The 72,089-nt window shown below is 43.2% G+C and overlaps 1 long non-coding RNA gene across 1 annotated transcript; it reads left to right on the plus strand.

Annotated features, from left to right (window-relative positions):
* Window positions 1-5,822: 5,822 nt before the first annotated feature.
* On the plus strand, window positions 5,823-41,149 carry LOC122451802. Its single transcript, XR_006272511.1, has 3 exons — window positions 5,823-5,945; window positions 6,382-6,427; window positions 41,043-41,149. It is a non-coding gene; the product is annotated as an uncharacterized LOC122451802 (long non-coding RNA).
* Window positions 41,150-72,089: the final 30,940 nt, after the last annotated feature.

Raw genomic sequence — 72,089 nt, forward strand, 5'->3', positions numbered from 1 at the left:
TCTCCCACATTGCAGGCAGATTCTTTACCATCTAAGCCTCAAGGGAAGCGTTTTTTTAAAAAGACTTTTTTTCTTTTCTGACTTCTCTTGTTTTTACTTAGTATTTTCTATGATTCCATTTTATCTCCTTATACAATATCAATTACACTTCTTTTAAAATTATTTAGGGGTTGTCCAAAAGTTTACAGTATTCTTAAGTATTCTAAGTCCACCTTCAAACAGCACCCTATCACTTCATATATAGTTCAGCTAACAAAATATTCCCAATTTCTCCTTTTATTTCTTGTGCTATTGCTCTTTTATTTCATTACCTAATACTATTATGACCCATTATAGTATTATTTTATTATCACTATTAGTTTAAACAAATATCTATCAGATCAATCTAGAATAGAAATTTATTAGAATCAATTTTATCTTTATTTATTCCTCCTCAGAAGCTCTTCCTTTCTTTATGTATACGAAAGTTTCTAACCTATATTATTCTTCGACCTAATGAGCTTCTTGTAATATTTCTTGAAGGGAATATCTGATGGCGGTGAATTCACCTAGTTTTTGTTTGAGAAAGTCTCTATTTCTCCTCATACTTGAAGAGAGTTTATAGGTTGAGGAAATCTAGAAGTAATTTCTAGATATAGAATTCTAGACTTAATGTTTGTTCTCTTTCAACTTTTAAAAATTTATTTTGCTTTATTCTTGCTTGAGTGGTTCTGGCAAGAAATCTGCTGTGATTCTTATCTGTTTTCTACTATAGATTAAATGTCTTTTTTCTCTCCTTTGTTTTCTTTAGAACATTTTTTTTTTTTTTTTTACTTTCTGAACATTTAATCTGATATATCTAGGTGTAACGATTTGGTATTTATCCTGCTCATTGTTCTCTAAGCTTCTTAGATCTGTGGTTTTTGTATCTATTATTAATTTTAGAAAGTTATTGATCACTATTATGTCAAGTATTTCTTCTACCCCTTTCTCTCGTCTTCTTCCATTTTCTTTATTTTCAATTTGTTGTTGTTCAGTTGCTAAGTCATGTCCAACTCTTTGTGACCCCATGGACTGCAGCATGCCAGGCTCCTCTGTCCTCTACTATCTCCCAGAATTTGCTCAAATTCATGTCTGTTGAGTCGGTGATGCCATCCAACCATCTCATTCTCTGCCACCCCCTTCTCCTTTTGGCTTCAATCTTTCCAAGCATCAGGATCTTTTCCAATGAGTGGGCTCTTCGCATCAGGTGGCCAAAGTATTGGAGTTTCAGTATCAGTCCTTCCATTGAATATTTAGGGTTAATTTTCTTTAGGATTGACTGGTTGGATCTCCTTGCTGTCCAAGTGACTCTCAAGAGTCTTCTCCAGCACCACAGTTCAAAAGCATCAAGCCTTCAGCACTTAGCTTTCTGTATGTTCCAACTCTCATTCATGCATGACTACTGGAAAAACCATAGCTTTCAATTACATGCACATGGTAACTTGATATTATTTCACATTAATACATTAAAAAAAAATCCCTTCTTTATATTAGTTTGGGATTTTCTTTCTCTCTCTCTCTTTTTTTTTTTTTGATAGTTGCATCAGCTAGCTTTTACTGCATAACAAACTATCCTAAATCTTAGTGAATTAAAACAACACAAATTTATTGTTTTTCATGATTCTACAAGTCAGCTGAGTAGTTTTTGCTCAGCTGATTTCAGCTGGTCTCAACTTAGCCAGGCTTGCTCACACTGCTACAGCCAGCTGGTAAGTTGCTTGGATGGGAGGAGAGAGGCTGGCTGGTCTGGGATAGTTGTATCTGGGATGAATTGATGTTTTCCCTGGAAGTTCTTACTTCTCTCCAGTGGGCTAGTGTGAGTGTGTATTTTCATGTTAGTTCATGCATGTACTTATGGCAACTACAGAGGAGTTGGAGAGGGAGAGGGAGGGAAAAACCGGGAAGTAAGGAGGAGGAGCAGGAAGAGAAGGGAAACAAGAGGAAGAAGAAGAAACACCTACGTCCTCTTAAAGGCTGTGCTTTTGTGAAATTTATTATTGTCTCATGACCTAAAAAAGTTATATGGCAAATCCAGAATAAGTGTGGGAGGGCACTGCTAAACTATGGATTTAGGGAGGTGTGAAAAATTAGAGGCCATCAGTCAATCTACCATGCAATCAATCTACCAAAGTACTTATCCTTCAATTTTATTACTTGTGACATATGTATGTATATGTTGACAGTTAAGCTAGTCATTTTTCCTGCTATCCTAATGAGCAATGTTAATATTTTTAAACTTTTCCCATTTCTTGTGTGTATTTTTGTTTTTCGTTTTAATATCTTTATTTAGGTCCCATTTTAGTTGTTATTTTATATAGTCAACATTTTCTTCATCTTAGCCACTTTTATTTGTTCATTTGTTCCATTCCTTCTTGTTTCTTATTTATTTTTTCTTGAATAATTTTCAGTTTTCTGAAGTACTTCTTTACAACTTATTGTAGGGGAGCTCTGTTGGAGGTGGATCTTCAGAAATGTTAGTTGAATAAATGGTGTTTATTTTGTTTGTTCCTGAAGATGTTTCGCTGGTCCTCTGGATTATATTTTATTTTTAAAAATTGGCAATGGCACCCCACTCCAGTACTTTTGCCTGGAAAATCCCATGGACAGAGGAGCCTGGTAGGCTGCAGTCCATGGGGTCGCTAAGGGTTGGACACAACTGAACGACTTCACTTTCACTTTTCACTTTCATGCATTAGAGAAGGAAATGGCAACCCACTCCAGTGTTCTTGCCTGGAGAATCCCAGGGACGGGGGAGCCTGGTGGGCTGCCGTCTACAGGGTCGCACAGGGTTGCAGTGACTTAGCAGCAGCTGTTGATTGAATTATCATCTTTCTAGTAATATGTCTTTTCTTTCTGACTGCTTTAAAAATCTTTTTTTGTTGTTTTTTTTGGAATTCTGCAGTATCCAGTATCACTCTGATTGTTTTGGGGTGGATTTTTTATTTTTCCTGCTTGTGTTTTATAGCAATTTCTTGAATCTGACTTCTCAGCTGTATGCTTTTTTAATATAGCCTGTCTCCCAGTTTATTCTATTCTATACCTCTGTTATTGCAGTTAGACATAACATTTTTTTTCTCTTATGTTTTTTAGCTTCTTATTTATATTTTACACATTTTTGTCTCTGCAGTTTCTGGGTTAGATTGACTGGCATTCATTACTTCTCAGCTGTAATGCAATCTACTGTGTAATCTCCCACTCAATTTTTAATTTCAGTGATTATATATTTTTTTCCTTTAGGGTTTTCCCCCCCTGAACCTGGATGGGGTTCTAAATAATAACTTAAGGCTTTTGTGTTTTTGAATTGATCTTTGTTTAAAGAAAATGCTTAAAATATATCTATTTTATTTTTTGCAGCTGATTATCCATGATCTAAAATCATTGGAAGTAAAAATCTGTTGTTTTCTTCTTATGTTGATTTAAGGTTTTATTCTTCATAAGACATAGATTTATTGCTTTTGCAATTTTATAAACATTAAATATAATTTTGTACAATATTTCAAGTTATCTTAATTATGTTTTCCCTTAAATATATCTTTTTGTTAACAGATAATTTCATCAACCTTGTTTTGCAGATATTTGAGCCAGACATGTGAACTTTGGCTTTTTCTAGTTAGAAAAATTTCTCTTTCAAATCCAGTTCAGTATTTTTTGGTCTTCTCACCATTTTGTGGCAAACAGTGTTGAAAGATAAATAATCCTTTGGGCCAGACATCATGTGGTTGGGAAGTTCTGTCTGGTGTAGATATCATTTAAATCACACCCTGCTCAGTTTGATGATACTGATTGTATTTTGAGTTTTAATCATTAGAGGCAGAAAAACAGCAACAGAGCACCAAAATGAATTAATTGTAATGCAAATGAATCTATTTATAGAGCACATATCCATAAACACAAATACAAGCATTTATAACCTGATACATACACATCATGTGTGTGTCGACATACCTACATAGATGTATTGTTTAACCAAGTACAGGAAAGTCATGTAATTTTAATTTTTAAAAGTTATAGGTTAAAATGCCAGGAAGTAATCTTTATCTCTCCACTTGTACACCAAACCCACTTCTTCATATTTCCAAAACAAAATACATTACCTGTGGACTTTTCATTCAGTTTTAGTTGCTATACAATATTCAAGATTCCATAGTACTTCATTACTGGTAAGCTCTGTGTATGTAAAATATCTCATACGCTGAATTGCTAACAGAGTATAGAATAAACTCTGTTGGGTAGTTTCAACTAGGGAGAACATGGAATAAATTTTGAGGTAAGTGTTGGGTTGGCCAGAAATTTTGTTTTTTTTCCTGAAACCCTAATGAACTTTTTGGCCAATGCAATATAACGCGAGACAGGCTCTGAAATTAAGGAATGAGATATACTTTTAAAAATTGCTCCAAGGAAATGATAGTAAGGAAGATAAGGAATATAACAAATTCCTGAGCTTTTCATGAGGACCAGTATTTTCAGTATGTGATAAACATTCGTTACAGTTTTCTTTGGGCTATTGCTTAGGCTATATTCTATTTAGATCATTTGTCTAGAGTAAGTTTTCAGGAAATTTGATGTTGATTACTGGTTTTCTTTTTCTTTGCTGCACAAACAATAATAAATCAGGGATAACAGAAATCTAAAAATAAAAAGGTAAACACAGTTTTTCTTCTCTTGTTCATATGCATGTACAATTTTGCATAATTACAGTACTTTCTGATTTTTCCTTTTGAATTTCTGTGTCTCTGCATTTCTCTTATTGTTCATTGATGTCCTCATTTTTAGTGGCTTCATCACATTTTACCTTTGTGATGTAGACTTGTTTACTTAACTCTGTCAGTGGTGAACATTTACATTGCTAGGCTTCATTTGTAAGAAGCACTTCTGTTTGTCCACAGGGCATCCATTCCCCTCTTTTTCCTTTCTAACAGGACTCAGTTTTGTAACGATTCTCACACATCTCCTGTGGGGCTCACAGAGGACGTGTCCATCCCTAACCTCAGGGTGAGACAGATTTAATGAAGCTAGTTGGCACCTGGCATTCCTTTGGTGAATGCTAAGGGAGACCAGATGTCACTGGTCTTGGTTGGCTTAGGGCGATGCCACCAGACAGAGGGACTTGCATCCCCTGTGTCTCTTATGGATTGTGTGATGTGAGGAATGATATTTAATCACTCTTGAGTCTCATTTCCTTCATCTGTAAGTTAATAATTCTAATAGCACCGGCAACCACGGTTATTTGAAGAATAAATAGGTGAGTATGCCTTAAGTTCTAAACTTATTTGTAAATGCTTAGCATAGCATGGGCACATGGCAAGTATTCTGTGTCACTTATATTTTTCAGAGTTCTATCACTTGTAAAGTCTCACGTTTTCAGAAAATGGCTCAAGATAGGATTCCTTCTATACTGAGCACACGTTGCGTTTGTGTGTATGTTTAGGTGCAGAAATTGGAGACCTTCATCTGTTACAGTTTTATAACTAGGGCCCTTATTTAATCCATATGACAAATAAGATCCAAAGAAGTAAAGAAAATGTACTCAAGTCTAACTTTTAATGACTGCTTTTCGTGTGTTCCCCCAGTCAAATGCTTTTAACATTTGCACAGATAACACCATGGCACTTTCTTGTTTGTCTGTCCATCTAATCATCAAAATCTCATTTTAAAAACTCCTACTCTGGGCCAGGAATAGTTCTAGCTTCTGGGGAATTCAGGGAAAAAAAAACAGACTGAAGTTTGCTCTAAATATGGTGAGAAGCCATCGGCTGGCTTTGTTTGGGGGAAGGCAGGATGTAAGTCGTATTTAAGAAGGATCATTACTCTGTGAGCCTGGACTCACAGAGCGAGTGGAGGAAGACGGCGCTCCCAGGGAGGGCAGGTAGGAGATCTGATGAGCGCTGACGGTGGCCTGGCGCAGAACGGTGGTTGCAGAGGAGGTGAGAAGGACAGGGGTCCAGGGTGTAGTCTCTGTTAACATTCTAAACAGCATTTCTAGGAAGGAAGGAGTGAAAATACCCCCACCACATGCTTGTCTCCTGTCTTGTCAGAGACAATCGCTGTCACCAGTTTAGTATGTATGTATCCCCAAACCGTTTTCTACAAATAATCTACACATTTTTACATTTAAAATTTGTCATTGACAAATAATTATTTGTCATTGACAAAGTAATTTACACATTATTGTCTTTTACTAAAAGCTTGTCGTTTATAAATAATTATTTGTCCTTTACAAATAATTTATGTACACATAAAATAAATGTTTTTTTGGAATTTCCAATTTTTTTCTTATTTTATGCTGACTTCTTTCCTGGAACTGAATTATGAATTAATAATGATTTGAAACTCCTCGGAAACAACCTCCCCGGTAATCAGTCTGTGATTAAGACAACAAGCCAGTAAGCCGATGACATTGGCGTAGGTAAGTCTTTTTTTTTTCTCCCCTTTGTGTTAGGAGAGTGCAGTTTCCCAGGGTTTGAATGCCTATTCGACTCTTCATTTCATTCCCTTTCCTTCTTTTTCTCAGTTTTAAACTTCAGGCTGGAAACCAGTAGAGGGCAGTGATAACCCTGTAGATGCAAGAAGTCTCATGGAAAGATACAAACAAAAAGTGGAATAGGGTTTTAAGACAGTGCAGCTACAGAAATGCAGTTTGGGGTTTTGTTTTTGAAAGTCAGAACTATTTATACTACTGGTGGGAGGGACCCTGGGACCCTTCTTGCCTCACTTTTGAGTGTGGGCTTCTAAAAAAGTATTCTAATATACACAACAAGTGATCTTATTAGAGTGAAATGTTTAGCATTTTCTCATATAACTATAAATCATTTTATTTAGTAAAAAATGTTCCCAGACTGAAATCTTTTGAGCTGTATAAGTTGGTTAGAAAATTGAAGTAGGCTTGGTTGAGAGTAATTATATTTTTACTTGGTTTATTCTTTAAGATTGTGTGTATATGTGTATCCAGTGTTTTAAAAAGTATTCATAAGGTTATATCTATACCTGTCATGGGTGTGTAAAATGTCTGTGAATAGCAAGTATAATTTGAAGTCATTATTTGTTCCTGTTGTGAAAAACCCAAACTGATGCAAGTTTTGAATTTGGGTTTGTAACAACATGTAAACAAGCAGAAATATTCTAGAATTAGTGCATACATTTATTCATTTATTGACAGAGGGAATTCAGCCTATCGAATGACTACAGAAACCAACCCTTAAGTAGTCAAACAGGAATGTCAAATGATCAAGTCCTGGAAGAAGAACACATGGTTTTCTCTAAGTCAGAGCCTGTGTATAAGGAGCTCTCAGTGTTATCTCAGCGCTTCTCAGCTATGCAAAGTCTTTCAGGATTTTACTCCTTTACTGCACTAAAATTATTTACCGTCTACATGGCAAATATTTTTGGAAGTTCATATTCAGAGGCTGAGCAGCAGTCTATGTGATGGATATCCCCGTGTGCTGATAGATGTTTCATGGCCAGGAAACAGTCTATATTCTACCCCCGAAGGATGAGGGCTGCCTTCAGAAGCATCCATCTCAGTGTCTCCACTGAAGTATCCTGTGGCTTCAAAACAAGAAAAGTAGAGGTTTTCTAAGAAATGTAAGAGAGTTCATTTTCAGGATAGTTTATGCTTTTGTGCATCGAGGAGTCTGCGGAGATGGCTGGCCTTATGTCACAGGGAGCTGTGTCCCCTTTCCCCATGAGTAGCTTTGAGGACTCCAGGCTACATTTTCCGATTCACGATGACAGTGGGACCTCAGGTCCCGTGACGCCTGATTCTGGGTCTTAGTTTCCCATTCTCTGATGATTTAATGAGCCAGACTGCAACAATGCACTGGTTTTTCTTGGCTTACTTCCTTTATAGTAAAACTGGAATAGGATATGGCAGCTCGTGGCTTCCAGCCTCTTGATGGCAGTAACTCCTGCCTGAATGTTTGCAACCTTTAACTGCAATATCCCGAAGTCAGGATTTCCCGTCCTTTGTCGGTTTTCCATCCAAAGAAAACACTCATTTTACTTAGTCCGAAATTATATATGTACATGCATGCGTATATATCTTTTAAATTTATATATATTTGGAAACGAAGTATAAACTAGAATCTGTTAATAGTTGATAGCATAAATCCCAGGTTAAAAGGAAAATGAGGACACAACGAGCCAACCCAAAAAAAAAATTGGCGTTTGGACCTTTCCATATGTTTCTATGTGATTCATTTTCCTTCTTACATAAATTAACAAATGCTGCTGAGCCAACCGTATTTCTTACCTCGCGACCACAGGACACGGCTAAGGCTCTCGGAATGCATCCAGGCCCTGGGAGTGGGCACGTCTACCACTAAAATGATGTTCTCTGATTAATGTTGTCCATCTGGATTTTCTGTGACTTTTCATAGACACAAAGAATTAGAGAGCTTAAACATGAAACGCAATGAAACGCACACGTTAAGTTTAGGTCCCCTGGCCTCTGCACGCAGCAGCTGCCGCAGGGCCGGGCACTGACATCCGGCGGGGCTGTGGGCTCCTCTTCCGCCGGCGTTAGTCTCCTGGCCCTCCCCTCGTTCTCCTGGGCGCACTGCTCCTTTCCTTTGAGCCCCTGGTTCTCCTCCGCAGCCCCAGACGCGCTGGCAGGATCGCCCTCTGGGATCTCTGTGCTCGATCGAAGGCCCGCGCAGGCCCCGTGAGGTGCCGCCCTCGGTTGAGGAGCCACGGCTGGGCTTGAGGGGAGCGGCTGCTGTCCGCTCCGCTCTGCCAGTTCTGCGGCCGCCTGCCGCACCTACACGGGAGGGTCTCCGTGCTGGGAGAGGAGGCTGCAGCAGGAAGATGATGCCGTTAGGAAACTTTCCACGTCAGGCTTGCCTCTTCTTCTTCTTCTTCTTTAAACACATATTCCTCCGAGAATTTAAGGTGTTTTGAAAGGGATTCATTAAGACCAAAATTTACTGCATCGCTCTTGGATCTGTCACCTTTTGACATCTAACTGAAGTGATTGCAACTGCTGAGGACTTCACGTAACTGCCTTCAAATTGTTGATTTAGTCGACTTTCCTGTATACCCATACACGTAACTCTTTTTAACTCAGAAAAATGAATGTAATTTTTATGGCTTCTAGATGATAAAATTTTCAAGTAAATATTATTACTATGATAATTTTCTTTGCCTCAAATGAAATAGTCTATTTATGAGGACAAGGGCAGGGTTTCCTTTGGGAAAGAATGGAGAATCTTCTCGCGGAAATAGCTAGAACAGAAAAAGCCCCACACCAAGGAGAGCATGAACCTTGGTAGAAAAGTCAATTTTCAAAGGAAAGAATTCAGACTCATGAAATCCAATAGTGTTGGAAGCAGGTGTGGAATCTGGGATCAAGTTAACAGGAATAGGAACAGGAGTCCAGCAAATTGGAAGGTGAAACGAGAGGAAGTCCTGAGGCTCAGCTTCTGGGGTGCTTCCTTCTTTTCCTTTCCGAAGTTTCAGGTGTAAATCCGTGCTGTCGACTTGGTGCCATCACCTGCTTATACACAGAGTGACTCATGCTGGTCAAATAGAGCAGTGACCCTGGGCAGTTCTTGTACACGGTCATCATCTGGCTGGGGCTATTTCCAGCGTGTAAAGACAGCACCAGAGCCCAGCTCAGTAAGAACTGACCACATTGCCACGTTGTCATGACGGAACCCGACATTCTGAAGAGTTGTGTTGAGCTAGGTCAGGGCCCTTCGTAGTTTCCACTCTGCCCACTTCTGAAATTACAGGATACCTTTCTTTTCTCTTGTTCCGTTTTATTGAGATATAATTGTTGTACAGCACTTTCAAAGGTATATAGCATAATGACGACTTACGTACATCATGAAGTGATTATCACAATAAGTTTAGTGAACATCCATCTCACAGAGATATAAAATGAAAAAAAAACTTTTCTTATGATGAGGAACCTTAGATTTACTCTTAATAACTTTCATATATAACATACAGCAGTGTTAACTGTATTTGTCATATTGTATATTATATCCCCTGGAGGAGGAAATGGCAACCCACTCAGGTGTTCTTGCCTGGAAAATTCCGTGGACAGAGGAGCCTGGCAGGCTACAGTCCATGGGGTCACAAAGAGTTGGACATGACTGAGTGAGTGAGTGCACACACGCATTTATTTATCTTTTAACTGGAGTTTTGTAGCTTTTGGTTGTCTTTATCCAGTCCCCCCCCCCCCCATTATGATCTCTTTTTCTGTGAATTTGTTTTTGAAGTATAATTGACCTATAGCACTAGGTTAGTTCCTGGTACATGACAGTGATTTGATATTTCTGAACGTTATAGAATGATCACTATGGTAAGTGCAGTTACCTTACATCACGATACAAAGATCTTACATTATTATTGACTGTATTCCCCACACTGTACATTTCTTACCTATGACTTTCATTTTGTAACTGGAAGTTTATACCTCTTAATATCCCTCATCTGTTTTTTTCCTTTCCACTCCCCCCTGACAACCACCTATTTGCTCTTGGTATCTATGAGTCTCTTTCAACTTTGTTCATTCATTTGTTTTGTCTTTTAGTTTTCACATAAAAGTGACCTTATACAGTACTTGTTTCTCTGACTTATTCCACTTGGCACAATACCCTCTAGGTCCATCCGTCTTGTCACATTTGGCAAGAGTTCTTTCTGTTTTATGGCTGAGTAACGTTTCATCGGGTATATGTACCACGTCTTCTTTATCCGTCTGCTCATGGACACTTAGGTTGCTTCCGTATCTTGGCTATGCTGCGGTGAACATAGGGGTGCATGTGTCTTTTTGAATTAGTGTTTTTCTTTTCATCTAATGTATCCACCAGCAGTGGAATTGCTGGCTCGTATGGTAGTTCTGGTCTTTATCTTTTGAGGAACCTCTGCTGTTTCCATAGCAACTGTGCCAGTGTACAGTCCCACCCACAGTGCAGTTTTAATCTGTGTGTGTCTTTAGCTCTGGACTGAGTATAGGCAGCAAATATATGGGTCTTGTTTTTGTATCCATTCAGCCATTCTGTGTCTTTTGATTGGAGCATTTAGTCCATTTACATTTAATGTAGTTAATAATAGGAATGTACTTATTGCCACTTTGTAAGATGTTTTCAGTTTGGTTTTGTAATTCTTTGTTCCTTTTTCTTTTTTTCTCTTCCCTTGTGATTTGGTGCCTATCTTTAGTGTTATGTTTGAATTTCTTTCTCGTGTGTATGTGTGTGTGTATCTATTATATATTTTTGGCTTGTAGTTACCATGAGGTTTACATATAGCAATGTGTGTGTGTATGTATTTTTTACTCTCCTCACATTTAATGTTTTGCCACCATATTTTACATATTTTTTTGGTTTTGTATAACCCTTAGCTGATTATTGTGGATATGGATGATTTTACTGCTTTTGTTATCTGACCTTCCTATGAGCTTTGTAGGTGGTTGATCTATCACTTTTGTTGCCTTTACTAAAGAGATTTTTCTTTTGTAATTTTTATATTTCTAGTTGTGTTTTTTTCTTTTCCACTTAAAGAAGTTTCTTTAACGTTTCTTGTAGATTTTGTTTAGTAGTGATGAACTCCTTTGCTTGTCTGTAAAAGTCTTTCTCTCTCCATCAAGTCTAAACAATAGGTTTACCAGGTGGAATAGGTTTTTCTCTTTCAGCACTTTAAATTTATCATGCCACTTCCTTTGCTGTAGAGTTTCCACTCAGTTTACAGTCTCATGGGAGTTCGTTTGTACATAACTGATAGTTTTCCCCTTGCTGCTTTTAATATTCTCTGTTCTCTATTCTCCCCCCCCACCACCCCAGTTTGCTGAGCATCTTTGTGATCATTACCTTGAACTCTTTATCAGGTGAATCGATTATCTCCACTTCACTTAGCTCTTCTTCTGGGGTTTTATCTTGTTCCTTCATTTCAAAAATACCACTCTGTTGTCTCATTTTGCCTGTTTTCTCTGTTTTTGTGTCTGTGTATTAGGTAGGTCAGTTACATTTCTTGATTTTGGAGGAGTGACCTTATAGAAGATGTTTTATAGTGTTCAGTAGCACTCTCCCCTCTGGTGACCAGAGCTGACTTCTCTAGGCGTGCCTGCTCTGTGGGCTGCATGGGCCCTTCTGTTGTGGTGGGCTGACCCATGTGGGCCCGCTGGTAGGCATGACTGGCTTCTGGCCTGGTTGCCTACCAGCCCCCATCTAGTGCAGAGACTGTTAACCTTTGATGTTTTAACTTGGCAGAGAGCGGATCATCCGAAGTGAACCAGGTGGGTCTCCTGGGTGCCTCCTGTATTTTTGCCTTCACCCACTCTGAGAAAGAAGCAGTGTTCTGATGCAGATCCAAATCAGATGTCCCGCCATAGTGATGACTCCCCTTCTTGCATGATGGATGCTCTTTGCAGGCAAGTCCAGAGTGCACCAGGGGCAGCCATGATTTGTGGTTCAGGGGACGCATTCCAAGAGTGTGTTCCTTTGGGAACCAGGACTTCTGTCCTGGAGCTCTGGTTGTGAGGAGCATGAAGTCCCTCAATGGGTCATTAGAAGTGATGATGATTGAGGCCACTCCTGTTCTTCTGCTTGATCCCCTGACTCATGTTTCCTTCCTATTAGAAACAGTACCATAGTGAGGTTCTCTAGTGCAGTGTGTATTCCTGCAGAGTATTGCTTCCAATGGAGAAGGAAATGGCAGCCCACTCCAGTCTTCTTTCCTGGGAAATCCCATGGACAGAGGAGCCTGGCGGGCTACAGTCCGTGGGGTCGCAGAGTCAGACACGACTTAGTGACTAGACCATCACCACCACCGTTGCTTCTAAGTTGGCACTTCCATCCCATTTTCAAGACAGTTCCAGTTCCTCTATGAGGGTGGCTGCTTCTGGATGGTGCAAGAAATGATTTGACAAGTTGACCTCCTGCTCTTGAGGAGTCTTGTGCATTTTGTTCACTGTGCAGTGAATCCCCTGTTAGATGCTGTGTTGTACAGGATCTCATGACTGGGGATCGGGGACTCTGTAAACATTCACATAACAGTGCTGGTTGAGGTTCTCTGAGCAGAAAAGGCAAACCATACCCAGAAGAGGTATCTGTCCCTGTGAATGTTAACCACTAGCCCTTTCAGAACGGAAGGGACCCAATGTGGTCAACCAGCCGCCCACAGGAGAGCTGGCCTTCTTAGGCATGTGTGTCTTACTGGGGCTGCTTCCCAAGACCATCTGACCAGCAGTTAGGTCATCTTAGGACCTGGAAGTCTGTGCTGTTGGACCCAGGCACAGCCCACACCCCTCCCAGCATGGCTGTACCAGTCACGTGCCCTTGTTAGTTTCGGGGTTGCCAGTGATGGTGACGGACTAGTATCAATGGGGTGGACTGTATTCGTGGCTCTTCAGTGCCTCTCCCTGGTGTATGATTGCTGGTGGACGTTGGTGTAACACAGAATTCCTCACACTGCGTTTGCATGTGCCACTGCATGTCTTCCTTCTGTGTCTCTGATCGGACAGCCAGACCATTGGCCACTGCCCAGAATCTGCTTATGTGCTAACAACACTGGCCCACTTTTGAAAACTTCCACACAGTGTGGATGACCAGATACAGTGCCTTGTATTCCACCCACTAAGAAGATTTCTCCTCTCCACTCTCCTTTAAGACCACTCACGAGTGTAGGTAGAATGAAGTCTTCCTCTGATTTTGGTTTTTACTTACACATTGGGTTGGCCAGAAAGTTCATTCGAGTTTCTCCATCAGATGCCGCGGGAAAACCCGAGCAACCCTTTTGGCCAAGCGCCATGTGAACAAGGATTGTTTTTCTCCTCCTCGGCTGGCTCGTCCTCTGCAGTCCCCATGTGGTCTTGGGTGTGAGCTGGGGGAGGGGCACTGGTGCAACTCTGGGATGTGGCTTGGTGATCGGACTAAGTGCTCGTGCCCTCCAGCCCTAGTTGGGCTCGATTTCAGAGGCAACATTTCCATCTCACAATGTGCCGACTCTAGTTCCCCTGGATTTTATGACTGTTTGTGCCCAACAGATTTAGGCCAAGATGACTGGGCTTTCACACCCCTGCCTAGCCTGGGCTTCCCAAGGGGTGCTAGTGGTGAAGAACCTGCTTAACCACTGCAGGTAGACATAAGTGATGCGGGTTCAATCCCTGGGTTGGGAAGATCCCCCTTGGAGTAGGAAATGGCACTCCACTCCAGTATTCTTGCCTGGAGAATCCTTTGGACAGAGGAGTCTGGCAGGCTACAGTCCCTGGGATCGCATGGAGTCAGACACAGCTGAGCACACATGCATGAGAGGTGGTTGATTCTCTGGGAGTAATGTTCCTACAGATAGATAACTCTAGTACCATCCTGAGCCTGGCCACAGGAGGTCGGTTGCTTAAGGGAAGTTGTGACCTCAGGTGAGGTAACTGTCTGCTGACTGCTCTCCCAGGAAGAAAGGACATCATGAGCTAAGCTGTTAGAACAGGCAAAGCTGTGGTGGGACAGCATGGCATTTTCTGGTGGCACAGATGTTTACATGTTTTTAGAGCACAGACCGCAGGGCCGAGAGAAGCTGCAGGACTTACGCGTGCAGAGTTAGAGAGCTCGAGATGATGACTGTGACTGAGGTTTCCATGGGGTGCTTTTATTGAGTGATTGTTATATATATGCCTTGTGTTTTATTTATAGTATTCTCATTTATTCCTGAGGTTGCCAAGATATTGTTATTGACAGTTTACTCATCAGGAATAAGGCTCAAAGAGAATAACTATGCCCAAGATCACACATTGAATGCATGGAAAATCTAGGATTTTTTTGTGCCACTAAACCTTGTTTATATCAAAAAGACATCCATTGACTGAAAGTGTGAGAATTACATGGTCAGATTTTCAACTTAGATAAATTTATGGGGAAAAGTATGGGAATGGGTCGTATGTTAGAGATGGGAAGGTCAGACGAGAGGCTGTTAGAAAAGTCTAGGTGAGAGATGACTGACACTGGCCTGAAGGGTGGTGAGCATGCGGATGGAGAGGAGGAGTTGGAGCTGAGAACATTCGTGAAGTAACACTATCTCAACGTTGAGAGTGACTGAAAGCAGAGGCTTCAGAGGGTAAGGGGTCACTCCAGTTTCTGCTTTAGGGCCATTGTGAATGGAGGTGATGAGAACAGGAGCTGTGCTTTTGATGAAACCCTCTGTGTGTATGTGTGTCTCCTCCGCTAGAATGTGGTCAGAGACTATTAACGGCTTGCGAGGTCCAGCAGTTAGCATAGCTGACTCAGTCTGCAGGCCCTGTGTGGACAGGCATGGCCTTTGCTGATAGCAATTTAATCACTACCATCACGGCATGGAATTTTTATTTATTTATTTTATTTTTTTTTATTAGTTGGAGGCTAATTACTTCACAACATTTCAGTGGGTTTTGTCATACATTGATATGAATCAGCCATAGATTTACACGTATTCCCCATCCCGATCCCCCCTCCCACCTCCCTCTCCACCCGATTCCTCTGGGTCTTCCAGTGCACCAGGCCCGAGCACTTGTCTCATGCATCCCACCTGGGCTGGTGATCTGTTTCACCATAGATAGTATACATGCTGTTCTTTTGAAATATCCCACCCTCACCTTCTCCCACAGAGTTCAAAAGTCTGTTCTGTATTTCTGTGTCTCTTTTTCTGTTTTGCATATAGGGTTGTCGTTACCATCTTTCTAAATTCCATATATATGTGTTAGTATGCTGTAATGTTCTTTATCTTTCTGGCTTACTTCACTCTGTATAATGGGCTCCAGTTTCATCCATCTCATTAGGACTGATTCAAATGAATTCTTTTTAATGGCTGAGTAATATTCCATGGTGTATATGTACCACAGCTTCCTTATCCATTCATCTGCTGATGGCATCTAGGTTGCTTCCATGTCCTGGCTATTATAAACAGTGCTGTGATGAACATTGGGGTGCACGTGTCTCTTTCAGATCTGGTTTCCTCAGTGTGTATGCCCAGAAGTGGGATTGCTGGGTCATATGGCAGTTCTATTTCCAGTTTTTTAAGAAATCTCCACACTGTTTTCCATAGCGGCTGTACTAGTTTGCATTCCCACCAACAGTGTAAGAGGGTTCCCTTTTCTCCACACCCTCTCCAGCATTTATTGCTTGTAGACTTTTGGATAGCAGCCATCCTGACTGGCGTGTAATGGTACCTCATTGTGGTTTTGATTTGCATTTCTCTGATAATGAGTGATGTTGAGCATCTTTTCATGTGTTTGTTAGCCATCTGTATGTCTTCTTTGGAGAAATGTCTGTTTAGTTCTTTGGCCCATTTTTTGATTGGGTCATTTATTTTTCTGGAATTGAGCTGCAGGAGTTGCTTGTATATTTTTGAGATTAATCCTTTGTCTGTTTCTTCATTTGCTATTATTTTCTCCCAATCTGAGGGCTGTCTTTTCACCTTACTTATAGTTTCCTTTGTTGTGCAAAAGCTTTTAAGTTTCATTAGGTCCCATTTGTTTAGTTTTGCTTTTATTTCCAATATTCTGGGAGGTGGGTCATAGAGGATCTTGCTGTGATTTATGTCAGAGAGTGTTTTGCCTATGTTCTCCTCTAGGAGTTTTATAGTTTCTGGTCTTACATTTAGATCTTTAATCCATTTTGAGTTTATTTTTGTGTATGGTGTTAGAAAGTGTTCTAGTTTCATTCTTTTACAAGTAGTTGACCAGTTTTCCCAGCACCACTTGTTAAAGAGGTTGTCTTTTTTCCATTGTATATCCTTGCCTCCTTTGTCAAAGATAAGGTGTCCATAGGTTCGTGGATTTATCTCTGGGCTTTCTATTCTGTTCCATTGATCTATACTTCTGTCTTTGTGCCAGTACCATACTGTCTTGATGACTGTGGCTTTGTAGTAGAGTCTGAAGTCAGGCAGGTTGATTCCTCCAGTTCCATTCTTCTTTCTCAAGATTACTTTGGCTATTTGAGGTTTTTTGTATTTCCATACAAATTGTGAGATTATTTGTTCTAGTTCTGTGAAAAATACCATTGGTAGCTTGATAGGGATTGCATTGAATCTATAGATTGCTTTGGGTAGAATAGCCATTTTGACAATATTGATTCTTCCAATCCATGAACACGGTATGTTTCTCCATCTGTTTGTGTCCTCTTTGATTTCTTTCATCAGTGTTTTATAGTTTTCTATGTATAGGTCTTATGTTTCTTGAGGTAGATATACTTCTAAGTATTTTATTGGCATGGAATTTTTAATTGAGCTACTATTAATCAAGGATATGAGCTGATTGAGGAACACAAAAAGCGTTTATAATATGTTATAGTTTTTATTTTGTGGAAGTGTAATTTCTCTGTAGTCTGTATTTCTGTAGTTAACTTTTTCTAGTATATCAGTGTTTTTGATGTTTTATTTTGTATTGGGGTGTAGCCTGTTAACAATGTTGTGATAGTTTCAGGTGAGCAGTGAGGAACCTCAGCCGTGCATACACATGCATCTATCCTTCCCCAAACTCCCTCCCATCCAGGCTGCCACACAGCACTGAAGAGTTCCCTGTGCTGTGCAGTGGGTACTTGTGATCCATGTTAAATACAGTGGTGTGTGCATGTCCATCCCCAGCTCCCTAACTATCCCTTCCCCCACCCCCTTGGCAACCAAAAGTTAATTCTTTAAGTCTGTGTGTTTCTTTCTGTTTTGTAAATGAGTTCATTTGTAACATTTCTTTTTAGATTTTACATACAAGGGGTGTCATATGATGTTTCTCCTTCTCTGACTTACCACTCAGTATGACCATCTCTAGGTCTATCCATGTTTGAGTGTGTCTACTTTTAACATCATTTTAAGAGAAGGGTTTATTTCTAGAAAATAATTATTTACAAAGTAGAAGACATGAATCAAACTTGATGAGAATTTTTTATTTAGAACTCAGCCAGACAGTGGATAAAGTTCATGTAGCAAGATTATGACACCGTTGTACACCAGGGTCTTGGTATAACGGGCCTTTCACTGCTTTTACTGTCAGTTGCCTTCTAAATAAAACCACCTTTAACTAGGTTCTTTCAAAATTTCAGTAACTAAACCATTAAGTTTCATCTGTCATACAATAAATTGTGCTCTTTATAGAGGTATTAGTACATTTTTTATCACTCAAAGATCTAGGTTTGTAAAGAGATTTAAGCAGCACACGAACCAGGCACTTGTAACAGGAGAATTTAAAAATGATCAGTGAACACTGTCCATTCCTGTTATCCAGACGGCCTTGTGGAAGAGCCTGTGTGAAGTCAGGTCCAATCTGAACCTCCCCTTGGTTGGTCACTGTTGAGGTAACAAAGTCAGTCACACAACCTCTCCAGGACTCAGTTTCTTGTCTGTAAAATGAAGACAATGACACCTTGCAGGATTGTCACCGAGATTATCGCTAACGAAGGTAACGTGGCTGGCCCATAGCAGGAGCTCAGTAACAGAGATTGCTGCTGCTGCTGCAGTCACTTGTGGTCCAGGTGCAGGCCGCAGGGCCTGGAGCCGGGAGCCCTCTGAGCCCCTCCCATCCATCCCTCAGTCTGCCAAAGGGTGTAGATTACATTTAATTCCAGTATGAGCACAGTTGTGATAAGTCCAGTGAGTGGGTCCTAGACATGGCCGTATTACTTTCAGACAAGCCAGAAGTCAAGCCCTCATTTAAGTGGGAATTTTCTCGAAGAACTGTGTGAGAAAAACCTTGAAGTACAATGTCTGTTGTGTTTTTACTTCCTGCAACCTCATGGAAGACTTGCCATTTGGGAATTGCCTGCATCAGTGCTTGCTTCCATTAGCAAGGAGAGGTGAAAGTTGACTGTAATTGGCTGTAATTAGCTACTGATCTTTTTGGACAACCAGAAAGTCTGGTTTCTCCTCCAGACATGAAAGGGGTGCTCAGAGAGGAGAGGACTTCTACAGTGGGTAATTCTGAAGCAGAGGATACTGAATCTTTCAAAAGCAGCTATTTACCATTGTTGGTTCTGTATCTGTTTTTAGGGTATTTATTAAGATGTGTCATAGTCTAATGGGGGAAAAGAAAGAATCAAACACGAAAGAATTTTCCAAATGGATGTAGGGCACCATATGTAAGACACTGAGGCTAATTGAACTGAATGGCTCTGAGCCCCTGGAAGTCACAAAGTGACAGGGTTTGCTTGACAGCCAGTGAGCGATTTTTTTCCCACCCCACTGATTAATTTGGTCAGTTAATGGCAAGTAGGAATGTCATAAGTGGGAAGGGTAATGAGAGTCACTGTCAATGTAGAAGTCAAGTCGAGAGCAGCCTTGTCACAAAAGGGATCTGCATTGGCTGGCTCAGGCGCTGATGGGACTCCTTCCAGGGAGACTGACTGTTACTCCAACTAGAGCTTCCAGAAATTCAGATGGACTCACAGCAGCATTGTCTTCTGATGTACGTGGAGAATACTGTTTTTCGGAAGTGATGTTTGAAAAGTTTGCCTGTTCTTTTAACCTTTTGATGGTGTCCTCACATTAAAATCCACAGCTGCATTTTAGGTTAAGTCAGGTAGAACCGAGTCCGAACAATGCTGAGCAGAACTGTGGCTTCTCAGTTGGGGAGCGCCAACAGAACAAGCCCGCTGTGTTCATCTTCTGTGGATACTGTAAAAAAAAAAAAAAAGGTGCTCTAAAGGGGGCAACTTAACAGAAACATATTTTTTCTCAGTTCTGGAGGAGAAGCCCAAAGTCAAGGTATCTGCAGGGGTGGTCCCTTGCTGAGGCTCCGAGGAAGAGTGCGTTCCCTGTCTGCCTCTCAGCTTCCGTGCCTCTGCAGAGCTCGGTGTCCCCAGGCTTGCAGATGGAGCCTTCCATCTCTGCATCTGTCTTCACAGGGTCTCCCCATGTTTCCTTTCCTTCTCTTCCACAGTCAGCTGTCCGTGGATTTAGCGCCCACCTTAGTCCAGGATGACCTTATCCTGAGGTCCTTTATTCCATCGGCAGAGACCCTTTCTCCAAGTAAGGCCCACATTTAAAGGGTGCAGGGAGACATATCTTTGAGGGACCACCCTTCACCCTACCACATGCATCTCTATAGTGACCGCCTTCCAGTCTGATCATGCCCAGGAGTGAAAGAGAAAGGTTCTGGGAAGCAGGCAGATGCTGTGTGTGTGAAGGTAGGAATTCATCGTCTTCATACTGCGGCTTCAGCTGCTTGTGGCTTTGGGGCTGCCCGTGCCATCCAGACCCAGACATCAGCTCTGCTTCCATCGACTGCTCCTTCATCCCCTGTTTGCGTGTCCTTTCCTGCTCTGACCCACTAGGCAGATCGTCATCAACCGCCTCTGGTCACAGGGTACATGTCCGATGTTTCTCCTCCTCCTCGTTTGTTGTTAGAGGTCTGCTCTGATCTTACCATGACCCCAGGAGACCACGTCCTCCTCAAGCTCAGCCTCACGGAGCCCTCAGCGTGAGAGCCTTGCTGTGCATCCCTGTCCCTAGGTTGGCCACTGAGCATTTTGGAAACGGGGCGTGTTATCAGAGCCCCCTCCCGGCTTTCCCACCTTGCTGTGAGGTGTCTAACGTGCACAGTGCATCCCATCGCTCCATCAGCTTGACACTCTCACCTAGAATCTGCTCACATTCCCTTTCTCTAATGAGCCTCTCTTTTCCCCAGACAGTCTGCTCCAGCCAGGTGCTACGCTGTCATAGAGATGTCTTCATTCGGAAGAATGAAGCCAGGTTCTTGGGAAAGGAGATTCTCTCTGTCTGAGCTCAGCTCTTGCGTTCACGGCCCTGCGCTGAGCGTGTCTGGCCGGCGCAGCTCCTGGGCTTGTCCTGTGGGCGTGGCTTCCTGCTGTTACTGTGTGATGGGTCAACTTCGGGCTGTCTCCTGCTGCCAGCTGCTTTCCCCCAAACCACGGCGCACACTCTCGCTTAAACTCTTACGCTTTCTGGTGGTCCTGTGATGACCATAAGATAAAACCATTTTTCGTGTGGAATCAGGTCTGACTCTGGCCTGGCCCTGGGCTGTTTCCTCTGTGGTCGGAGCAGAGACTCGGGAGGCGCCCCCCCGCCACCTGGCGCCTGAGTGTGAAGCATGATGCTCCCAGCATCTTCTCCCGTCGACGCCTTGTTAGTCCTTCCAGACCCATCGGCTGGGTCACCCCTGCTCTCTTGGGGCGGGGCTCATCTCCCTCCCTCAGCACCGTATTTGTGCCTGTATTGTAGCAGGCATGCAGCGGCAGTAGGGAACGTTGGGTGGCCATTCATTCAGAGAGACACGTGGGCGCGTTCACCACAGGAAAGCGTGCTGCACATTCGCACGCCCTTCACCAGTCAGCGCGCCCCCTGGCGGAGGTGACGGCGGCTGAGCTGGGATCGTGCGCAATGGTTGCGGATTCTGCCTGAAAGTACCTGGTGAAGAGGTGAGCGAGTCAACGCCCGGGTGGAGGGGGACAGTAAGTGTTGCTAAAGGCGATGATGTGGATCGATTCAGACACATTCTTCAGCAGGTTTCCAGGTCAACTTTCATATGATTCTTTACATTCAGCCCTTATCATTTGCTTAATATTATAAAATATACTAAGCTGATATGCCAAGGGAAACTACCTATTTCAAGCATAATTGACTACTTGAGGGAAAAAGGGACCAGTGTTCGCTTTTCTTCAGAAGTGATAGCAATTCTTCTGCCTTCAGACCATCTGGAGAGCCATCTTTCTGCACATAAATTCCCTCTAAAAAGCCCTCTGTAGTAGAAGCAGCGTCGGCGCGGCCCCGCAGCGTCTCCCGGCGTGTGCGTGTCACACGTGCACGTTGCATCCGCACGCGCGGGGCAGCCTTGGCTTTGTCTGCTCTGGCCTTGTGCTTCGTCCCGCGGAGACGCAGCGCCGCCTGCGAGCCTGTTCGCGGCGTCTGCTGACAACGCAAGGGCGTCGGGCCGCGCCCCAGGTTGACACAGAACACCGGGTGCAGAGTTTCATTAGCACTGGCGCCGGGCGGAGGGGCGGGGCGGGGCGGGGAAGGTGATTCACAGCCCGGGTGGGTATCGGGCTTTCGCATGCTCCGTAGATGCCTCGGCCAGCCTGCCTCCCTGTAACACTCCTGACTCGGACACCACACCTTGACGGGTGTGTGGTGAGAGCCATCAGCGCGCTGCTCCTCTCCCGTCTGTGTGGCTGGAACGAACAGCGAGTTGTCCGTTTTTATGTCTCATACTTTGTTAAGTGTACCTCTGCTGATGTCCATCTGCAGGGCAAATTAGCTGAAACGAATAAGAAAAGAATAGGACTCTGCTCATGCAAAGGCATGAAGTGCTTGTGCGTGATTCTCAGAGTCCTTCGCTTACGTGTCTGGAGCTAATTACCATCTAGACTGTGGTATATGTTCAGGTGGACAGAGTTGGTTCTCACATCGTGTACAGTTTAAAACAATTTTTTTAAACATTTACTTTTAATGAATGGAAACTATTTTATGTGTTAAAAGACAGGATATAAAAGGAAAGATGATGCATTTGTAAAAATAGTTGGGTTAAGGGTTGGCAGATGTTTACACACTAGATTTATGATGTTGGGCAAGTAACGTAACCTCTTTTTGCCAAGTTTCCTCATCTGTAAAATGAAAGGCTTGGATAAAATCAGAGCACCCACCCGCACGTGGCCTTTAATCTTTTCCCGGCGCTGTTCTGAGTGCTTTTCATGTAGCTCCTCGAATGCTCACAGCACTCCTGTGGAGCAGGATCTACGATCAGCGCTCCTTTTTTATAGCTGGAGAGAGGGAGAGAGACAAGTAGTTTGTTCAAAGTCCCACAGTTCAGAAGGGACAGAATTGAAGTTTTCGCTGAGGGATCCTGGCCTTGGGACCCATGTTCTTAACCCCTATCGAAGTGTTCCTTCGAGCACTTTAGTGACTGTATTGTTGTGTTGGAAGGGAAAGGGTTATCTGAAAACTAGTACGTAATTTTGTATAGAATTAACGTTCTCGCCCAGAATTACTAGGAGGTATATATTCATACACCAAGCCAGAATGAATCTGTGTTTAAGAGTCTTTCACGGAGCACTTTCTTGAAACTGTGATGAATCATTGCAACAGAGGATGAAAATAGGACAGTATGGCTGAACAACGTCATCTCCAGTGACTCTGGGAAAGAATTCCCGCTTCTTAATGATGCTGGGCTGGTTCGGTCACAGGGGATGAAATACTGTCTAGGGATGCTGATCGCAAAGACGGAAGGGAAAGCACAGCGCGGCCCTGCATTTCTCGCATGCCGGTGTCTCCTCGATGGACTCTGTGGAAGAAATAAAAGCACGTGTCTGGCTGTGTTACCAGGAGCTGAACTCGGTCTGGCGTGGAGAGGATTCCAGCCTTATGATAATGCTATCTGGGTGCTGTGTAAGAACGTGGCCACTGTGCAAACTTTAAAGTGAGAAAAAAATGTCACTTGCTGGAAAAAATTTTCTGAGCAGGCCATGCTGCACATAGTAAGAAGATTGTAACATATGAACTCAAAAGGCTAGACACTTTTACATATTTTTATTTATTTGGCTACAACAGCTCTTAATTGCAGCATGCAAGATCTTTCCTTGTGGGGTGTGGTCTTCTCTCTAGTTGGGGTGCTTGGGCTGGAGAGCACACTCAGTAGTTGCAGCATGTGGATTTAGCTGCCTCGCAGCAGGTGGGATCTTAAGTCCCCCACCGGGGACTGAACCCATGTCCCCTGCATTGGAAGGCAGATTCTTAACCATTAGACCCCCAGAGATACCCCAAAGGGGCATATCTTGAATCCAGGATCCATCATTTCATGGTTTCATGGTCCTGGAAGAAGAAACGTTGTATCCCTTAGATTGGTCATCCGTAAAAATGTGGTTAATAATAACTTATCTTACACGTCTTTGTAATCAGCATGTGCAGTACTTTGGACACAGGAAGTTACTGTTGTGGTTGTCAGGCACCACCTGTGAACGTGTGATGGCCTCCTCTCGTGTTGGACTTCACACTTTTTTCCTGCCTCTTAAGGCTCGTGTGATATTTTCCAGGTTTTTAATATTCTGATTTTTAGAAACATGGTTTTCACAAACAGCATATGCTCAAATGGAAGAGGGAACAAAATGAAATTAGGAAAAGGCTAATAGAAAAGAAAACATTCAGAGGAATGAGACAGGGGAGCGATCATCTTTTGATACGTCTGGCCCATTTGATCCGGTGACACGCCGTTGTGTTTAGGTGTTAACACTTGGCCTGCATGTGGTGCCTATGAAGCTGTCAATCACAGGTTCTCACCCCCAGGAGGGGTGGCCTTGTAACCCAGACATGGCCATTGTTTTGTCCACTGACCAAATGAATCAGAATCCCTGGAACGCTATTGATTCCTAAAGAAAAAAGCTCTCCGCTTTGGGATCAGTAGATGGGACAAGATAAACACGGGGCTCTCTGTGGCTGTGCCCCCACTCCGGCCGCTCACCGTGCTGCAGAGGAAATTTACCTGTGGTGGGAGGGGGCGAGGGGGAGGCGCAGGAGACACTGGGTGCAGAGCGCCCTCACAGACAGCAGGGTTTCCTGTGGGACCCCGCTGTCCACCTCGAGTCTCCCCCTCACCCCCAGTTACTGACCGAGTGCCGCAGGCCAAGTGCCAAGACTGTTCTAGGCTTTTGGGATTCAAAACAGTTAAGAGCACTTGCCTCGTGGGATTTATATTCTGGTAGGGAGAGGCGGTCAATAAACATGATCCAGGAAGTGACTTCGTATGTTAGAGGCGGTCAACCCTATGGGGCGGGGAGGATAGAGAATGGTGAAGAAGGAAGCAGCCAGACTGGGAGACGGAAGGCAGAAGCTTTCAGTTTAAACGAGAGTCAAGGTAGGTGTCTGAGCGAATGCTTGAATGAGGGGATGGACTGAGCCATGCAGGCCTCCGGGGAAAGCTGGTCCGGGTCCAGAGACAGTGCAGCAGCCCCAGTGAATGCGCCCGGCGTGGACCGTGCCCAGGCAGATGGTGTGGACCCACCCACCCGGCCTGGACCGTGCCCAGGCAGCCGGTGTGGACCCACCCACCCAGCGTGGACCATGCCCAGGTAGATGGTGTGGCTGAGCTGATCGAGGGGAGGACTTAGCGGTCAGAGAGGAAAGGGGGTCCAGATGGCGTGGGACCGAGTGGCCCCTGCAGAGTTTTGCCTTTAACTTTGTGAGAGTTGAAGCCCCTGCAAGGTTTTGAGTGGCAGAGTGAAATGATCTGCTTATCCATTTAAAGGGTGTCCTGAGGAGGGCTGTGAAGGTGAGCAACAGTGGAAGTATCAATTAAAAAAAAACTAATGAGACTACTGTAGTAATTCAGGAAAGAGGTGATTACTGGTGACGTGGACATGGTTATGGGAAACGGTTGGATGGCGCATTTGAAGGCAGGGCCAGTAGGGTTTCCTGAGCGTTGGATGGGCAGGGAAGGACGGAAAGGGATGGCTCGACGCTGGCCTCGTTTTTCCCTCTGAGCAGCCGGCAAGTGGTACTGCTGTCGGCTGAGGTGGGGGCGGCGGTGGGAGGAGCGGGAGTGTGCTTGGGACGTGTGTCTGCTGGACAGCGGAGCGGCCAGGACAGGGGACTGGACATCCGAGTCTGGAGTTAGGAGGATGAGTCTGATGGGTATGGATGTGCATCTGGTGATGTGAAAATGGATGAGACTGCCAGAGCGGTGTGTGCGGGCAGAGGGCGGGGGAGCAGAGGCCCGGGGTCATCCAGGTCACGGGCCCAGTAGCTGCAGGTCTCCTCTGAGAAGGAGGGCGCTGTGAGGCAGGCGGCCAGCGAACAGATTGTGTCAGCGAGGTAGGAGCCGTCGACTGTGCAATGGGGGCCAGCACAGAAGCCATCAAAGATCTTGACAGGAAGCGCTTCCTGGAAATGGTTTCAGTATCTTACCTGGAGCAAAAGCTTGACTGCAGTGCACTCAAAAGATCATAAGGCGAGAAAGGGTGGCAGAGAGTGAGGAGAGACCCCTTTATTGTAGATTTTTGCTGCAAATAAGTCATCCTTTGGCTGGAATGAGTCATTTTTTAAAATTATTTTATTTTTTAAGACAAAAGAAATCATAGAATATTTTTAGATCCGTTGGGGATGATGTTGAAGAAAGAGAAACATTGGTGATGCACAAGCAACAGGGAAGCATGGTGGACTCAGTTCCTTAAGGAGGAGGGAGGAGGCGGGGATTGAGGGCCCAGGCACAGAAGGGTTTCCTGAGAAACCAGTGCGTCTCCAGGACCAGCAGGAGGGCGGTCCTCGGGGGCGGACCTGGCAGGGGGCGGAGGTAGGAGGCTGCGCCCACCGAGGGCACGTCTTCTCCCCTGTTTCCTGAGCCAGCGAATGTGACCAGTGCCGGTTCTGCTTAGTTTCTGATGTAAGCGAGTCTCTTTAAAAAAGTGTCGTCTTGGTGTCCAGTTGCCTCACAGTGGTGTTTGTTTCTGCGGTGCAGCAGAGTGAATCCGCTCAGGGTAAACGTGCGTCCTCTGGTTTGGAGTGCCTTCCCGTTTGAGGTCACCACACAGCACCGGGCAGGGCTCCCTGCGCTCCGCAGTGGGCCTCCTCAGTTACCTCGTTCGCACATGGCAGTGTGTATACGGCAGTCCCAGCCTCGCAGTCCATCCACCGCAATCCATGTACATGTGTTTGACCTTTATGTCTGTGTGTCTCTTTCTGCCTGAATGTCCATCAGCAGAGGAATGGATAAAGAAGGTGTGCTACGTATATACAGTGAACTCTCAGTCATAAAAGGGACTGAACTGGGTCATTAGTAGAGATGTGGATGGTCCTAGAGACTCATACAGAGTGAAGTAGGTCAGAAAAACAAATATTGTATATTAACACGTGTGTGGAATCAAGAAAAATGGTATAGATGACTTCATTTGCGAAGCAGAAACCAAGAATCTCTTTGAGAGAACAAGCAAGAGAAGTTAAATAATTTCCCCAGGGTCACAGGGCTTGTAAGATAGCACGGTGTTAATTAATCGAGTGATGCTGGCTTCAGCGGAGGCTGCTTTGGACCCCACATCTAACCTGACTCGAGCCTGCAAAGAGCTTCTTACTCCTCAGTCTTTACAGTTGTTTGGTGGGTGACTAACAGGCACCGCCAGGTAAACAGGCAACATGAGACAGCGTCGGTGAGGGAGAGCTGCGTGGCGCACTGCTGGGTTACAGGAGGAGGGTGCCTCCAGGTCAGAGGTGTCCAGGGAGGCATCTTCAGAGTGATGCCTAAGCTGAGGGTGGAGGGCGGGAGGGGCAAAGGGAGGGGGAGAGCGTTTGAGGCACCCGGACCCAGGTACAGTGTTGGCCCCAGAGTGAGGGGGGAAGCGGAGGCCAGAGACTCCAGGAGGAGCTCAACATATGCTGAGCGTGGAGCTCAGATAGAGCCAGTCATGGGGCTTCCGATGTGGTATTTAAATACACGTGGTTCATACTAAGATGGATCGCCAACCAGGACCTACTGTATCGCGCGGGGAGCTATACTCGATAGTCTGCAGTAACCTAAAAGGGAAACGAATCTGAGAGATGTTTCTAACAATCACTTTGCCTGCACATGGAACTGAAACAGCCTTGTAATCAGCTCTACTTCAGTCAGCCAGTCAGTCAACACAAGTAGTTGGCGTCATGAAGTGCGGATCCTGGGTGGGATGAGTGCATGTTTAAAACACCGACGGCAGTGAGAACACGTCAGCTAAAATGCGTCCACATAGGCAAGCTCATTTAGTTTTCACAGACTAGATGGTTTTTATTGCTTCAAAGGTGACTGTTTCTCATGGCAATAAATATTTTAATTTTTGTTTCATTTTTATGATGACAATTTTCAAGTTTATTTCCTTCTTTTTAAATACAAAGCTAAAGCACAAACAGGTACAGTCAAGACATTTTAGATCACATTTATACACTCCCATTGGATCCTCCTCCAATTTGCTAACCAATGACTTGGCAAGTGCTCCCCCACCCCCCCACCCCCCACCTTCCCCCCACCCCCGGCTCGGGGGTGGGGAGGCTTCCTTAGGTAGCGTTGTCTTGAATGGCTGGAGGGCATTTAAATTGAGGACAGGCTCTCATACCTATCTCCATTCATCCTATCTCATACCTATCTCCACTCACCTACCTTTCTGTTTGCTGCAGGTTAACAGAAAGTGGGAATCATAAAAAATTAAATCATTTTAATTTATGTGACAGATGAGGAAACAATTCAAAGGCATTTGCATGCCAAGGTGGTACACTCAGTAAGTGGGAGAGCTGCAGTGTAGACCCCAGCCTGTTTCCAAAACCCCACTTCTTTTCACTAAACCCCTCTTTTTTCCACCAGGGTTTAGGACACATCTTCTCAAGTGTGCAAAAATGATGAATGATTCATGAATATGATCCTTATAGTGCAACATAGAAAAGTATAATAATATGAAAACTGATAATAAATGGTAAAGGAAAAGACAATCATAGTTTAAAATATTAGACATATACTTTGGGCAATTTTTATGACAAATATAATTTTATCCTTTTATACTGTTTCCAAGATTTTTTCAACATATAGGACCTTGAAGGTAATCATAGTTTGAAATATGTGTATGTACTTTTGAAAATCAGCGGAAAGACCTACAGTTTAGAAGATAAAGCTGAAAGATAATTTGTATTAGTTAGTAAACGCCTTACCCCAAATTAAAAACTTCCCTGTCTTAAGTTACATATATTTTGAAAGATGGAACTGGCTTGCTTTGTATAGTATGTTTTACTTATTCAAGCTTGCTTCTGAGAAAGCATTCTAGACCCAGCTTTATCAATCATTTCCTGAAGTCCCTGGCAGGAGGCGGGGCACTGTGGGTCACTGTACCCGCCCACTGTGTGTGCTCCCCCGCTTGTGTCTTATGTGGCTGCTGATGGGACAGGTTTAAACTGGGAGTGTTTTTCAAGTGTTCCTTAATTGCCTAGTCTTTATTTTGTGGGTTTAATTGGAGACTTGCTCTTAACCAACTTTTTGCATGGTGCTGTAGGGAATAAGATAATTCCCATCCTCACTGGGATTATAATTGATTAACATAGATATAAAAATCAAATTATAACAATGGGAGGCAGAATATGACAGTGAGTAGAGCTATTCATTGAGTAACCATAGTGTTCTATAGACACGTCCAGTTTCCATGTGCTGCCTCTAATCCAAAGCTCTAGGCCAGTAGATAACCAGGCTATGGTTATGTGGCAAAAAAGGGCAAAAGTCAGGGTTAAACTGTCAGTCTGGGAAGTAAAGGTTTATATATGTATGTATGTATGTATATATATGCACACACAAAGTATTAATAATTCTTCATTAATGCCCTTGTGTTCTATGTCTAGCTAGCTAGCTGTTTCCCTGGTTGAAAACAGAGGCACAGATAAGGTCACAGCATACATTATTATTTTGTTTTAGCTCTTCATTGTAGTTTGTTATTTTGAATGTTTCCTTTTTATTTATAAAACTATAGAAAGTTAGGAAATATATAAAAATGAAAGAGAAGCAGATACAAATTATCTGAGAGCTTGTCAGAGATAGTCATCATTCATATTTTAGAATAATTTATTTCTATGCATATATTTATATGCATATAATTATGTTTTATATGCATGTAAGTCTTATGGTATAAAATTATGTTCAGGTTATCTGTACAACTGGCATTATATATATTAATATATATACACAGACAGACACACACGTGCTTTTTCGCTCGATGGTTTTTCATAAATATTTTTCAGTTATCAAACATACTTTGAAAACATCATTATTGAAGTTTTGACAGTATCCCACATTAAGTGCATGTGTGCTAAGTCACTTCAGTTGTGTCTGACTCTCTGCAGCCTCCCAGGCTCCTCTGTCCATGGGATGCTCCAGGCAAGAATACTGGAGTGGGTTACCATGCCCTCCTCCAGGGGATCTTCCCCACCCAGGGATCGAACCCATGTCTCTTATGCCTCCTGAGTTGGCAGGCGGGTTCTTTACCACTAACGCCACCTGGGAAGCCCCCTATATTAAGGTTTTCCCACAAGTTAGGTAGCTCTTTTCCTTTTGTTGTGTTTTATGTTTTCAATTTTATACTGTTTTAAGTAATTCTGCATGAAATAGAAATCTGTACAAATTTGGCTCACAAGATTCTCTTTTGAGTGTGTTCTGGGCAGAGACATTGTTTTATTAAATAATAATATGTAACAGAAGACTAGAGTCTTAATGCAGATCACCACACTGTACTGTGTGTAGGTATATTGCCTCATCTGGGGGATGCAGGGAAGTGCTCTTTCCGGGAGTGTGAACAGGACATGAGTGTCTGTTACCATAGCCCATAGAAGGGACCAAGGGCTCTCTTTGGCTCTGGGGAGTTTTGTTCCAATCACGTGTGCTCAGGAGAAGTGCTGATTCTGCTTTCTGCAAGCCGACCACTCATGTTCAGGGTCCCTCAGCTCCCAACTCAACCCCCAGTAGGACATCTCTTTCCCGAGGAGCTGTACCTCCATTTCGGTTATTCCTTCTGCTTCTTGAGTCACCAGACATGGGTTGGATCTTAATTCTTTCCTATGTATTCGTGAACAGGCTAGCATTTAAAGCTTTTGCCTTTGTAACACAAGGATAATAATATCACTGACATCACATGGGTTTTGTTAGGATTAAGTGACATAGCTCATGTAAAGCAGTATCGTGTCTTATGCATAACAGGTTTGCAATAAATGTCAACTGTCATTACCCTGGTTCTGGGTGATGCGGATTGAAGTGTCAGCCCAATACTTACTCAGGCCTGGAGCAGCTCTGGACCTTAATCCTCAATGACGGCTGAAGATCGAGAGCAACAGCGGTGAGGAAAGTGGCATCAGACTGGCTGTGTCACAGCTGGGTGGGATGCAGAGAAACAATACTCCTGAAGCACCTCCTGTTTAGTTCTTTGGGGACTAGTCATTGTTTCAGCTGCTTTGCATATATCAGTTTTACCTTGCAAGCCAGATGCTAATATTATTCCTATTTTGCAGACAAGAAAATGGAACAAAGAGAAAGTAATCTGGTTAATTGTCCAAGAGGAGTTGAACATGGCAATTCTCTGCTTGACAGTTACAAACGAGATCTTTCTCAATTCCTTGAACATTTCAGAGTAGATACTGAAGTAAATACTATCATCCTCACTTCACAAATGAGGAAAGTAGGACTCGGTATCAGGAAAGTGTCCCTGGTTCCACAACTAGAAGGGTAGCTGCCTCTGAACTTGTGTGGATCTTACTTTCAGCAGTAAACACTGAATCATCTCAAGATTTACTTGTATAACAATTTATAACAGTTATCACGAGCGTATATATGTATACTGGAGTACAGTCGATTTACAAAGCTGTGTTAGCTCCCGGTTACAGCGCAGGGATTTACTGTCTAGCAGCAGTGTTAGCCACTCAGCTGTGTCCACTCGCTGAAGCCCCGTGGGCTGAGCCAGGCAGGTGCCTCTGCCCAGGTTTCCCAAGCAAGAATCCAGGAGAATTCTGGTAGCCATTCCTTTACATATTCGTGTATTTCCAGGTGGTAATTCCAGTGGTAAGTAATTCCAGTGGTAAAATAATTCCAGTGGTAAAGAATCTGCCTGCCAGTGCCGGAGATCTAGAGATGTGGGTTCGATCCCTAGGTTGGGGAGATCCCCTGGAGTAGAAAATGGCAACCAACTCCAGGTTTCTTACCTGGGAAATTGCATGGGCAGAGGAGCCCACAGGCTACAGTCCATGGGGCTTCGAAAAGTTGGACAGGAGTGAGCGCACACACACATCTGTTCTTTTTTAGACTCTTTCCCACACACGTTATTGCAGAGTGTTGAGAGGAGTTCCCTGTGCTATACAGTAGGTCCTTGTTGGTTGTCTATTTTATATCAAGAGGGAATATCTGTCAATCCCATCCTAATTTATCCTTCCCCCTTCCCTTTTGTGGTTTTTGTTTGTTTTCTACCACTCACCCAGTAGACTGCAATCTAAACGAGGACAAGAATTTCATAAAGTAAACAAGGGGGTTTTTCTCAATGACCTTTAAGGAACACATCACACAATTTGAAGATTTAATATTATTCCAAGTTTGCATTTTCTTTAGAAGCATGCAGAGATACAAGCATTTTGATTTTGACAGTTGTGAGAGATGCTCCTTGCTCTCCCCTCTCCTCAAAGTCATCCTTGAAGAGAAGGCAGCAAGGTCTGGTTTAGAAGTCTTCTCTAGGTCCTTCCCCAGAGAATCCTGATTGCAGCTGCCCTCCCTGCCAACTAGAGGCACTTTCCCATTGGAGCCATGTGTTTCTTCTGCAGTATGGAGCCTGATCCAGAAAGCATGGTCAAGGCCTAGCATCACTGTGTGACTGGCATGTAGAAACCCCATGGGCCACAGGAGAAGGGACAGCGGGCCCCCCATCTGTGGACCCCTCAGTAATGAGCGTGAACAAGTCAAAGTCATCGCTGGTTCCCTCTCCCCAGCAGTAGGAGAGCTGCCCGCCTGTGGTCGGGAGCGCAGGAGAGGTGGTGTCTGGAATGGGCCTTTCCTTGCAGGTGTCAGTATTCTGTATGAGGTTTGCCAGACTCAGGTGCACTTCGAGGTGTTAAGTGCTAAACCACCTTCTCTGTCTCCCTGAAGTGCACCCCAGCAGTTTACCAACCCCCCCATGTAGGGACTGCCTGGGAGAAGTCAGGCACCTAAGTGTGGGAGCCCCAGGCCAGCTCTTTGAAGCCCCAGTTCTTAGCAGCAGAATTCCTCTGTGCTGCAGAGTGTAGGTAACTTCTTCCATCAGAGACAGGACTGTCAGGAAAATAAGTGTTTAATACAGATCCAGAGTCCTTTGCCTGCAGTTCCAAACCCTGAAAGCAGAGCTTAAAAAACTTACAGGGTCCGTGTTCAGTTAGGATACACCCTGTGTAACTTCCCACGCTTCCAAAACAAGATGTAAACCATGGCCCATGAAATTTCCTCATCCTGCAAGCTGTTCGTTCTCCCTCACCATCCTCCCAGCAACCGTCTTCCGACTCCTGTCAGCACAGGTGAGTTCTGCCTGTTCTCGGACTTAACATGACAGAGCATGTTCTCTTCTGTGTGTGAATGCTGTCACTCAGCGTTTTGAGATCCATCCTTACTGTATCACAGATACACTCCTTTTTTCCTAAGTGGTGTTCCATTCTGTACATACAGCAGACTTTGTAGAGCCTTACTGGTGGGCATCTGTGCTGTTGCCAGTTGTTGGCTGTTGTGAACAATGTGGCTATGATCATCTTTGCACAAGTCTTTTTTGTGGACATCTATTTTTATTTTTCTTGGATCAATGGGTAGAAATGGAATTTCTGGGTTTTAAGGTAGTTTTTTAACTTAATAGGAAAGTGCAGAATCTTTCTCTAAAGTAGTTTACCTGCTCTGTCCTCCCACCAGCAGAGTGGGAGGATCCTGGCTGCTCCTCGTCTCTGATACTTGCCCTGCTTCTTGGTCTTCTGGACTTCGGGGAGTCTAGCGGATGTGGAATGATGTCACACTGTATGTTTAGATATTATAGTTGTTAAGAATTCTTTATATATTTTAAGCTCTCTGCCAGATACATATATTGCAAATATTGCTTTCCCACACTTGGTGGCTTGCTTGTTGATTGAAAACTGAACATTTTAAAATGATGTGAATCAAGCTGTGCATGTGCACTCAGTTGCTTCAGCTGTGTTCAACTCTCTTACGACCCCTGGACTGTAGCCCCCCAGGCTCCTCCATCCAAGGGGCACTCCAGGCAAGAATACTAGAGTGGGTTGCCATGCTCTCTTCCAGGGGATCTTCCCAACCCAGGGATCAAACCCACATCTCTTATGTCTCCTGAATTGCCAGGTGGATTTAAATTCCCATCTGAAACAACATGGCTATTTAGTCATTACAGATGCCACTTAGCATCAGTATTCATGTTTCACGGCAAAAATGTTGGTTTGCTTAATTACAAGACATTGAACCCACTGAACGTTTTAAATCATATATGGTATATGTGCTTTTCCACAGTCAGGAATATTTTAAATTTCAGAAGCATTTGGTCTTAAGAGTCAGGGGTTGCAGACACACTAGTCTCAGCAGGGACCTGGATGGAGGTGAGGTTCCTGGGATGCCGAGTGGACACTGAGGAAGAGCATTGGCGCTTTATATTAAGCAACTTTGTTAGTTGTTATAATAAAATATTTTTATGGATTGTAGGTATTTTAATTACAAACTTTTAGAAGTTGTCAACCATGCTTTTTCTATACTTTTGAAGGCACATCAAGACAACAGAATTATAGCACATTAAATTATAGAAATTATAGTGATAAAGTCTAATAAAATTGGTTTTTCATTTTGGATTATTCAGAGTTGATGAAGGCTTCCCAGGTGGCGCTATTGGTAAAGAACCCTCCTGCCAATACAGGAGATGTAAGAGTTGCAGGTTTGATCTCTGGGTCAGGAAGATCGCCTGGAGGAGGGCACGGCAACCCACTCCAGTATTCTTGCCTGAAGAATCCCAAGGACAGAGGAGCCTGAAGGGCTACAGTCCCTAGGATCACAAAGGGTCAGACACGACTGAAGTGACTTCATGCATGCACCCTTTCATCATGACTTTGTAGTTCTTCGTAAATGTTCTTTCTTTTTTTTCCCTTTTTTTTCTTGGATCAGTGGGTAGAAATGGAATTGCTGGGTGCTAAGGTAGTTTTTTAACTTAATAAGAAAGTGCAGAATCTTTCTCTAGTTTACTTGCTCTGTCCTCCCACCAGCAAAGTGGGAGGATCCTGGCTGCTCCTCATCTCTGATACTTGCCATCCTTGGTGTTGGTCTTCTGGCCTTTGGGGAGTCTAGTGGATGTGGAATGATGTCACACTGTATTCTGCCTTAGAAGTCTATTCCTCAAAAGAACAGTGTAAACCAAATTTCCAACTGTAATAACTGCAAGAATATAACTGACTTTCAGTTTTAGATGATTAGTGTTTGAAAGCTGATGAGATGGAGAGCTGTGCAAAGCCAAGAGCAACAGTTAGGAAAATGCCTGACCTAACTAGATGAGCTCTCAGGGCACCAGATTGGGCCGAGCTGAGAACTCCCCGCCCTGCTGTGCTGATGCATGCAAATACTGCTGATTAAGTTGATTATCAAAGATTGTTTCAGTAGAAAAGCTATGAACATAATTTAACCTGAAATTGTAAAAGAAAAAATATAGAGACTGTTTTCTCAGTCAAAAAGACCTCTATTGTGACAGCAGTTTCTTGTGGGTTATCTGTTGTAAATATAGCAGTGTGTACATGTGAATCTTGAATTCTCAATCTGTCCTGCCCTCTGGGAACCATAAGTTCATTTTCTACTGAGTCTGTTTTCTGTTTTGAAAGTAAGTTCATTTGTATCAGTTATTTTTTTTTTTACTTATTCTGCATATAAGCAAGAGCATATGCTATTTCTTTGTCTGACTTAATTCACTTAGTAAGATCATCTCTGGGTTTATCCAAGTTACCACAAATGGCATTATTTCATTCTTTTATAGCTGAGTAATAATCCATTGTGTATATATATATATGTATCTATTCCATATAGAATATTCTAATATGTATACCCTACTCATTTTCAATGTTTAATATGGTTAAAAGTCACCTAATTTGAAACATGCTATTTTAACCATATTTAGCTGTACAGTTCAGTGGCACCGAGTACATTTGTATTGTTGTGCACCCATCACCACCGTCCATCTCTAGACTCATTCGCCTTCCTAAACTGAAACTGTCCCCAGCAAGCACTGACACCCCATTCCCCCAGCCCCTGGCCTTTGGCATCTACCAGTGTACCTTCTGACTGTGATTTTGACTGTTCTGGGAACTTCATATAAGTGGAGTCAAACAGTATTTGTCTGCACCTACTTGATACGGAAATACATTTTTAAGATTAATACATGTTCTATGAAAGGTTTACCTTTTTTCTTTCCCCTGTGCTGTACAGTAGGTTCATATGTCAGTCCCGGTCTTCCACTTGATCTCCCCTTCCCGTCCATACGTGTGTTCTCTACATGTGTCTCTGCCTTGCAGCTTTGCAGGTAGGTTCATCTGTACTATTTTTATTTATATTTGGTTTTTACATTATGTGACTTTTACCACAATTAAAAATATTAAAAAAAAGATGTAGGGTATATATATTAGAATATATACGTGTATACACAGTAGAATACTTTTTGTTGTTCAGTTGCTGAGTTACATTGGATTCTTTGTGACCTCATGAACTGCAGCACGCTAGACCTCACCATCTCCCGGAGTTTGCTCAAACTCATGTCCATTGGGCTTCCCAGGTGGCTCAGATGGTAAAGTGTCTGCCTGCAATGTGGGAGACCTGGGTTCGATCCCTGGGTCAGGAAGATTCCCTGGAGAAGGAAATAGCAACCCACTCCAGTACCCTTGCCTGGAAAATCCCATGGACGGAAGAGCCTGGTGGGCTCCAGTCCATGGAGTCGCTCAGAGTCGGAATGGCTGACTTCTTTCTTTCCAGTCATAAAAAAGAATGACATTTGTGGCAATATGGATGAACCTAAGGATTATCATATTAAGTGAAATAAATCAGATAGGGAAAGACGTATCATATGATATCACTTATATGCAGAATCTAAAAGAAAAGGATAGAAATGAACTTATTTACAAGTGGAAACAGACTCACAGGCTTAGAGAATGAACTTACAGTTACCAGGGAAGGGGAGAGGTAAATTAGTCGTCTGGGATTAACAGATACACACTACTGTATGTAACATACAACAGGGGCCTACTGTGCATAACACAGAGAACTATATTCAATATCTTATAATAACTTACAATGGAAAAGAATCTGTAAAAGAAGTGTGTGCATACACACACACACATGTTTGTGGAAATCCTTGTAAGTCAAGTATACTGCGATAAAAAATGAGATAATTCTCATCTGCCTGTGGGAAAATTGCAGTTACTTTCCTGAAGAACTAAAGCCATTATAATTCATAGAGAACACAGATCGTATCTGCTAGTCAGGGGCAGTGCTCGGATCTGAATAAACTCTATCCTCTTGTCAGCGCACCATGAGCTCCTTCGCTCTCTGCTGCAGGGGTGAGGGCCGTACACAGTGCCTCACCTGTGAGGTCAAGTCTGGGCCACACGATGGGCCGCAGCACCCCCAGGCTCTCTGCGACAGGGTTTCCAGTCCTGAAGTCTGTGACTCCCCCAGTCAGAGGCTGCCTGTCGGGCTGTCTCACCGCTCACCGGGGAAGTGATGACGTCCATGTGGATTTTCCTTGGGCCCCGATGACCTCACCAGGCAGGGATCTGCCCACGGTCTCAGGTGATCAAGCTGGAAGGCATAGGCTTGTGTAGAGCCTTGTTTTCTCCTGAAATGCACTTCTGTGACAGGGTTAAAACCAAAGTCAGAAGTACCTGCACTTCATCTGAAATGTTGGACTTGCCCTGGAGAAACGAGAGGGGACCATTTCCTCCCAGTGTCAGCTGAAACCCCCTCCGCCCGCGCACTCCTGTCCCGGCATACAGCCCGGCACATTCTCAGGAGCCGGAGAACAGCTGTACTGATCGGAGTCTAAAAGCGGACAGAACAGCAGTATTATGTCATCAAATCTTCCAGCCCTAGGAGCAAGTGATAAGACGTGTTCTTTTTTTCCCCGTTTGCAGGTGCATTCATTTACAACTAAATAGCAGGAATGCCTCTCACACAAGCAGTTAATACGGACTAGAATTTTCCCAGTACCCAGATGGCGTACATTTCATACCACGCTTGTTGAATTAAGAACTAAAATCTGCCAATAAGTTGCATGGAAGTTTTCCACAGTCTCCTTAGGTGACCTCATTTGAGATTTTGAATTTTTTTGAGGTCAGAAAGCTTATAAATATTCAGTCTTTGGTGACTCATTTTCAGGGCTATGGTGGAGTAATTATAGAATAACTCTAGTTAGCCATCATTGAAAATATTCTTTCACTTATGTTGGGTTATGCTTTTTTTTTCTTATTACCTTCTGCTTGTCTATTGACTGCTTCAATACAGTCTTTATTCAAAGAGCCACATAAAAAAAGATGAGTCTAAAAAGTCATGGAGAGTGTTATTCCCTTTGATTAGGGACATCATCACCATAAGTCTGAAATTTTGCAGAACAGATAAAAGTATTGAGATATTTATACTTAAATTTTTTTTCAGTGTAGTAAAACATCATTTTGACTTTACACAGCATATCTGTTACTTCATCGTCTACTACTGACACTCTGATTTTCCTTAGGACCATATCCCTGCCCTCTACTCACCCTGAACTGGAGGCAGGGCATGTGATCTGGACCTTCCTAAGGAGGATACATCACAGGCTGCATCCAGACGGTCTTGTGTCCCGAGTCAGCCAATCAGAGCCAGTGGAACACAACTGGGGCAGCTTTGTTGACATCATTAGGAAGAAAGTCTTTAAGTTTATAGCTGGTGGACATCTTGATACTATGTAAGGGAGTTTGTTTGAGAATGAAGCCCAAAGGGTAGAAAGAAGGCTTCAGAGATGAAGTAAGAAAGAGGCAGAGAGAGAGAGAAGAAGAGGGACCCATATTTGCAGCAGGAGCTTTGTTCTACCCTCAGGAGATATATATATATATATATATATATATATATATATATATATACGCTCTCTCTATATATATTATATATATGACACACAGCATGCTCTATTTGCTAAAGTCAGTGTAAACTGGGTTTTCTGCTACTTGGAACTAGGTTTTGAATAATATATATAGCAAATCATATTTATGCTTTGACTCTGGAAAAACAACAGTATGTTCCCAGGCATAGATTATTCAGTGGGAATTATCTGCTCAAATTTAAAACAGAATGAGAATTTGACTCATATTTCTAAGAATTCTATCTAAGTAAACCAGCATGCAGAATGCTTGCTTTTCCAGTCTTACCTGAAGAGATGCCCTGGAGGAGAATTCTGGTACCCGTGAGGTGGTCTCCTTTTGAACATTTTATACACATGGATCAAGTATCATGAGTTGCAGGGTTGTGGTTGTTTCTATATGAAGGAAATCATATACCTGTAAAATGCCTTTCTTCCTAAGGTTTCATCCTAAGCCCTAAAGGGCTTCTCTGATAGCTCAGCTGATAAAGAATTCTCCTGCAATGCAGGAGACCCTGGTTTGATTCCTGGGTCAGGAAGATCCGCTGGAGAAGGGAGAGGCTACCCACTCCAGTATTTTTGGGCTTCCCTGGTGGCTCAGCTGGTAAAGAATCTGCCTGCAATGCAGGAGACCTGGGTTCGATCCCTGGGTTGGGAAGATCCCCTGGAGAAGGGAAAGGCTACCCACTCCAGTATTCTGGCCTGGAGAATCCCATGGACAGAGAAGCCTGGTGGGCTACAGTCCATGGGTTGCAAAAGGTCAGACATGACTGAGCGACTTTCACTTTCATTTGCTCACCAACAGCATCGCGGTCAGGATTAACACTGTGATGAATAGACAATACCAGCTCACAGTCAGAACTAAATAAGGACAAGTTTTATGCAGTTCAGGTGCCCCTAGTCACTTCAGTCTCCAGAGTGTGGTATTTTTCTTTACACAGTGTGGGGCTGGCATCATACAGCCCTGGAGGGCACCATTGCATTGCCCTCTGAATACTCGCTCTTTCTGAAGCACCAGGCCTGTCTGAACTCGGCCTCCAGAGCTGCACTATCGTGGCCAACCATGTTAGAAGTCTGAAATGGCAGGAAACCCAGGCCTCTCTTACTTTCCTTTCTCAGACAACTTCTGGGAATTCTTGCTGCATCAGTGTTTATAGTATTACACAGCTTTATGACGGCTTGTGCTTCTATGGCCTGAACAGTTTCAGCCAGTCCTGCAGGGCCTTCCGCACCATCTCAGCTGGCCACTCCGGCTGATGTGGCCTGGCTACACCTGTACTACCCCCAGGGAGAGACGGGACCCGCTGGGGGGTTTAGCCCGCTCCTCCAGGAGGGAAGAGGGGATGACCGAGTGCAGAAGTGCCGTGGAAGTGGCTACGCAAAGGCCAGTCCTGGGGCCACTGCTCTGAGCCAGGCACTCAGGCTTTCAGGCAGCTCAGTGCCTGTACTAGGAAAGCCTCAGCTTGGCACCTGAGTCCTGGATCTCTTAGGACTCAGAAAAGTCAGTCTCTCCCTGCTCTAGGCCACGGCCCCTCTCCTGGGGAAGAACGGTTAACGGGGAAGGGTGAAACACTGAGGGAGCTGCAGCTGGGTTTGAACTCCAGACCCACTGTGTGTGTGTGCTAAGTCAACTCCGTCATGTCCGACTCTCTGCGACCCCGTGGACTGTAGCCCACTAGGCTCCCCTGTCCATGGGATTCTCCAGGCAAGGATACTGGAGTGGGTTCCTTCTCGAGGGGATCATCCCCACCCAGGGGTCAAACTCTTAGCTCTGAAGTCTCCTGCATTGGCAGGCAGGTTCTTTACCACTAGCGCCACCTATACCATCATTTATATGCCTACAGGTACAGAGAGGGAGTTACGTGCTTTTGGCAAGATCAGAGTTGAGACTGGGAAACAAAGCCCTCTGTTTAGACCCTTTCTCCTTGTCCTGAGAAGGCAATCACAAAATCCAGGGGTCCATCCCAGAGTTCAGTATAGTTGTTCAGAACCAGTGTATTTGGGCCACAAGCAAACTCCCCAGGTGATGTCTCTGTGCTGGTTCAGCCTCTTGCTACCAGAATAAGGAGCAATTCCATTCTCCATTCTTCCCAGCTGGACTATAAGCCCAGTTTCCTACAGGCTCCTGCTCAGAACACACACACACACACACACACGCCCAATTCCCTACAGCCTCCTTCTCAGAAAACACCGCCCCCACCTCTTCCCAAACTTCACTTTTCAGACACAGAAATACAAGTTCATATTTGAAAAGAAAAGTGTCTCCAACATACGTTACCAAGAGGAGGATTTGAATTGCTAAGTCTGAAGGAACCTTCCAAGCCACTGTGTACTTAACTCACAGTCATCTGAGTGAAACAATACTCTAGAGGGACCTCTCCCAGAAAAGAAAAAAAACACAACTTGTATCCTAAAATGTGGAAACCTGCAACCCCTAAAAAGGCTGTGCTTTAGATATTTTCAGATCCAGTGTTCACTGACCTGTTTCTCCCACTTACTTGAAAGTAACAGTCTGCATTTTGAGCATCAAGCATCACCACTGTGTTGCTGACACTAAAGGGAAAAATCCCGTCCAGCCCTTCAGCAGATACTCCGCTTCTCCCAGGACACCTCCGTCTGGATGCTCAGCCAGCACCTGAGAACCGCGGGTGTGGGGAAGACGGTGTCAGACACAGACAGCGCGGCTCGAGAGTCAGCAAGCCTGTTTTGAATCCCAGCCGGACCCTGTATAGCTCTGTGACCTTGGGCAACTTACTGAGCTAGCCAAAAGGTTCATTCTGGGTTTTCTGTAACATCTAATGGAAAACCCCGAACGAAGGTCTTGGCCAACCCCATAGATAGCCTCCAACACTCCGTTTCCTCAAGGGCAGAATGGGACCAGTCAGAGAGCCCATCTCAGCGGACCGCGAGAAGGAGGTAATGTCACCGCAGAGTGACGGGGACCTGTGTCTGATAAAAGTGTTTCTATCTTCTTACGTTATTATTATGCACAAGTTAAATTTCTCTCTCTCCATTCACATGTAAACTTCTCTTCAGCACAGTGGCCTTTTACCCCCAGGATCAAAACCTTGAAGCTTTAACTTATTTTCTGTTATTCTTATGTCAGATTGTTTATTGAATGATATGGCTTATTAATAAATACATGGAACAATTAGGAGGAAATGAATGGAATCACCTAGTGCTGTTTCTTGTGGAAACTTCTCTTGCCCCCTTTGTGCCTGCTCAGGACCCTGGTGTGAACTTCACCTTCTAGTGTGTTATCACCTCCCCGGAGCCCCAAACTGAGCGCTCGCCCTCTGCACCTTGGCCCCTACGATTCATTGTCTAATCAGGTTTTCTCAGATACTTTTCAGTCTGTCACTGTACAGCGGCTTTCAATTTCCGTAGGTGGTTTTCGTCTAAACTGCTCACTCTGGCATCAAAAGGTCACCATCGGCAGGAACCTGCCCCCCGCCCCCAGCTGATCTCTATCTGCTCCCCGACCCGCTCCTCCGTTCCTGAGCCTGGGTCCTCCCCCACCACCACCCAGCAGGGGTGCTGGGCGAGTCCCTCAAGCTTTGTGACACTAAATCCACTGTGTCCTTCATCCTGCCTTCCGAATAAGACAGCGTCTCCGTCAGTGTGGTTACAGAGCCAGCCTCGACTCCTGTGCATGCTGGGCAAAGATGAACAAGGCCCGGCCCGGCCCCCAGGGGCTCCCAGACCCCCAGCGAGCGTCCTGTGAACTTGGCCCTGCCTGCCTCTGGTTCATCTGCCGCTCTGCCTGAAGCCTGGTCTTCAGCCTTCTCTGTGACTGTGGTTCTCCAGCTGGGCCTGCTCCCTCACCTCCGTGGGGAGACTTCCCGACGCCCCAACCCCCGCCTGGCTTGGCGGTTCCCGCTCTGTGTCCCCTTGGCATCCATCGCGGCTTCTTTCCCAGCATCACCAGGCTGCCCACACGGCCGGCGGGACCTGGGCCATTACGTGCCGTGGAACAGAGGCATGCCACTCTGTTCTGACTACTGGGGTCAATGCAATGGTGGTTTGATTCTCTTCTTCAGATAGAAAGCAGTCCATGTGTTTGAGAGCTGATCTGAGGCTCCCCTCTTTGGGGCCTTCACCTTCCCTCGCTGGCCCTCACTTTGCCGCCCCCACCCCTGCTGGTCTTCACTGCTCTCCTCTGCTCCTCCTTCCTAGTCATTTATGCGTCTCCCCTATTTAGGACTTTTCAGCCTGGATCAAGTTTTCTGGACACAATAATTAGATGACAGTTGCACTGGCTCAGGGGCCAGACAAGTGTAGTTTCAGATTCTGACTCTGCCATGGTGACGTGTGGAAGCCATGAACCCTTCTCAAACCCGGAGTTTTTCCTATATAAACTGGGTAGTGAAAGATGGCATTACAGAATTGTTTTGAGTATTAAAAATACTCCGTGGAAAACACTGCAGGAGCCAGGACTTGTCAGGGAATCCAAACCCACTTATCTGTCATCTGTCTGTCCATCCATCCGATAATACCTTGTGACTCAGCTCCCAGGTTTGATCACAGTCACTATTATAAAGATCACAGAGCTTTTTTAGAAAAAATCCTTACACTTGGAGACAGACGGCACCAACAGAACTGGCCACCACAAGACTCGCGCTCAGAGACGTTCCAGTCACTGAGCACATGAATAAATTATCAGAGCGTTCAGCGTCCTCCTGCAGTCCCAGCGCTGACCTCGCCTCCTGCTTCCCAGAGGAGACATCGCTGTGAGACAGGCGCCCGCTCAGCCTCCCTCCGCAATCCCCAGGCCGGCCGAGAGGTGGCGCCTCCGACTTCACCCTCCTCGGCCTCCCCCGGAACTTCCGCTTCCGTCAGCCTGCAGACTCTCTGACTTGAACCATCTCTCTGCTCACCGCCGCTTCCTTTGTGCTGAGTCCTCATCCTGGCTGGTAGAGACCAATAGCGGCTGGGTAGGTGGTGCACTCATCACATCGCGTCCGACTCTGCTACCCCACGGACTGTAGCCCGCCGGGTTCCTCTGTCCGTGGGATTCTCCAGGCAAGAATACTGGAGTGGGGTGGCGTTTCCTTCTCCAGGGGACCTTCCTGACCCAGGGATCGAACCCGCGCCTCTTATGTCTCCTGCATCAGCAAGTGGGTTCTTGACCACTGGCACCACCTGGGAAGCCCAACCTCAATCAACACCTCCCAGAAGCCCCTGTTTCTTTCAGAGTAAACAGCAACACCCCACAGTGGCCTAGGAAGCCATCCAAAGATGCCCCACCTCAGAGCACCTGTGCCTACTTCTCCTCCCTGGAACCATCTGCTCCCACACAGCTGCTCAGGTCCATTCTTGCTCTGCTGTGACGTCATCTCAGTGAGGTCACCACCACTGGCAGCACCGCCTGTCCCTCTTTTCCTGCTTTATTTTCATCATCGTGTTTACTGATCACCAACAGATCATCTTGTACTGATTTACTGTCTGTCACACAGATGCACAAGCATAGGTTTATAGATAGTTATTTTTGCCCATTTTATTCCTCGCTTTATCTCCAGCACACATAGTTTGTGCTCAGTATACATTTATGAAAGGTATAACCTTGTAGCTGACAGTCTTACCTTATTGACTCATTTCACAAATATTTATTGAGAACTTCTGTGTGCAAAGCACAGTTCCAGAAACTGAGGAAAGTAAGGAACACAAAGGGCAAAGGCTCTGACTTTAAAGTTTACCTAATTTTTAGTTATTATATATCATTTTTCTCTTGGTACAAATTCTAAGATTTCTGATGGAAACCATGCCTTCCCTTTCTTTTGTGTGGCCACAAAGTACCTTCATGAGAACAAGACGCTCAGAATTGTCACACTAATTGCACATCCATTTATATGTCTGGAAGAAAGTCATACGTTTCGTGACTGTGCAAGATCTTTTGGTCCTAAAATCCTCGACTGTAGAAACGTGAGCATATCAGTGAACAGATTTTGGGGCTGGAGGAGAACATGGAGATTGGCTGGGAGGCTACTGCATTGCTCCACTTGGAAAGACAATTGTTTGAACTGAAAGAGGTCACTGAGAGCAGATCTTATGACAAGATGAAACAAGCAAGGACTTCATGAGGGGAAATGCTCTGTAAGATATGTCAGAGAAGATGGGGGGAGTCTGCACTGCAAGTCCGACCCCCGCTGAAGGAGAGAGGGACGGGAGATTGGTGACAGCGCCCTAGATAGCCACGCAGTTCAGCCAAGGCCATCACAGGGTTCTCAAGCTTAAAGTCAGCCCTCAGAGGAGTTTCACTCTCGGGACCTCAGTGTACATGCAGCCCTTATCCTTTGCTGGGAGCGGTGTGCAGAAAGCATGGGCTCAGAAAACCCTGCCCAGACACTTAAGATTTGTGAGTACACTTGTGCCTTTCTTTGGAGATAATTGTTCTGCCTTTTTAAAAGTACAGTTTCAGACTTGCTACTGGGTCCTGCTGAAGACCGAACACTTAATCACAGGCCACCGAGCAAGTCATGCCATGTGATCTGCCCATCACAAAAGCCATGATGGCGGGCCTGCATCGCTGAGCTTCGTAAGAAGCAGCAGCACCTCTGAAATCACGTGTGAGCAGATCCTGAAGCCACAGGCAAGTTACTGAGAAAGTAGCCGCATTTTCACATCTTGGACTCTTGTTAGATTTTCTCTTTCTCAGCTGACACCTATGACCTCCAGGGGAATTTGCTCTAACCAGCTGACCGAGAATAAAAGTGTCAGATTTTGTTTACAGATGGTTCTGCATGGCTGGCTCTACCCAAAGTGAAGACTTGGGGCACTACAGCTCCCTCCCTGAGTAACCCTTGCAGACAGTTGTGAAGAGACATCCTCTCAGTGGGCAGGGCTTCAGACAGTGCAGATACTTGTTCACTTTCATGTGAGAAAAGGTGGCCAGAGGTTCAGATCTCTGCTGACTTATGGCCAATGGCTAAAGTTTGGTCTGCATGGTCAAGAATTTGGAAACAGCATGAATGGAAAATAGGTTGCAGTCATGTTAGACATCTCCATGCGATTGAGTGCTTCCCAGAAACGCAGAAAGGACCATACTGACTCATGCCTCAGCATGAGTGCTTCCCAGGATCATCACGCTGAGGAATCATGCAGAATCAAGAAGAGATATCTGATAGGACTCCAGGTGTGGGACATTCTGGAAAAGACAGATTGTTTTAGGGACAGAAGCTGGCCAGTTGTCACAGGAGCTGTTGGAAGGAAGAAGTGGCTATAAAAGCCATGGAAATGTTTTGGGAGGTGGTGGAACTATTCTAGACTCTGATTATGGTGGAAATGACACAGTTATTTGTGCTTGTCAAAAATTATGGAGCTGTACAATAAAATGTGTGAATTTTACTGTAGAATGAATTTTAATGAATGGAAGAAAAGACAATGGAATGACTAAGTCTATTTTGAAAAGATTAAAGGGGGATATTTTATAAGAGAAGTATCAATTCATCAAGAAGATATAGCTATTTTTATGTAGATGAAGCTAGTAACAGAGCTTCAATACACATGAAAACTGATAAAACTAAGAAAGAAAATTTTAAAATCCACAATTATAGTAGAAAACTTTGGTATTCCTCTATAGTAGTAGTTATGAGAAGTTGGCAAAACAAAAAATCTATTAAGTATATGTAAAAGAATTGACAAACCACTATCAACCAAACTTAGATTTACATGGTTCTACCACCCAAACAAGGTACAGATTCTTTTGAAATATATATGGAATAGTCACAAAATAGATCAAATTCTGGACCATCAAAATTTTTCCAGTAAGTTAAAAAATTGAAAGCAGGCAGAGTTTACCCTGAGACCCCAATGAAACTAAACTAGAAATTAATGATAGAATGTTACTTAGAAAATCACTATATAATTGAAAATTAAGGAACATGTATCTAAGTAAATGACAGATCACAATGAAAATTAGAAAATATTTTGGACTTAGAGAAATAAACAGCACATAGAGGAAACTTTGTAAGCTTGAATGCCTAAAATCAATGACATAAGTTTCTACCTCATAAGACTAGAAAAGTAGGATCCAATAAACTCAACAGAAGAAGGAAAGAAAAGAGAACAAATTAAAGAAATAGGAAAAAGAAAAAAAATAACTGAAAATCAATGAAAACAAAAACTGGTTCTTTCAGATCGATAATGATAATGAACCTCTTGTCAGACTGGTCAGGGAAACAAAGAGGAGACACAATTAACTGCTATCAGGATTAAAAGAGGTGGTATCACCACAGATCTCCCAAATTGTAAGAAGATAATAAGGGAGTTGTAAATAATTTTATACCAATAAATTTGACAACTTAAATAACTGGCACATTTCTTTAACAAAACACAAACTACCAAAATTCAGTCAGGAAGGACTGTATCATCTGAATAGCTCTGTATCTGTTAGGAAAATCGAAATCATGGTTAAAACTCTTCCAACAAAGAAAACTCTAGGCTTTATCAGTAAATTTATGATGTTTCTAAAAGATGAAATGATGCCATTTTTACACAGATGCTACCAGAAAATCAAAGAAGGCCGGGACATCATGCAAAATGCCAGGCTGGATGAAGCACAAGCTGGAATCAAGACTGCTGGAGAAATATCAATAACCTCAGATAGGCAGATGACACCACCCTAATGGCAGAAAGAGAAGAGGAACTAAAGAGACTTTTGATGAGAGTGAAAGAAAAGAATGAAAAAGCTGACTTAACACCCAACATTCAAAAAACTAAGATCATGGCATCCGGTCACATCACTTCAAGGCAAACAGATGGGGAAACAATGGAAACAGAGACTTTATTTTCTTGGGTTCCAAAAAATCACTGCAGATGGTGACTGCAGCCATGAAATTAAAAGACACTTGCTGCTTGGAAGGAAAGTTATGACCAACCTAGACAGTATATTAAAAAGCAGAGACATTACTTTGCTGACAAAGGTCTGTCTAGTCAAAGCTATGGTTTTCCAGTGGTCATGTGTGGATGTGAGAGTTGGACCATAAAGAAGGCTGAGCACGGAAAAATTAATGCTTTCGAACTGTGGTGTTGGAGGAGACTCTTGAGAGTCCCTTGGACTGCACGGAGATCAAACTAGTCATTCCTAAAGGAAATCAGTCCTTAATATCCATTGTTATATCCTTAATATCCATTGGAAGGACTGATGCTGAAGGTGAAGCCCCAGTACTTTGGCCCCCTGATGGGAAGAGCCAGCTCACTGGAAAAGGCCAGGGGAAAACTGCTGGGAAAGATTGAAGGCAGGAGAAGGGGACGACAGAGAATGAGATGATTGGATGGCCTCATTGACTCAGTGGACGTGAATTTTAACAGACCTCGGGAGATGGTGATGGACAGGGAAGCCTGGAGTGCTGTAGTCCATGGTGTCACAAAGCATCGGAAATGACTAAGTGCCTGAACAACAATAATTATCTTACTATAAAAACTAGACATTACAGGAAAGGAAATTAGAACTAATTTCTCAGGAATACAAATATCTTAACTGAAATTTTACCAATCACATCCAACAATATCTAAAATACCTAAAATTGTAATATCTAATGGCTGTGATGATTACTGTGATGTGTCAACTGGGCCAGGAGGTGCTCATATATCAGGTTAAATATTATTTGGGTGTATTTACAAGGTGTTTTCAGAAGATATTAGCATTTGAACTTCACTGAGCGGAGTGACCCCCCTCCCCGGTGTGTGGGAGCATCACCCGTGCACTGAGAGCACAGTCAGAACAAAGGTGCAGAGGAGACCGGGAGGGAGGGATGCGCTCTGGCTGAGCTGAAGCGTCATCTGCTCCTGCCCTTGACCGAACCGTACACTTCAGCCCTCTGATTCTCAGAACAACTACCACCAGCTTTCCCGGGTCTCTGGAAGGTAGATCGTGAGATTTCTCAGACTACAGAATTGAATAGCTAGTTTCTTATGTATATATAATGTGTATATATAAAATATATAAATAATATATGTTATATAATATATAAAAATATTGTGTATATCATAAATATATAATTTCATATATATATGTGAAAGTGAAAGTCACTCAGTCATGTCTGACTCTTTGCGACCCCATGGACTATACAGTCCATAGAGTTCTCCAGGCCAGAATACTGGAGAGGGTAGCCGTTCTGTTCTCCAGGGGATCTTCCCAACCCAGGAATCATACCAGGGTCTCCTGCATTGCAGGCGGATTCTTTACCAGCTGAGCCACCAGGGAAGCCTCTATATACATTTTATATTTTCATATACATGTATGTGCTGTGCTGTGCTGAGTCGCTCAGGCGTGTCCGACTCTTTGCGACCCCACGGACTGTAGCCCCCCAGGTCCCCCTGCCCATGGGATTCTCCAGGCAAGAATACTGGAGTGGGTTGCCATGCCCTCCTCCAGGGGATCCTCCCAATCCAGGCAGGGATCAAACCCAGGTCTGTTGCATTGCATGTGGATTCTTTGCCAGCTGAGCTAGAAGCCCATATATATACATATACATATATAGCACTATATACATACATATCTATATACATTTATATGCCTTTATTATCCTGTTGGTTCTGTTTCTATGGAGAATCCTAATAAAATTGGTAAATTTCAGTCCAACAATGTGGGTTTAACATTTAAAAATGTATGCAATCATCATATTAACAGGATTTTAAAAGTTAAATATGATGAGCTTGAAGATGAGCAGAATTTACATCCATTCATGATTTGTACACACACACAAGAATAGGGACACAATTAATCTTTCTAAAACGGCCATCTATGAGAAACCTACAACTGATACCACAGGTGATGCTGAAATGCTGATTGCTTTCTCCCTCACATCAGGAACAAAACAACCTGTTCTCATCACTTCTATTCAACATTGTATTGGAAAAGCCAGCTAGTGTTTTTTTGAGGCAAAACATAAAGTAAAATGGACTTTATCCAGACTTAGGAAATCTTGATAATTCTATAGAAAGCTACAATATCTAATAAGTGCATTTAGCAAGGTCTCAGAACATAAGACCAATATACAAAAATCATGTTTTTAGGTAATAACAATGGGTAAATGGAAATGAAACTTAAAAACTAATAACACAATTACCTCAAAATATCAAATACTTTAACAAAGATTTATAAGAACTCTACCTTGGAAATTATTAAACATTATAAGAAAATGAAAGAGCTCAATAAATGGTAGTTTATTACTGTGTGAATTAGAAGACTTAAAACTGTTAAGATAGTTCTCTTCACATCACTCTGTACAGTACAATCTGTGAAAGTCACAAATGGTTTCCTGTGGCTTATTTGTGTGTGTGTGTAAATTTACAAGCTATTTCTAAAACGTATATAGAAAGGCAAAGGTCCTAGAGCAGCAAAATTAGCATTAAAGTAGGTAAGAGAATTTACATGAGAACACGGCAAGACTCACATCTGCCAGATGAAACTAGCAGGGCCTGTTCCAAGTGTAGACTAAGACAGCAGTGGGGCCGGACGGGGGAGACCCACTCACCTACACAGTCACCCGCATCGTAGCAAAGACGCCGCTGCGGTTCCCTGGGGGAGACTGCTGTTTATAGTCAGCGGGGCTGCGCCAGTTAGACACCGTGCGGGCAGCGATGACCCTGGCTCACTACCTGAGCCCACTCCCCTCTGCACATAGACTGTATCTGACAGCTTTTAAAATAAAACGCAGGGTGATGTTTTTATAACCTTGGAATGTGCAAAGATTTTTAAAACAGGACAAAGAAAGAGTCAAGATGGCAGAGTAGAGGACACAGAACTCACGACCCTCAGGAACATACCAAGATTACATCTGCATGTGGAAGAGTTCTCATCGCAGACTGCTGCTGGCAGTAAGGCTCCTGTGCCATCAAGGCTGCGAGAGAGATACATGCATGGTCAGTGCGGAAGGGAAGAGCAGGGACTGTCTGGGGACCAGTGACCCTGAGAGAAGAATCAGAGGGAAGTGGGGACCCTCCCTGGGGAGCGAGCAGTCAAGTCACAGATCGGTCCCCACAGCCCTGGGATCCAGCACAGGAAAGACTAGTCCCCTGTGCTGGCTGCGGGGGCTAACGGGGGCTTCTACGTGGGGAGCAGAGATTCCACTGGTGGGGCGTTTGCCCCTGAGGCAGAGCAGAGAGGGCAGAAAGGTGGGATTTAAGCCACATGGCTGGCTGACGGGTTTCCCACAACCACCCCACTCACACCCCAGCCTGAGCCGCGTAATCCTCCAGCAGTGTCGGCCTCGCGTTTCAGCTCCACGCTGGAGCCAGGAGGGCTGCCGGCAGTGAGGAAAAGCTCGGCCAGGAGATGCTGTGGCAGCTCAAACCCTCAGCAGCACGTGAGTGGGGAGTGGGCTGCCACTACTGGAGCACATCAGAGGTAGACCAGATTGCTAACGGCAGGCAGATCACCACATGCGGTGCCCCGGCTCTGGCTGAATCCACTGCAGACCCTCCTGCTCAGCCCTGCTCCTCTCTGGAGCTGAGGGTGCCGCTGGAAGGGGGAAGGGCACACACATTTAAAGGGAACAGAGTTAGCTAGGAGCAGACCCTCCGTGTTTCTCTGCTCCAGGAACTTGAGACCTGCCCTGCCCGCTGTAGGGCAGTGATGGCCACGGAGCAGAGGAGGAGCCCTAGCTCGTATCTGGCTCCAGCCCTCATCCGTCCTGCTCCAGCCTCACCTTCTTAGCGAGCTGCCAGCTGCCAGCACACCCTGAGGGAAGATGTGACTTGTGTTCATGTCGGATCTGGCTTTCCCACCAAAGGCATTGGGCATAAAGAGTCTGCACAGGGACGCTCCCACACAACACCCTCAAAGACCACTGCAGGGAATAGTTGCCCCTAATTTCATAGGGACAGAGAGAGAAAAGCAAAATGAGAAGACAGAGGAATTTGTCTCTATTGAAAGAGAAAGAGAAAACACCTTAAATAACAGAAAAACAGAAATATACAGTCTACTGGAAACTTCAAAGCATTATCAATAGGGATGCTGACTGACATAGGAAAAGAATAGACAAACAGAATTTTAACATGGAACTAGAAAATATAAAAAAGGGCCAGTCATACCTGAAAAATAAAATGTTTGTGTGTGGGCGTGCTCTGTCATGTCCACCTCCTTGTGACCCCATGGACTGTAGCCCTTCAGGCTCCTCTGTCCATGGAGTTCTCCAGGCAAGAATACTGGAGTGGATTGCCATTTTCTACTCCAGGGGATCTTCCTGACCCAGGGGTTCCTAGGTGGTACAGTATTAAAAGAATTCACCTGCCAGTGAAGAATACAATAACTAAAAATAAAAACACACTGGAAGGAATTAACAGACTAGATCACACAGAAGAATATCAAAGTGATCTGAAAGAATGACAGAAAACAATGAGAAAAGCAAAAAGAAAAGCAAATTAAAAAAAATGAAAACAGTTTAAGGAATCTTTGGTATAACATTAAGTGTCCAAACATTTACATTACAGGGGTCCCAGAAGGAGAAGGGAAAGAATGTGGTTGAAAATGTATTTAATAAGATTCAGGCTGAAACTATCTGAGCATGAGGAAGGAAACCAATATCTAGGTACAGAAAGCAGAGAACTATATTCAATACTCTGTAATAAACCATAATGGAAAAGATTATGGAAATACACATACTTTTATAAATACTATCTTGTGTCTCTTGCATTGGGAGGCAGACTCTTTACCACTGTCCCACCTGGGAAGCCCTATATGTGATATATATGTATACTATACAAACTGACTCATTTTGCTGTACATAACATTGTAATCAACTATACTTCAATAAAAAGAAAAAAGTGTGAAGGGAGTAAAGAAAATGTAGATCTTTTAGAATGTTTGAACTTAAAGGTGTACCTGTTTAAAACAAATAATTATAGTTACATGCCAAAAATGAAATATTTGAAATATATGAAAATACCTTTAGACAATGAAAATAGAAATGTAACTTTCCAAAATCTGTGGGATACAGCAAAAGCAGTTCTAAGAGGTAAGTTTACAGTGATGCAGCCAGACCTCAGGAAGCAAGACAAATATCAAATAAGCAAACTAACTTTCCATCATAAAGAATTTAAAAAAGAACTAACAGACCCAGTTAGCAGTAGGAAGGAAATAATAAAGATCAGAGAGGAAATAGGCACAAAAATAAAAAATATCAGTAAAACAGGAGCTAGATCTTTAAAAAGACAACAAAGTTGATAAACCTTTAACCAGGCTCATCAAGAAGAGAGAGAACTCAAATTAGCAAAATAAAAAATGAAAGAAGAAAAACAGCAACCAGTTCCACAGAGATGCAAAGAATTTTAAGACAATATTGTGAACAGTTACATGCCAACAAATTGGACAACCTAGAAGAAATGGACAAATTTCTAGAAATATACAACCTCTGAGACTGAATCAGAAATAAATAGTAAATAGTAAAATAGTAATAGTATTTTGAGTAGTAAATTTGAATATGTAATTCAAATAGTAAATTTGAATATGTAATTTTAAAAGTTCACAGCAAACAAAAGTCCAGGACCAGATAGTTTTACGGGGAAATTCTATCAAGCATATAAAAATGAGCTCTCCTTCCCAAGCTGTTCCAAAAAGTTGAAGAGAATTGTAGGCCAATATCTCTGATGAAAATAGATACAGATATCCGAAACAAAGCCAAATTTGACAACAGTTAAAAAGGATCATATATCCATTCGTGAAAAAAGCTCTCAACTAAGCAGGTATAGAGGGAAGACACTTCAACATAGCAAAGGCCATCCATGACAGACCCACAGCGAACATCATACCCAGTGGTGAAAAGCTTGAAAGCATTTCCTCTAAGATCAGGAACAACACAAAAAAGATGTCCACTCTTACCACTTCTATTTAACATAGTTAAAAGCATTGGCAGTTTTCACCACAGCAATCAGATAGTAAAAAGAAATAAAAGGAATCCAAATTGAAGGGGAAGAAGTAAAACTGCCACTGTTTGCAGATTGCATGTTGCTACACATAGAACATACTAAAGCTTCACCCAAAACAACCCTATTAGAATAAATGAATTTAGTAAAGTTGCAGGATACAAGATTCATATCCGTTGCTTTTCTCTGCATTTATAATAAGCTATCAGCAAGAGAAATTAACGAAACAGTTCCTTAACAATTTCATCAAAAAGAATAAAATATCTAGAAATAAACTTAACCAACGAAGTGAAAGAACTATATTCTGAAACCTACAAAATGTTGCTAAAGAAATTTGAAAATCATACAGAGAAATGGAAAGATATCTTATATTCTTGGATCAGAATTAATATTGTTAAAATGGTCATACTACCCAAAGCAAACTACAGATTTAATGCAATTGCTATAAAAATACCCATGAAATTCTTCACAGAACTAGAACAAAAAACCCTAATTTTTACAGAACCACAAAACTCCAAACAGGCAAACCGATCTTGAGAAAACAGAACAAAGTTGGAGGTATCATGCTTTCTGATATCAGACTATAAATACTCTAATGAACAGTAATTAAAACAGCCCAGTACTGGTACAAAAACAGATCAATGGAACAGACTAGAGAGTCCAGAAATAAACCCACACACTTATGGTCAATTAATCTATGAAATGGAGAAAAGACAGCCTCTTCTAATAAGTAATGCTGAGAAAACTGGACAGCTACAAGGAAAAAATGAGATTAGAATATTTTTTCATATCATAAGTGTAGTCGCTTAGTCATGTCCGACTCTTTGCGACCCCGTGGACTGTAGCCCACCTGGCTCCTCTGTCCATGGGATTCTCCAAGCAAGAATACTGGAGTGGGTTGCCATTTCCTTCTCCAGGGGATCTTCCCAACCCTGGGATTGAACCTGGGTCTCTCACATCACAGGCAGATGCTCTACCCTCTCAACCACCAGGGAAGCCCATTTTTCCTATGCAACAATAAACTCAAAATGGATTATAAAGTCCTAAATGTAAGATCTGAAACCATAACACTCAAAAAAAAATAGGCAGAACACCCTATTGACATAAGTTGTAGTAATGTTTTTTTGGATCCTTCTCCTAAGGCAAGAGAAATAAAAGGAAAAATAAACAAATGGGACCTAAAGTTAAAAGCATTTGCACAGCAAAATAAAGCAACCAACTGAAAAATCCACCAACTGAATGGAAAAAAAAATTTTTGCAAATGATGTGACTGGTAAGTCATCAATATCCAAAATTTATAGACAGCTCACGTAACTCAGTATTGAAAAAAAGAACCCAATTAAAAAGTGGGCAAAAGAGCCAAATAGACGTTTCTCAAAGAAGATATAAAGACGGCCAACAGGCACATTTAAAAAGTGCTCAACATTGCTAAACTTTACAGAAATGCAAATGAAAACCACAATGAAATATCACCTCACACCTGTCAAAGTGGCTATCATTAAAAGTTTACAAATAACAAATGTTGGTGCTAACATGCAGAAGAGGGGACCATCATACACTGTTGGTGGGACTGAATTGGTGCAGCACCATGGAGAACAGTTTGATGTTTCCTTTAAAAGCTAAAAATAGAAATACTATAAGATCCAGCAATTTTCTTGCTAGGTAGATAACCAAAGAAAATGAAAACACTTGTTCAGAAAATGTACATGCACCCCACTGTTCATAGGCACATCATTTATAATTGCCAAGATATAGAAGCAATGTAAGTGCCCATTAACAAATGAATAGATAAACAGCATGTGGTGTACATATATATAATGGAATATTACTCAACTGTAAAAAAGAGTTAAGATTCTTCCATTTTTGAGTATGGATGGACCTAGAATTATGATCAGTGAAATATGTCAGAGAAAGGCAAATATTCTGGGCTATCATTTACATGTGAAATCTAAAAAATAAAGCCAATGTATATGACAAAACAGAAACAGACTTACCAATATAGACAGTGAACTAGTGGTTTACCAGCGGGGAGAAGATGGGTGGGTAGGGAAGCAAGATGGGGGTATGGGATTAAGAGGCACAAACTACTGATGCTGTGTATGAAATAAGCACCAAGGATATACTGTACAGCATGGGAAAACACCCCTGTTATTTTATAGTAACTTTCAGTGGACAACAATCTATAAAAATATTGAGTCTCTATGTTGTACTTTTGAAACTAATTATTAATCAACTATACCTCAATTAAGAAACCCAAAATAAGAATGTGGTAATAAAAATATACATATCAATGATTAAATACTCCAACCAAATGACACGGATTAGTTGAATGGATACACAAATAAGACCCATAGATCTGCTATCTACAAGAGATCCACCTCAGATCTAGGGGCACTTTCAGCCTGTATGAAAGTGAGGAAAAATATACTCCATACAAATGGAAACCAAAATTGGGGTAGCAATACTCATATCAAGTAAAATAGATTTTAAGATAAAGTCACTACATAATAAGGGATCAATTTAAGAATATAAAGCAATTATAAAAGTTTATGTACCTAGCATAGGAGCACCTCAAAACACAAGGCAAATGCTAACAGCTGTAAAAGGGGAAATTGACAGTAACACCCTGCTTACATCAATGGACAGATGATCCAGATTGAAAATAAATAAGGAAACACAAGCCTTAAATGACACAATAGACCAGATAGACTTAATTGACATTTATAGGACATTCCACCTGAAAGCTGCTGAATACACTTTCTTCTCAAATACACATGGAACCTTCTCCAGGATAGATCGCATTTGGGTCACAAATCAAACCTTGGTAAATTTTAGAAAACTGTAATTATATCAAGCATTTTTTCCAACCACAAATTTGTTATGAGACTAGAAATCAATTATGGGGGAAAAACTATAAAAAACCACAAACACAAGGAAGCTAAATAATATATTACTAAATAACCAAGATATCACTGAAGAAACCAAGGAAGAAATAAAAAAAAAAATACATCAAAACAAATGACAATGAAAATAAGATGACACAAATTCTGTGGGATGCAGCAAAAGCAATTCTAAGAGGGAAGTTTATAGCAATTCAGTCTTTCCTCAATAAAGAAGAAAATCTCAAACAATCTAACCTTAACAGCTAAAGAAACGAGAGAACAAAAAAACCCCAAAGTGAGTAGAAGGAAAGAAATCGTAAAGATCAGAGCAGAAATAAATGAAATAGAAATGAATTAAAAAATAGCAAAGATCAATAAAACTAAAAGTTGGTTCTATGAGAAGATAAAATTGATAAACCTTTAGCCAGACTCATCAAAAAAATGGAGAGAGGATTCAAATCAATAAAGTTAGAAATGAAAAAGGAGAAATTACAACTGACACTGCAGAAATACAAAAGATCATAAGAGACTACTACATGCAACTATATATCAATAAAAAGGACAACCTGGAAGAAATGGACAGATTCCTAGGTAAAACCTTTCAAGAATGAATCATGAAGAAATGAAACATATAAGTAGAACAATCACACATAATGACAAAGAACTAATTTAAAAAGCTTCCCAGGTGGCTCTAGTGGTGAAGAATCCGCCTGCCAGTGCAGGAGACGCATGAGATGCAGGTTCAATCCCAGGGTTGGGAAGACCCCCTGGAGAAGGAAACGGAAACCCACTCCAGTATTCTTGAAAATTCCATGTACAGAGAAGCCTGGCAGGCTACAGTCAATGGGTCCCAAAGAGTCAGACACAACTGAGTGTCTGCTAGTTTAGTAGTTAAAATCTTTCAACAAACGAAAGTCTAATAGCATATGACTTTACAGGTGAGTTCTGTCAAACATTTAGAGAAAGGCTAATACCTATCCTCCTGAAACTTTTTCAAAAAATGCAGAGGGTGGAACACTCCCAAATTCATTCTATGAAGCCACCATCATCCTGATACCAAAACCAGTAAAATATATCACAAAAAAGACAATAAGAGCAGTACCATAAACACAACAATGAACATAAACACAAAAATCTTCAACTAAATGTTAGCAAATAGGATCCAACAACACAGTAAAAGGCCCAGACACCATGATCAAATGAGATTTATCTGAGGGATGCAAGGATTCTTCAATATATGTAAATCTATGTGATACACCATAAAGTGAAAAGTGAAGTTTCTCAGTCATGTCCGACTCTTTGTGACACCATGGGCTGTAGCCCACCAGGCTCCTCCATCCATGGAATTTTCTAGGCAAGACTACTGGAGTGGGTTGCCATTTTCTTCTCCAGGAGATCTAACAAGTTAAAGAATAAAAACCATATAATCATCTCAATAGATGCAGAAAAAGCTTTTGACAAAATTCAACACTGGTTTATGATAAAAAAATCTCCAGAAAGTGGGCATAGAGGGAACCTACTTCAACACAATAAAGGCCATATACGACAGACCCACAGCAAGCATCATTCGCAATGGTGAAAAACTGAAAGCATTTTATCAGAGATCAGGAGCAAGACAAGGACGTCCACTCTCACCACTCACTCAGCTTAGATTTGGAGGTCCCAGCCGTGACAATCAGGGGAGAAAAAGAATGCAACTGGGAAAAGAAGAAGTAAAAGTGTCACACTTTGCAGATGACAGGATACCATACATAGAAAATTCTAAAAATGCCACCAGGAAACTACTGGAGCTCACCCATGAATTTGGTGAAGTTGCAGGATACAAGGTTAGTGCATGGAAGTCTCTTGCATTCCTTTACACTAACAGTGAAAGATCAGAAAGAGAGATGAATGAAACAGTCCCATTTACCACTGCAATAAAGAGAATAAAATGCCTAGGAATAAACCTACCTAAGGAGGCAAAAGGCCTGTAGTCAGAAAACTATAAAATACTGATGAAAGAGGTCAAAGATGACAGAAAGATGCACCATGTTCTTGGATTGGAAGAATCGATATTGTGAAAATGTCTATACTAACCAAAGCAATTTACAGGTTCAATGCAATCCCTATCAAACAGCCAATAGAATTTTTCACAGAAATAGAACAAAAATTTTGTCCAACGATTTGTTTGGAAACACAAAAGACATCAAATAGCCAAGACAATCATGAGAAAGAAAAATGGAGGTGGAGGAATTAGGCTCTCTCTCTGACTTCAGACTATGCTACAAAGTAACAGTCATCAAGACAATATGGTGCTGGCACAAAAACAGAAATATGGCTCAATTTGTGTACGGAACAGAAAGCCCAGAGGTAAACTCATGCGCCCGTGGTCACCTGATCAAACATACAAGGGTATTTGTATATACAAATATACAGATAAACAAAGGAGGCAAGAATGTATGATGGAGAGAGGACAGTCTCTTCAATAAGTGGTGCTGGGAAGAAAATGAAATTTTCTACATGTAGAAAAATGAAATTAAATGTTCTCTAACACTATATGTGTGTACACACACACACACACACACACACACACACCTCCCATCAGGAAGCTCCCATAAGCCTCTTACCCTTCTCCATCAGAGGGAAGACAGACTGAAAACCACAATCACAGGAAACTAACCAATCTGATCACATGGACCACAGCCTTGTCTAACTCAATCAAACTATGAGCCATGCCATGTAGGGCCACCCAAGACGGACAGGTCATGGTGGAGAGTTCTGACAAAAGGTGGTCCACTGGAGAAGGGAATGGCAAGCTGGAATCAAGGTTGCCAGGAGAAATATCAATAACCTCAGATATGCAGATGACACCACCCTTACGGCAGAACATGAAGAAGAACTAGAGAGCCTCTTGATGAAAGTGAAAGAGGAGAGTGAAAAAGGCTTAAAACTCAACATTCAGAAAACTAAGACCATGGCATCTGGTCCCATCATTTCATGGCAAATAGATGAGGAAACAGTGACAGACTTTATTTCTGGGGGCTCCAAAATCACTGCAGATGGTGACTGCAGCCATAAAATTAAAAGACGCCTGCTCCATGTAAAAGACGCTTACTCCTTGGAAGAAAAGTTATGACCAACCTAGACAGCATATTAAAAAGCAGAAGCATTACTTTTCCAACAAAGGTCCATCTAGTCAAGGCTATGGTTTTTCCAGTAGTCATGTATGGATATGAGAGTTGGACTATAAAGAAAGCTGAGTGCTAAAGAATTGATGCTTTGAACTGTAGTGTTGTAGAAGACTCTTGGAAGTCCCATGGATTGCAAGGAGATCCAACCAGTCCATCCTAAAGGAAATAAGTCCTGAATATTCATTGGAAGGACTGATATTGAAGCTGAAACTCCAATACTTTGGCCACCTGATGCAAAGAACTGACTCATTGGAAAAGACCCTGATGCTGGGAAAGATAGAAGGCAGGAGGAGAAAGGGATGACAGAGGGTGGAATGGTTGGATGGCATCACTGACTCAATGGACATGAGTTTGAGTAAACTCTGGGAGTTGGTGATGGACAGGGAGGCCTGGTGTGCTACATGGGGTTGCAAAGAGTTAGACACGACTGAGTGAGTGAACTGAACACTATACACAAAAATAAACTAAAAATGGATTAAAGACCTAAATGTAAGACTGGGTACTATAAAACTCTTATAGGAAAACACAAAACACTCTTTTATATAAATCACAGCAAGCTATTTTTTGACCCACCTCCTACAGTAATGAAGATAAAAACTAGACAAATGGGACCTACTTAAACTTCAAAGCTTCTGCACAGCAAAGGGAACCATAAACAAGATGAAAAAATAAAAATGGGAGAAAATATTTGCAAATGAATTAACTGAGAAGGGATAATGTCCAAAATATACAAATAGCTCAATATCAAACAAACAACCCAATAAAAAAAAATAAGTGGAAAACCTAAATATACATTTCCCCAAAGAACACAGATGACTAAGAGGCACATGAAAAGATGCTCAGCATCACTAATTATTTTGTTGTGGTTGTTTGATTGCTGAGGTGTGTCCAGCTCTTTGTGACCTCATGGACTGCAGCATACCACTAATTGCTAGAGAAATGCAAATCAAAACTGGATGAGGTATCACCTCACAGAGGTCAGAGTGGCCATCATCAAAAATCTACAAGGAATAAATGCTGAAGAAGACGTGGAGAAAAGGGAACGCTCTTACACTGTCGATGGGAACTTAAATCGATACGACCACTGTGGAGAACAGTATGGAGGTTCCTTAAAAAGCTAAAAATAGAACTACCATATGACCCAGCAGCAGTCCCGCTCCTGGGCATTTACCCTGAGAAAACCGTCATGCAAATAGCACATGGACCCCAATGATCATCGCAGCACTGTTTACAGTGGTCAGGACACGGACGCCAGCTCAATGTCCGACAGCAGGTGGATGGACAACGAAGCGGTGGTACGTATGTACAGTGGGGTATTACTTAGCCATAAAAGGAACAAAACTAGGTCATCTGTAGAGATGTGGGTGGGCCTAGAATGTGTCACAGAGAGGGAAGTAACTCAGAAAGGCAGAGACAAATACCATATGTTAACGTGTATACGTGGCATCTAGAGAGATGGTACAGATGAACCTCCTTGCAGGGCAGGAATAGGAACACAGGTGTAGGGAATGGACACGTGAACACGGGCGGTGGGGAGTGAATCGAGAGAATGCCACCGGCATGTACACACTGCCGTGTGTGAAATGTGCAGCCAGTGGCAACGTGTCAGCGTGCTGCTCTGTGATGACCTGCAGGGGGCGGTGGGGGGTGGGAGGGAGGTCCGAGAGGAGGGGGTGTGTGTACACGCGGCTGACTCACGCTGTTGTAGAGCAGAGACTTGACAGCGTTGTAAAGTGATTATACCCCAATACAAGTGTAAAAAATAAAGCAGGAGAACAGAAATCACTGATGATAAAAGAAACCAACAGTACATTGGCCTTCTTTACACTTAAAATGTCTACTCACCAAAACCACTATTAAGAAAGTAAACGGTAAGCAAAGCACAGACCAGTAAAAGACATTTCAAACACAGAAAATGCATAAAACCACTTAGTATTTCTAAAAAGTAGTTTTCAGATTGATAATACAAAGATCATTCAAGAGAAATATAAGCAAAGACTTGCAAAGACACTTCATGAAGGAAGATATAAAAATTGACACTAAAATATATGAAAAGATTCTCAGTATCATTCAGCATTAGGAAAAAAATACAAAGTAAAATCATGAGCTACCATTATATACCCACTATAGCTAAAATTAACAATTAGTATCAAGTTTGGTGTACATTTCAATTAAGTGGAGCTCTCTTACATTGACCATAGGTCTGTAACTTGATATAAATGTTTTATGAAATTCTTTTTTTAGTACCAACTTAAATCAGTATGCTTATACCTGCATCCTGATCCTGGGAAAGACGGAGGGCAGGAGAAGGGGCCACAGAGGGTGAGATGGTTGGATGGTGGCATCATCGACTCAGTGGTATGTGGTGTGCTGAGTCGCTCAGTCATGTCCGACTCTGTGACCCCATGGACTGTAGCCTGCCTCGCTCCCCTGCCCATGGGGATTCTTAGGCAAGAACACTAGAGTGGGTTGCCATGCCCTCCTCCAGGGGATCTTCCCAACCCAGGGATCAAACCTAGGTCTCCTACATCGCAGGTGGATCCTTTACTGTCTGAGCCCCCAGGGACGCATTTGAGCAAACTCTGGGAAACAGTGAAGGACGGGGAAGCCTGGCACGCTGCATTCCATGGGGTTGCAAAGAGTTAGACACAACTTAGTAACTGAACAGCAACAACAAATACTTATAGCTAAGGATGGAATTGGGCATTTCCTTCCTTGAACACATTCCCAACCACAACAAGTGCTTACATCCAATCAAAACATGCTCATGGATGTTTATAGCATCTCGACTCATAGTATCCCCAAATCATAAACAGCCCACAGTTGGTAGAAGAAATCAATGTGGAACATTCATGCAGTGGAATACTGTACAACAGTGTAAAAGAACAGACTGCTGAGAATGCAGCAGAAGCAACAGTGACCCCCAGCGCTGTGACGATAAGTGAGAGAAAGCAAGCAAATCCAGTCCGAAGGTGCAGGAGACGGCTGTCAGAACAGTAGTGTCCTTAGTGGGAGGGATAAGAGGAAGGACACGGTTGAATAAAACCACCTGTGAAGCCAGAGTGGCTACAGAAAAGATCCCGTCAAAGAATACTGACATGAAGTGTTCGGTGGAGTCAGAGCACTTGCTTATGCAAGACGCATGCTGGCAGGCTTGTCATAGAGAAGTGATCCATTCGAGCAAACGTCGCTTAGGGCATATAATGATGGCAACAGAGAGTTAAACATTCGGCTGGAGGACGTGGATGTTGTTGGTGACCTTGAGCTCCACAGAATAGTTTTTGTGCTGCTGTGACTGGTGGGTTAAAGAGGCTGTGCATAAAGAGAGCTGGACTAGGGGAACAGGGCTCATATTTGCTATGAGTTTCATAAAGCGGGGTCAGAGAAATTGGGCAGAAGTTGGATGGGGGATGGCAGGTCAAGGGACTCTCTCATTAAAAAGTATTATAAACTTATATGCTGATTCAGCTAAAACAGATTTTAAAGATCCATGCAGGTAGGGGATGGGGCACTGTTGTGTGCACAGTCCCCGTCGTAAATTTTTCTGGTGAAACTTTGTTGTGGTCAGAAATACACACGGTTCCTGTTGCCAGTGAGTTCGTGTGGGAATTTCAGCCACACCGATTCTACACCTCGTTTCTGTTTCTTAACTTTCTAAGCAGCGTGTTAACCGATGGGTTTTTGCAAGCATCAGTCTGAAGGTTCATGCTGTTGTTTGACGTGTAAGTTGTGTCCGAGTCTTTGCGACCCCATGGACCGCCAGGCCTCCCTGTCTGTCACCAGCTCCCGGAGCCTACTCAAACTCACATCCATGGAGTCGGCGATGCCATCCAGCCATCCATCCTCTGTCTCCCTCTCCTCTTGCCCTGGGTCTTTGAGAAGGTGCACACCTGTCTGACAAACAGGAGTGGTGAGCGCTGCCTCTGCTCCACGAAGGATGAAGGAGCAGGAGCGCCCCCTTACGGATCACAGGGAGCCTGGAAACTTGTTCAATTACCAAGTGGGAAAATACATTGTTCCTTTAGAAATGGAAATTTCTCACAGGAAAATGCAGTGAGTTTTCTCTCTTGTTTTATACAGAATGAATAAATATAACTGTAGAATAAATGTTTTTATAATCCAAAATATAGCATCACAGAATTTATTAACTTTAAAAAATTCCTAGGCATTTTTAGGTCTACGGGGAAACATGAACTCTGAACATTACTATTTAAATGCAAAACAGGTAGAATTTTTGCTCACTTTTCTCTGTAAGAGTAAAATAAATAATGGGTCCCTTATGGCTGTTTTTTCTCTTTCTCTACTGGGTTTTCTTTTCTTGTTAGCGGAGTGTTAATTTTTATCATACCCCACTTACACAGTGTGCTATAATAATTTTTATACTAATAAACAGTTCCATGAAAAGGCAGTGAACAACATTCTCAATTTAACATTGCTAAAAACTACCTTAACATTGATATTTCCTGAATATGTTATTTGAACATATAATCTGTACTTGGTTTAAAACACTTTTGCTCACACTTTCTATGATTTTATTCACACGTGTATGGGAAGATGAAAAGCCATCACTCACGTAGGTTTACTAACAACGGGGATCTCTAGACCCTTAGCCCTAAAGCTCACTCTCAGAGCTGATGAGATGTCAGGCAGCCGCCTCTGTGTGAGTTGTCGGTTGAGGTTGACCAGCTGATAACTTGTGCAGCCACTCTTTTGTTCTTGAAGCTAATTGTTTGGAACTTGAGAAAAGTGTTCATGCCAGAAGCCTTCGTGGTGACAGGCAAACTACTGCGTTAAATAAAGTGAGGGTCAACTCAACTGAAATATATCCCTGACAGACATTTTCTCGATGGTGAGCTTTGGTGGGGAATGTTTTTACTTTGGGATGGAAAAAAAAACCAGGAAAGGATTCTTTCAGCCTGATTTCAGATTTCTCAGGTCTTTTTAATGTAACGTGGTGCTTTCAGCTTCACTGGTGATACCGGGAAGCTTGGTCCTAGCTTTCTAGCTGTATCCTGAAACAACGCTGTCACATAATAATTCCAGTTTATGTCATTTCTCTGCTTTTCTTCTTCCTATTATCCAGTTTGCTGAAAACCAGAACACACTCCTGATTGTAGTACGGCAAATATATTCAGCAGGCTTAATTTGAAAATAGATATAATCCATTAAATTTTATTCGACACCCATATTTTTGTTAACCACACATACAGGTGACAGAATTTGCATTAAGGGATCTGCCAGGATTCTTATCTTTCTCATTTTTTTAACCTCAAAATAGAGAACTTGACTCCCAAGAGATGGTGTTACTCGGAATTAAATTTTAAATGGTATATAATTAGGTTTGTATTTGTCTTATAAATTAAAGTTACATTCTTGGCAACAGGAACCAGAGACTTGGCTGGTGGAAAGAAATAACAAATTCTTCCTTCCCTTGTTTTGTCCGAATTCCTTCCTTCCTCTGCCAGAAATCACAATGCTCTCTTCAAAAAGAGCACGCGGTGAGTCAGAGAGCTCCTAGCCTCTTGCTTTTGTTCTGGGTAAGCCAGCGTCGCGCAGGGCCCAGCTCAGCGCCGCCCTAATTGCCAGCGCCCGTGCCTCCTCTCTGAGCCGCTCGGGGTTTGAGCAGATTGGGACGGGTGGGGGCAGAGGCCAGTCACTCCTGATCCTTCATCTCCAGGAGAAGAAAGCGCCAGCTTGACTGTTGGGGATCAAGTCAGAAACTCAGGACGACATTATTTGCAAGAAGCACACGTGAAGGAGAGGCCCTTCTGAGGCGGACAGTGAGAACCGTGAGAGCAGGAGTCTGAGCCCCGCCGCGGCCCTGGGACCAGGACACCGCTGGGTGACTGGCCAACAAAGGCAGCTTCGAGGGCTCCTGGGCAGGGAGGAGTAAGAGTGCTCATCTGCAGGCAGGTGCCGCAGAAGGGAGGGATGCTGCTAACTCCTAACACGGGGAATACTTGCAAGGGTCCAAGAGAGGAGAGCAAGAAAATTACAGGCGGCGGCTCAGACGTGCAGGGCGACACTGATAAATTAGTAATGCAGCCTCAGGCTTTTGGCCAAGGAAGCTGCCAACACCCTGGCTCAAACTGTCATGAGACATGTTTAGCGGTAAGTCAAAAAGTCAAATTTCACTCTCCTTATCTGGTGGAGAGCAAGGAATATATATATATTTAAAGGGCCCAGGAGGCTCAAGAGGGAGGGGGTGTACATATGCTTGTAGCTGATCCACGTTGTTGTATAGCAGAAACCAACACAATATTGTAAAGAAATGGTTGTTCAGTCCCTCAGTCGTGTCCAGCTCTTTGCGACCCCATGGACTGCAGCATGCCAGGTGTCTCTCTCCTTCACTATGTCCCGGAGTTTACCCAAACTCATGTCTGTGGAGTTGGTGACACCATCCAACCATCTCATCCTCTGTCGTCCCCTTCTCCTCCTGCCCTCAGTCTTTCCCAGCATCAGGGTCTTTTCCGATGAGTTAGCTCTTTGCGTCAGGTGGCCCAAGTATCAGAGCTTCAGCATCCGTCCTTCCCATGAATATTGAGTGTTGATTTCTTTTAGGATTACAATTTATGAAATTATAAAGCAATTAGTTTCCAATTAAAAATAAATTAAAAATAAAATAAAATGTCCCATTGCAATTCAGTTTACTACTAAGCTTTTCTTTGTTTATCAAGATGGAGGATTTCACTAAGAAAAAAAAAAATCTGCTTATCAATCCTTCTTTGACAGGGATCGTGGAATGTTCCCAGATTTAAAAGAGAGGACTCCAGCTAAGTCGGTTGTCACTTTTGGATCGTTTCCCGCAAATTTTCAGACAGCAAGACAAACTCTGCCACACACGAGTCAGTCTAGCTGGGAATTCTGGTGGGAAAGACTGTCAGGAACACTGCAGGTGTGAGTGGCTCCCGTCCACTTCAGCTCTGCAGAACTGGGGCCTGTCCCTCAGAGATGAGGATTGGATTCCTCTGCCTGTTGACAAACTGCTCATTCATTAATTTATCCAACTAATCGTCATTGAGTGTGTATTATGCTCCAAACCCTCGAAGAGAGCTAACTCTTACTACGTGGTAGCAATTTCGGAAGAATGTGAACTACATGTGAACCTAAACTTTTGCAGTCTTTTGAATATGTTGAATTGATACCACCATTAAGATAAAAATCCTAAGGGTGATTATTGTTTTCTTTTTTAAAGTATGTTTCTTCTGTTTTAAATTATAAGCCTCTGGCAGCAAGGACTGAATCTAGGCTGTTTTCATTTTTCCTCATAGACACTGTTGAAAGCCCTCAATATTTTCTGCAGAGATTAACTGAGATACAAATATTTAAGTGTACAAATATAATAGTCATTTATTAGCATGAAAGGCAAAATGTTGATTGAACAAGTGTAATTAGGCAGAAAATTACTTTTGTTTATAATCAGTTATTCCAGGCATCCAGGCGTCCCTGATGGCTCAATGGTAAAGAATCCACCTGAAAGGCAGGAGATGTGGGTTCAATCCCTGGATCAGGAAGATCCCCTGGGGTGGAAATGGCAACCCACTCCGGTATTCTTGCCTGGAAACCTCCGTGGACAGAGGAGCCTGGTGTGCTCCAGGCCAACGGGTTGCAAAGAGACACGACTGAGGGACTATGTGTGGGGACTGAGGAGTATGTATGCCTTTCATCCATCCTTCTGTCCACCCCTCCATTCACTCATCCACTGATTTATTTATTCATCATGTTTATTGATATCCTATCATTTGTTAAGAATAATGCCAGATGATAAGGATAAAAAGATAAATATATCAAACATTGGGCTTACCAGGTGGCCCAGTGGTAAAGAATCTGCCTGTCAATGCAGTAGATGCAGGAGACACAGGTTCAATCCCTGGGTTGGGAAGATCCCCTGGAGGAGGAAATGGCAACCCACTCCAGTATTCTTGCCTGGAGAATCCCACGGACAGAGGAGCCTGGCGGGCTATAGTCCGTGGGGTCGCAAAGAGTTAGATGTGACTAAGCAAATAACAGCAGTGGGCTCTGCAATTTCAGGGAGATTGTACTTTTCTGAGGGAGAATGTAAACCAACAATTACATGTTCTGATAAATGAAAAGAAAGAAGCTGAACAGATACACCATGGAGAACAATGAGAAGACGTTACCTTAGATTATACTCCTCCTGAAGGAGGTGACATTCAATAGGTACTGATGGAGAATTTTGCTATCTGCAGGTGCAAAGGCTCCAGGCAGAGGAAGAGCTTGGTGACCCCTCCTGTCCTGGATTGATCATGTCCCCACCAAAATCCACACCTGCCCAGGCACCTCAGGGTGTGACTTTATGTGTACAGAGGGTCTGTACAGATATTATCAAGTTAGAATGAGGTTATCCTGGACTGGGGCCCTCATCCAATGACTAGTATCCTTGTAAGAGGAGAGAATCGTGGACACAGACGCAGGAAAGAAGACCATCTGATACGAGAGGCAGAGATGACAGGCATGTTGTCACGAGCAGAAGGACACCAGGGAATCACCAGCAGCCGGCAGAGGCCAGGAAGGTTCGCTTCTACACCCTTCGGGGGAGCCTGGCCCTGCCAACACCTTGACTTTGGACTTCTAGCCTCCTAAGCTATGGAAAACTATTCTCTTGCTTAAAGCCATTCAGCTTGTGATAATTTGTTACAACTGCCATACAGAAATGGTATGCCTAGGAAATGTCAGAAGGCCTCTTCGGAACACACTTTTCTAGTTCAGTTCAGTTCAGTCGATCAGTCGTGTTCAACTCTTTGTGACCCCATGAACTGCAGCACGCCAGGCCCCCCTGTCCATCACCAACTCCCAGAGTCCACCCAAACCCATGTCCATTGTGTCGGTGATGCCATCCAACCATCTCATCCTCTGTCGTCCCCTTCTCCTCCTGCCGTCAATCTTTCCCAACATCAGGTTCTTTTCAAATGAGTCAGCTCTTCGCTTCAGGTGGCCAAAATACTGGAGTGTCAGCTTCAACATCAGCCCTACCAATGAACACCCAGGACCGATTTCCCTTAGGATGGACTGGCTGGATCTCCTTGCAGTCCAGGGGACTCTCAAGAGTCTTCTCCAACACCACAGTTCAAAAGCATCAATTCTTCAGCATTCAGCTTTCTTTATAGTCCAATTCTCACATCCATACATGACTACTGGAAAAACCATAGCCTTGACCAGACAGACCTTTGTTGGCAAAGTAATGTCTCTGCTTTTTAATATGCTGTCTAGGTTGGTCATAACTTTCCTTCCAAGGAGTGAGCATCTTTTAATTTCGTGGCTGCAATCACCATCTGCAGTGATTTTGGAGCCCCGCAAAATAAAGTCAGCCATTGTTTCCACTGTTTCCCCATCTATTTCCCATGAAGTGATGGGACCGGATGCCATGATCTTAGTTTTCCAAATGTTGAGCTTTAAACCAACTTTTTCACTCTTTCACTTTCATCAAGAGGCTCTAGTTCATTATTAGTTATAAAGTTATTTCTCTCACATTTATAGCCCCTCTCATTTAGGTGGGACCTGCTTCCTCAGAGGATCCAAATAGCCATCATCAGCACGTGAGTCTGACTCGGGCCTGGAGAACGTGTGGCCATTCAGAGATGGCCTGAGGTTCCAGGGGACCACTGAGTCTGATACGCCTGGAGCGCCGAGGTTGTTTGTAACGTTCTCCTGGCTTAGAATCCTCTGTCCAGTTTTAGTGTGCTGGAAAACTCCTAATTTTTCAAAATCAAATTTAAATGTTCCATTGTCTGTAAAATCTTCACTGCTTCTTTCTCACTGTGTGATCAATACCTTTTGCTTAATTTCCTTACCTCCCAACCTAATTTATTCTTATTTATTGAGCACCTACAATGTTTGAGGCACTGTGTTACAGAGTAGAGATTTAAGGGGAAAAACATTATGGCTTCCCCTCTTGGAGAATTTATAAACAATTTGGCAAGAATGAAAATATAAACCAGCACTAGCAATATGGCATAAAACTTCATATGACAGAGTGTGCATTCAGAACACATTATTTGACTGATTCAAACTGGTAATTGACAGCAGGAACTTAATTCTTGATGAAAGTGTGTTTCATATGATGAATGTGTGTGTCGTGAGAAAGAAGTCATACTCGCATGGACCAGTGAGTCAGAGAGGCTGAGTGGAGACACATCTGTGGAGATGAGCCATCGGAAACCAGGAGAAAAACAGGGATCAGACACGTGAAGGCCACGTCAGCGTTAGAACAAAGGAGAAGAGATACTGCCCCAAGCCAGGGAGACGTGAGAGATTTTAAAAAGAAGTAAAAGTGGAAATGAACAAAAAATTTAAAAGGAATGGAGGAAATAACGTGGAAAATATATAGAAGTGATTCAGTGTATATAAAACTGATATTCCTAAGAAAGAAAAGTACTGAGACAGAAAAGAAAGAAAACTAAAGTAAAATATTGACTTATGGACACAGATGCATGTCTAATAAATTGATTAGATGCCAAAGACATCGGAGGGAAAACAGAAAGAGAAGGGCGAGAGAGCCAATGACTGTAATGATGAAGGATAAACTGGAATGTTCTTTAGCATCTGATTCTTGTTTGAGTCCATTCTCAGTGTTTCTCAGTACTGGAGACAGAGAAGGGGGTCACTGAATCAGTTATGGTGGAGCATTTTGAAGATGCCAACTGCACAGTGGGGCTGCCTGATGAAAACCGCTCCCGCCACTCCTGGGAGAAATGCTGTCCCAGGAGGTCTTCCTGCAGGAAGCGCCAGCGCCTTTGTCATGTACAGAAAGAGACACCAGCCTTGTGACCCTGTGGAGGCTGCCCGGTGGCCTCCCGGTAGGCTCAGAGGCAAATGAAAAACAGCACGGACAAGCAGAGAATTTTGCTTAAGAGCCATGGAAGCAGGAAGTTATTGAAGCAAAAACAATAATAAGCTAAACAAAACAGTTCATTTCTCCCCTTCTAGATCCGTCTTCCAATCTTCAAAGAAAAACTAAAAAAATCTAGCAAAACTCAGGTTCATCCAAAATAATTTTACTCTGAAGAGATGTAAATATAAGTTCATTTAAGCAAGTGGTCCTTAAATGATTTCTGTCCTGTGGGTCACTGGAGAAAATAATTAAATGTGAGCAATAAAAGCAAAGTTCTGACTTTTAAAACTAAATTCTCAGGGAAGGCGGCACTGCATTCCTACGGGACTATTTACTGAATGAATGTGGCTGGCTAATATTTTCACGAGTAAGGAGAAATTCAGCATGGAAAAGACTCCCTGGGGAATTTCATTGGAACGAAGTCGGCAGAGGAAGATGAAAATCCATGGGAACACAGAGGAGGCTTTCCACGTCAGCCTAAGACTTTCAGAAAGTGTTCAGAATGAGAACACTGATTAACTGAGTTCTTTAAGACAGAGTAACACAATTATTGGGTGGGCAGGAGAAACAATTTCAAATAAAAAAAGATAAAAAATAGCAAGGAGTGGTTGCATAAATAACCCAGCATTTTTGCAAAACCACAAGTTATTTGGACTCATGATACCCACAGGATGAGTAAGACTTAGTTGGGGAAGACGTGAAGGGACGGGTATTTTCGGCAGAGAAAACAGTGTGTGGGAAGACCCCGGGGGAAGGGAGCCAGGGCGTTTGCAGAGCTGAAGGGGAGTATTGTGGAGGGCACCCTGGGGGGTAGCTCGTGGAGGTGGGGGGGGGCTGGGAGGGGCCGCCTCCAGCAGGGGCTCAAGGCAAGTTAAAGGTGGTATTTTGTCCTCAGCTCACAGAGGCGCTATTAAGGGCTTTACAGAGGGATGGACACCCTGCGGAGGAGGGGTCAGGAGGAGGCAGGCATGACCACAGGGAACACAAAAGCAAGGCTTTAGTCACCCAGGCAAGATAGGACAGAGACGTGTGGGCCAGGCTTGTGGGCTTGGGGTTGAAGACAGATCAACGAATAGGCATGACAAAACCTAAGAGAATGTGGGTGGCAAGGGTCCATTTATTTTACAGCTGTGGGGAAATGTTTTCAGATTTTTAAGTTGGGATGTGACTTGATCTGACCATGGCGTGAGGACCGTGTGGACCAAAAGAGCAAAGGCAATCTGGATTTTCTGAACCAGTCAGTGAGAAAAGAGGACATGATGACAGAAAACACATCAAGAAGACAGAACACCCAGCTCTCGGTGAGTGACGGACGAGTAGGAATGACGGAGGATGGAACGTCAGATGAGAGGATCTCTGGCTGAGGTACCACGTGCAGGGCTGTGACTTTGAGGGCAAAACTGCAGGAGGAGACAGGAGATTTGGGGAGTCAATTATACGTTGATGTTTGGATGTGCTCAGTTTGTGGGACATCTCAGAGTGTGTCTTCTCTGGGTCAGGAAGACCCCGGGGAGAAGGGCATGGCAACCCACTCCAGTATTCCTGCCTGGAGAATCCCGTGGACAGAGGAGCCTGGCGGGCTGCAGTTCACGGGGTCGCAAAAGAGTGCGACATGAGTGAGCGACCAACACTTTAACTTTCCACTTTCAGAGTGTGTCGGAACAGTTGTGGGGCTTGGGAGGAAGGCCTGGATGCATCAGAGAGAATCAGTCATCAAGGTGGAGGTGGTGTTGGAAGCCGCAACTTTGCATGATTGTTCTAGAAGGCTATTTGAAACAATTAG

This window comes from Cervus canadensis, chromosome 13 (genome assembly GCF_019320065.1).
Source record: "Cervus canadensis isolate Bull #8, Minnesota chromosome 13, ASM1932006v1, whole genome shotgun sequence".
Taxonomy (NCBI): Eukaryota; Metazoa; Chordata; class Mammalia; order Artiodactyla; family Cervidae; genus Cervus; species Cervus canadensis.